Source organism: Patella vulgata, chromosome 3 (assembly GCF_932274485.2).
Source record: "Patella vulgata chromosome 3, xgPatVulg1.2, whole genome shotgun sequence".
NCBI lineage: Eukaryota > Metazoa > Mollusca > Gastropoda > Patellidae > Patella > Patella vulgata.
This window is the reverse complement of record NC_065881.2, coordinates 11,319,099-11,380,457: the sequence shown is the minus strand read 5'-3', so window position 1 is coordinate 11,380,457 and position 61,359 is coordinate 11,319,099. Positions and strand designations below refer to the sequence as shown.

At 38.4% G+C, this 61,359-nt stretch overlaps 2 protein-coding genes across 2 annotated transcripts; one reads left to right on the top strand and one right to left on the bottom strand.

Moving 5' to 3' along the window:
• Window positions 1–35,615: 35,615 nt before the first annotated feature.
• On the bottom strand, window positions 35,616–43,190 carry LOC126815339 (cytochrome P450 26A1). Its single transcript, XM_056099989.1, has 4 exons — window positions 43,182–43,190; window positions 41,025–41,553; window positions 39,050–39,321; window positions 35,616–37,189 (listed from the first exon to the last, which is right to left on the bottom strand). The coding sequence occupies exons 1-4, from the start codon at window positions 43,188–43,190 to the stop codon at window positions 36,839–36,841; spliced, it is 1,161 nt and encodes a 386-aa protein (XP_055955964.1). The 3' UTR covers window positions 35,616–36,838.
• A 4,110-nt stretch (window positions 43,191–47,300) lies between these two features.
• LOC126816176 (uncharacterized) lies at window positions 47,301–57,628 on the top strand. Its single transcript, XM_050542432.2, has 3 exons — window positions 47,301–47,444; window positions 50,732–51,949; window positions 56,024–57,628. Exons 2-3 carry the CDS (start codon window positions 50,747–50,749, stop codon window positions 56,393–56,395), a joined length of 1,575 nt encoding a protein of 524 aa, XP_050398389.2. The 5' UTR covers window positions 47,301–47,444; window positions 50,732–50,746; the 3' UTR covers window positions 56,396–57,628.
• Window positions 57,629–61,359: the final 3,731 nt, after the last annotated feature.

The window sequence follows — 61,359 nt, the reverse complement described above, 5'->3', positions numbered from 1 at the left end:
GTGAAACGGGCCCCTGATTGATTATTGTTCAGTCTTTATACGAAGCTGTAGTTTGATCGTATTTGATTAAAATTATGGATCCAAAAACCAATTTATGGCAGGGGTCTTAGATTACCCCTTGTTGCCGACAATGTTTTTCGTGCGACTTGTCCACACAAGGGTTAAAATGGCTAAAACTTTGTGACATACATGGAATTTTCATCCCTTTGATTTCTCCCCTAAGCCTAAATGACTAGAAGTCCGATAAAATCTAGTATTCTCTTGCAACTTTCACATGGCCCATATTTTCGAACAGTTTCTAAGATAATCTGTGATTAGGTATAATCAGTTATTCGAGATTAGTAGTTGTCTAAGTTTGGCATTCTCAAAAGTCAGATTAGCTAATCTTAGACTAGAATTTCTCTTCATCAACGATTAGAATTAAGTTTTAAAATTTGATCGTAAATCAAACATTTATATCACTGATTTCATATAATCACCGATTAAAGGCTCAATACCACTCTTGTTGTAACTGAATAATATGTCCCAATCTTTATTCTGGTCAACAAATTGTACTATTTTAGAATATTTCAATTAATTGATGATACAAATTTCATCTTAACACACCTTATTTCAAAATTTTGAAATATTCAACATAATGGTTTGAAACGTCTAACGTAAACCTTTTCAAATGAAACTTCGATTTAAAAATATTTTCGAACCCTCTGGACAAGTAAAATAGGATGTAATGGATAATTTACACAACAGGTAGGACACTTAAACATCTAGTACTTAGATAGAGATATTATTTATTTTCTGGAGCTTTCAAGCCAGCAAGAGTGTTATTGTCCCTTTAAAGAGCTTTTGTTTATTATTGATAGAGGGGATTAACAGGAAGTAGATCCCAAAACAAAACATGACATTGTGTTTGAAAACCGTGTTTCCCAAACTGGGGTTCAAAGTGATCAGGGGTTAGCAGGGAGTAAAGGCGGGTCCCTCAGAAAGGATATCCGAGTAAATTAGAGCATGAATATTTTGGTATTGTATTGGGACAGTAAATTTCAGTAGTTGTTATCCGTCATATTTTCCATGTGCGACCTAGTCGAGTTCACAGTGGAGAGGTGCGGAGGTGTAATTGTCTTCACTACAATAGAAAATTCTCTCGGATTTATCATCCGAATTTATCATTATTTTTCAATTTTTTATAAACTTGCAATATTTCTATTTAAAGGGACCAGCCCGGATTTTAACAGAGTCTCAGAAACAAAAGTGTGTGGATGAAATGTAAGCGCCAAATATAGAGGAATGGTGTATTTACCTTGTCTCAAACTTTCAGCTCAAAATATTGAGTCGTTTGGAAGTCAACGTCAAAACCGCTTATCCGGATACGTAACCCTTTTAAGATTTCGATTCAATTTTTTCGTTGAGTTGGGTGACCTGATAATCTATAGAGGTCTATACAATGCATGTCCCACGTGCTGTAAATTTTACCAACACGTCATTTCATAAAATAAAAGTCTGGTTTTATTCAGTCACCGTATAATACAGCTTGGCACACCGCGCTCCATTTCAAGATAAAGACTGACGGGTTTAAGTTGTTTGAAAACGCATCACGTATATCGAGTTAGTTGCTCGACCCAAACGTAGAGTTTTAAGGACTTTTAACCCAAAATTAAGCAGTTTTATTGTCCAAAATATAATCGAGTTTGGCTCTTTCTAGACCTATCTGGAATATGAAAATGTAATTATCATTTTTAATAAAGTTGGTCGCATCGACCCACTTGGCATGTCATTATATAAACATAAATATGTGTCTATTTCATGTTTCGATGGAATTTAAATGGGCGTTTAGATACTGCTTTTGCAATTTTTATACATACAACTGTATATTACATAAAATTTCATGAGATATATTAAATATAATATCGTTTATTATATAAAAACATGAACAGTATATTTGTAATTATCAAGCTTCAAAGACCTAAAATAGAATTATTGAGTTAGGTCTGATTTGAACTCGGCTGTTTTTCATTCCTTACATCTCTTTGTTGGAAATAATGTGTGAACATATGTGACTCAAACAAAGAATGTAACAAACTCTTTTAATGCAACGAAAGTCATTTCTAGTCGAATTCGCTTTGTGTAGTTTTCTCTACCTGATCGATTAAAAGTTATGGAAGGATAACGTTGCCAATATTATTCAATGTTCACAGTGCAATCTGCATATGCCAGCAGTTCAAAATACATGTTCTAGTTTTACAATTTTGCAATTTTTCATTGCCGCGAAATACCAATGTCACAGTGTTAAAATGCATTTTGCATAATAGACAAATACATAGTTGAATTTAGCATATTTGCAAACAGAAAACAGTCCGGACTATGACGGGAATGAATAAGTTACGCGATAAATCTACACGGTCAAGGTCAGTAGAAGGGGCAGAGCTCAAGCTGGCATACAGTACGTAGTGCACTATACACTAAGTCGGCCTACCATTCAATCAGGGCGAATCAAGCTAGCATGCAAGAAGGAATTCGCTGGATGACCATGACTTCTGTTCTGTGAACTCGTGCGCTCGGTATGGCTAATCCGGGCCTTCGGTAAACCCCACATTTTGACTTCATACCCCGCCCCTCACTTCAACTTTAATTGTTTTAGCCTGGAGGTCGCGTGTTCGATCCCTGCATTGACCGGGAAGTTCCGACGTGGTTTCACTTATTGTCAGTGATGCAGGAAGGCGGGCCTGACAAGGATAGCTTCTAGTCCTTCGGATGGGACGAAAAACCGAGGTCTCGTGTACACAAAAGATCCCTTGGCAGTTGGCCATATAAGATATAAGAGTAGGGCATAGTGTCGCTGCCCTGGCAAAATTTCGGCCATAGCACAATGCATGGCGTATACCGGTTTTAATTAGCCCGGTCAGAGCAGAACAGTAGGACGTTAAACCCCATTTCATTTCATTGATCGTTTTCCAAGGTCTGTAAATGAGTATCGCCCCCTTCTACTACCCTTGATCTTGTAGATTGATCGAGTTAAATATTAATTTCCGTCCTAGTCCGGACTTTTTTCCGTATGCAAATGAGCTTCGTCGTAGATCCCATATAAGGTACATGTTCTAATATGCTAAGTTCCATTATGCATTTGTCTATTATGCAAAATGCAGAATGGAGAAGTGTAAGGTGCAAAATAACTATTCTACTGTATTTGTATTATTGAATAGTGTATTCTGTATTTAAACACTAGTATTGTGGAGCAAGGGAAATTGCAAATTGTAAAACTAAAATACGTATTTTGAACTGATGACATATGCCGGTTGCTCCGTGGACGTTGAAATAATATTGGCAACGTTATCCTTCCATAGAAAGCGTCTCCAAATATGCTGTCCTCGAAACGCTCGAGGAGACTGAGGTTTGGCTGACCCCACCCCACCCCTTTTGAAAAATCATGTATCCACTCTTGTGAACAGACCCGTAGTCAGAGTTGAGTTTGGGTTGAGGTGGGGGAGGGGGGTCGAACACAAACAAGGATCATGGCCCCTTTACGGTTCGAAAATTTCTTGCGTAAATTGAAAGATATATATAATTATAGACAGACAACGTAACTTTGGTGTGCTAAGCGTGTGCACGTGCGCGCTGTATCAGAAAGTCTGTCATTGAGTCAACTGGCGTGGTTTCGAATCCCCGGTTGTACGTGACAAGGAGTAGGGTCGCTTGTCCAACCTCGTGGGTTTTCTGCGGGTCCTTCCACTGCTAAAGACCCCTACGCGCAAGCGAATTATTCAAATAAAATTAAACCATATGTTAGTCCCGAAATGACCTAGTTTGTGTCGAGTGGACGTTAAACCCCATTTCTCTCTCTCGCTAAGCGTGTGTGCGAATTATGGTGAAAGGGGAATGTATGGTGTTATATAAGTAAATAAGGTGAGCTTAGTGGGTATGACGCTGGCTCGCTAACCTGGAGCTCTCGTATTCGCGCGTGTTGTTGGCCGAGAAGGTTGATCTGGATTTTTCTGCCTGGTTGGTAACCCTTTGTCAGTGGTGCAGCACGGAAGGGCAAAAAAACCGAGGTCCCGTGTATCTTAAAGAACACGTTACAGCCGGAATTCTAAATAAGAGTAGTCCGTAGTGCTGATGCCCTTGATAAAATACTCTGATAAGATGGACGTTAAACCCAATTTCATTTCATTACCTAAAGAACTCAATGCACCATAATGGCATATCCATGCACTTAATCCTCCGTTCAACTACTCCCCTGAGATGACTAATATTTGGGGTGACTTAGTCAAAGATAAAGCACAAGTCAACGCACCAAAATGTCATATTTTATGGTATTCTTGAACAATGATAAACTCAAAATAATGATAAAAAATTGAATGTGTCAAGCAAGTATGTAATTAAATGTATTTGAGAAACACAATACAATGAATTATAAACGAATTAAAAGTTTTAAACAAGGATTGCCTACGTTCAAATATACACGTAAATTATGTGTATGGGGCTCTACTAAACAGGATAATAAATTAAGGACGGTTAAAAACTGTTTACCAAACTTAGATAAGCTAAAATAGATTCTTCCATCAAACATCCCATTTAGGCTACAGCGTATAACAGATTACATCAAAACAAACAGAAAAAAGAATGAAAAATTATAAACACAATATTTCTTATAAACTCAATGTAATCTCCAAATATTACAATTATTTGTCAAAACAAAAATGTACCCTTAATCAGTGGAACAGTTCATAGCTGATTAGTTGGGGGGTCAGGATTCCTCAAGGTAATAAAATTTGTAGTCGAAATGGGGTGTAGTCGAAATGAAACGTAGTCGAAATGGGTCGTAGTCGAAATGGGGTGTAGTCGAAATGGGAGTGAACCCCACAATTCACACGGTAATGGCTAGCATGTAAGTTATTTCTTTTAAAGTTAGGCTCCAAATGTTATTTAAATTAATTAAACATCTCCCGTCAAAAGGCAGCACTTAGTAACTCACTTTTTTTTATTATCAAAATTGAGTTAGGACCAAATTTGTAGTTACTAGGCTATAGTGCTTCCTGTTGTTGTACTAGATATTCCAATCTTTTGATTTTGTGAGCAGTTACACGCATGACACAACCTAGCAACTTCCTTCATTTGCCTAGTAGGCTATGCCACAGAAAAACCTAGTAACTTAATATTCATTCATTTCGTTTTCCTTTGTTTTCTCAAAATAAGAAAAAACATGAGTTACTCGGTGTTTCCTTTTGACATAATCAACTCTCTAGATCATCGGATGTTCGCGATGTTTAACGGAGTGAAACCCGATCACACTTTAATAATTAAATTTAAAAATGGATAATCGAGACTTTGTGGATTATCGTAAAAATGGTAGCAATGGAAACCGAGACGGCGCTTTTCTTATTAAAACTTTCAACATTTATAACTTGGCTCAGAATTATGTAATTTGACTAAAGTGTCAATATATTCCCTTTTCATTATCTATTTTTAAACTATTATATTTAAACTGTCAGCTCTTCATCTAAATCTTATACATAATGCATTTCTAATTCGATAGCAAACACACATGCCGTGTTATTGATTTAATAATTCGATAGCAAACACACATGCCGTGTTATTGATTTAATAACTGTGTAAATAATATTATATAATAGTAGTTTTATTTTTGTTGATGGTTTCATTAGGAATTGCGGTACATAGAAAATTAATTATCACCGTGCCAGTTTTAAAATTTCCAATAGTTCTCATGGCAAACTTTAAACCACTGAATAACTGAAATGAAATGAAATGAAATGGGGTTTAACGTCCTACTGTTCTGCTCCTAACCTGGGCTAATGAAGACGGGCATACGCCATACAGTGTGCTATGAGGGAAATTTTGCCCGGACAGCGGCACTACGGCCTTCTCTTATATCGAATTCCAACTGCCAAGGGATCTTTTACGTGCACGCCAATGTGTACACGGGACCTCGGTTTTTCGTCCCATCCGAACGACTAGACAGCTTTCCTTGTCAGCCCCTCCGTCCTGCATCACTGACAAGGGAGAACCACGCCGGAAAATCTGGATGAACTTTCTCGAGCAATGTAGGGATCGAACACCCGACCTCCAGGCTAGCGAGCTAGCGTCTTACCCACTGAATAACTATGCAAACCGCCATAACCAATGGATATTGTGAACCCAGTTAATTTTTAGTGTGTCCTGCAGCCTCCTTCCAAAGTTCCATCACGTGTCATCACAATCGCAGGTTAAAACTCGTATGTAGCTTGTATCGATATCAAAAAGTTACAAACCTCGGACGGAGGACAATTAAATCTTCAAGTCGGTGGGGAAAACAACCGTGGTCTGGGATCCAGTAAATAATGCTTTCAAAAGAGCTATATTCTACTGAACCGAAACAACCACCTACACATCTAAGTAGAGCGAAACTACTCAAAGCCAACCAAGCACCCCTTGTCCTCTTAGGCTCTTCCAGATAACAAGGCCCAACATGACTGTTTTCAGTACCAAGATGTCACGATTTTTCAAAGGAGAAAAGCTATATAGCTTGATCTTAGCTTAGTTCTCACTAGGCAGAAAGCTCTGGGATGACCATTCCAGGTATTTCACAAAGTAATTACCATTTTAAATAAAAATCGAAGACATGGAAAGTAATTTTTGAGTCGTAGTATCACCTGGAACAGACAGAGGAGGAAAGGGGTTATTCATTTCTAGTATATCAATAGGTCTCACAGTAGAGAAATGAAATGAAATGGGGTTTAACGTCCTACTGTTCTGGTCCGAACTCGGGCATATGCCATATAATGTGCTATGAGGGAAATTTTGCCCGGACAGCGGCACTAACCTTATATCAAATCCCAACTGTCAAGGGATCTTTTGCGTGCACGCCAATGTGAACACGGGACCTCGTTTATTTCGTCCCATCCGAAAGACTAGACAGCTGTCCTTGTCAGACCTTCCGTCCAGCATCAATGACAAGGGGGGAGCTTAGCAGGAAAATCTGGATGAACTTTCTCGGGCAATGCAGGGATCGAACACCCTACCTCCAGGCTAGCGAGCCAGCGCCTTATACACTTAGCCACACTCGCACTCAAACTACAGAACTATTTGACTGTATTGATTTGATTTAGTAATGAGATTTCACACTCAGAGAAACAAGCGGTTGACGCCCACATTTATCGCGTTTGATTACTTGCTCCGAGCTTACTCGACCAGGATCCTCGAGTACGTTTCGACATGCGCAGTGAGAACGGGTAATCGAACCGCGCGGCGTTTTCTTTAGGTATCGAAATGGAAGATAAACGCCGCCAATCAATTATGCTCGGTGTCCAGATAAATAACGGCGAGCAGAAAATAATCCACCAACAAACTTTAAATGATACTGAAATCCAGAGAAGCGAAATAAAGCCCCAAGAATAGAATATTATGCAGAACATACAGTCCGGCTCTACAATCCTAGAAGACTTTAAATCAGACTTTCGTTTAACCAATGTAACGTTTGACAACTTTGTTAACGAGCTCCATGGCTTACCAGAATTGCAATTAGTAGGGCAAGACTATGGTCGCACACCAGTCACTTTTCTAAAACAAGCACTGGCGTTTCTGTGGCATATTGCACTGTATACGCCGCAGACTTTCTAATGAAAATAACTATTCAGTGGCCATTACCCCATGAACGTCAAGAAATCTCTAACTGTTTTGCTGAATATTGTAAAAAAAATTCTGGAACAATCGGAGCTATCGGTGGCCGTCATATCCGAATTAAGGCGCCCAAGATGAAGGACAATCGAATACCATACCGCAAAAATTTCACTCGGTCCTACTGCTATATGTGATTATTGAAATCTATTTACTCATGTTTACACCGGCTGGTCTGGGTGTAAACATGACCCTAGGGTTTTGGGGAATTCTTATATTTTCCTCCAACCAGATACCAAATTTCAGGAGGGAGAATTCCTACCTTGGAATTATGGCTTATGACTGGCTTATGACTCCACACAGTGATTTTCGGAAATTGACCCGTAATCAAAAAATAAATAAATAAATAAATTAATTAATAAACGGCTCAGTTCTGCGATAGGGCGTGACTTTGGGCAACTAAAAGTTGGGTGTCCTTTTCTAACTCCTGGAATCGTTGCACCAAGATGTAGAGTCACAAAAATAAACAAAACACTACTGTAGAATGGAAGTACTGTATCTTAAATCAAAGCAAAGTGTCAACAATAATTCTTCTGTCGCCTAAACTTAATCTGAATATATAACTTCGATCAAAAAATTGATTTGCTGCCATGTTTAAGAATTGGATTATGGGACACTTCCCGAAGTAACCAACTCCTTGGGGCAGGTTACTTCGGCCTGGCGCGGGTAAGCCCAAAGCCGTATATAGGTAAAGTTGCGACAACTGTGAAGCCAGAAATTTCATATGACGTCATGAAAATATAACGCCAAGTGCACAAAGTCGCCATCTTGGGTCCCAAGTATTCGTACCTACTCACTATCTATTTTATGTGCTATCATACTGTTGTATAGAATTTGACTGTCCCCGACAGGGATGTAGATAGATATATTATAGAATTCCGCGAAAAAGGGATAGAAAATACATTTTTTAAACGAACAGTATAGCTGAACAAAGTATTATTATTATTATACAAAAAGCGCACATTATTGTTATAAGAATATACAGTAGTCTAATTCATAAGAAAGTGAAATAAAAGATACAACAGATAAAAGCGCCATTAAATACATTTAACTTCCATACGCTTTAAAAAATCCGATTTTTTGTGCCGACGGGTAAAGTGAAAAATGAAAATTTAAATAGTAATTTGAGAGATACAACCTTTTTGCCTTCTAGTCTGAAAAATGAATGCCTGAAATTCCATGATTTTTTGGTCTGGGGCCATTCCGGATTGTGTGTCAGTTTTCGGTCATCGATCATTAATTGTATCAATTTTTCGAAAATAGAAATTTCTTTAAATTGACTTATGGATAAAACATTTAAAATCAGTGTAACTTAAAATCAGTGTAAAATCAGTGTAATTTAAATAAAAGGTGTCTAGCGTGACATTTCATCAGTGACATGTGATACGAGATATAGCTCTCCGAAATTTCTAGGTTTCTTTTGCAGTTTGTTTTGGGTAAGACGTTATCACTCCCCGCCCATGTGTAAATAATAATATTAATCTAATATATAAACCGCACAAATTTAACAGATACAAATAATGCACATTAAACGGACTTTTAATATCTTTACCGAGCAATGAGGTGCTTAGTTCCTTTTGGAACTGTCTTTGAGCGGACGATGTCCACTGACAGTTCCTATCCGGCCTTATATAGCTGCAATATGAAAATACGTCAAAATACCGCTCTTCCCCACCTCTGTTCTCAGGCTGTTTTAGAACCCTGACCTTCTATTTCTCACCACGATTCTTTTTTTTCCGCCAAAAGGAATCATTTCTCAATATATTTGACACAAATTTACAATAATTCAACACCATTTTCAAGTAGAATTTAGCGATGAAATAAACATGCGGTTTGCGCATGTTCGAGTCTCGCAATGGCTGTCAGTTCAAAATGGACGCAATGTTCTAATCTTCTTAAAATCGAAGCCACCAGAGATTTGATCATGGGCTTGCCATGCTAATTAATGTTTAAATAATAATATATATAACATATGAAACCAGAAAAAAGACCTGCAATAGGCAGATTTATCTCTAATGCACCTTTAAATGGCCCCACTTGGAAATGGAGATACCCTAGGTGGATGCCATATTAAGTAGAATCTTTGTGGGGTTCTTTCTTTGTGAAATTAAACATACATTATGCAAGAGCTAAATCTGTCTATCGCAGGTCTTTCTTTAGGCCTGAATGTTATCTAAATTATTAATTAGACATTAATTAACCTATCCAGACCATAATTAACTCTAGATGGCATCGCAGGCCTGCGATCTTCAGTGGATTATAAGCCGATTTACTGATTTACTGCATAACTTTCCTTCGCGGTTTAACGATTAAGTGGATAATCGAGACTATGCTGTTTATCGTACTGACTTTAGTAATGACGATCGAGGCTAGGCAGAAAATTCAATAGCTTAGTTGTCGGTTCATAGTGGATCAATTTGAATGAAATTTTCAGCAAATTGCCTTTACATTATCTAGTTTTTAACTATTATAGTGAGAACTGCCAACTCGTTATCGAATCTCCCATAATATATCTTTAACGAACTGTACTTAACAAATCAATATCTAAGCGTGGGTAGATAAAATAAACGTCCCTTTTGTTCCTCTTGTCATGAATAGAATCAATTTACGAATCAACTTCTTGGTTGTAAGCGCATTCTTTGCAACCTGAACGGAAGGGGTCCTTAGTGCAATATCCATTATCTGCTATGATTAAACTTTAATAAATAAAAGGCCAACAAAAACTAAAAAAAATCAACAAAACCAGACTTTGTGAAACGAAGACAATACATTCACCTAACAGTTATAATATACTATTCAAAAAAAAGTAGGGGATATTTGATTTTTAAGTGTTATTAAAGTCACCTAATGAAACTGACGAAGAAACAAATGACAAAATGAAATGAAGTTCACATTCATCGATTTATTCCAAATGATCGTTAGACTAAGTAAGGCACAGACTGACCATTATAAGGGTAAAATGATACCCGGGGTCAAACAGCAAAGTTACCACAGCATCACAACCAAGTCAGTAACGGGTAAATCCTCCTCTGTTTGCCAAACAAGCATTGATCTGACGTGGCATACTCCTAATGAGACGTCTAAGGTCATTTTGGTCCAGATTGTCCCATTCCTGTTGCAACGCAGCAGCAAGTTCTTGGACATTGGCAGGACGTTGTTGACGTTGACGTAACCTCTGTCCAAGCATGTCCCAGACATGCTCGATGGGGGAGAGGTCGGGACTCAGTGCTGGCCAAGGTAATGTGGTGATGTTCTGTTGTTGGAGGTAACCTGTAACGATCCTGGCCCTGTGACATCTTGCGTTGTCATCCTGGAAGATGAAACGGCGGCCATGACGTCGTGCGAACGGCACAACATGGACTGCCAAGATGTTGTCCCGGTAGTACTGGCCTGTAACACGCCCTGCAACAACATGTAAAGCCGTTCTTCCAGCAACAGTGATGCCTCCCCACACCATAACAGAACCACCCCCAAATCGATCATGTCTGATGACGTTAACGTCTTGGAAGCGCTCGTTTCGACGACGCTACACCCTCCTACGTCTGTCCAAAAAATCAACAGTGAACCTTGACTCATCTGAAAACATCACATTGCTCCAACGTCGATTATCCCAGTGTTGACGATCCCTACACCAACGACGTCTTGCCTGAATGTGATGATCTCTCAAACAAGGGATCACGCGAGGACGTCGGGCGCGAAGGTGACCCCTATGCAGTCGATTCCGAATCGTCTGGCCACTCACTCTCACACCAGTGTCTGTTTGAAGACGAGCGCTGATCTGATTTGCTGTGATGACACGATTTCTCAAGGCCAAGGTACGGATAAATCGATCCTGGGCTTGAGTTGTCGCCCTTGGTCGACCTGAGCGTGGTCTGTCCTGTACAGATTGTGTATCACGGTATCTGGACCATAGCCTGCTTATGACAGACTGAGAAACATTCATCGTCCGCGCCACAACCGCCTGTGTTGTGCCGATTTGTAGCATGCCAAGGGCACGTAACCTTTCATTTTGGGTAAGCCGACGCATATCAAAATTTGTTTTCTGGTCACTAAAACAATTAAACTGATGTTTCCACCCTGGAATTCAATGCCACAATGACTGTCACATTCAATGTCAGAGTCGTGCAAATCTTGGGTTGGACCCCCATGATGATCCCAATCATCACCTGCATTCCATGCGGTAGCTATTGGTGCGTTTGGGCGTCACATGTAACTGGAAATGTTTCTTCTGTTAGGTTCTATAGTGACTTTTTTCGTAGTCATTTGCATATTTTAGTATTATGCCCCCAAAATCAAATATCCCCTACTTTTTTTTAATAGTATACTCATAAAAATTGATTTCTTTGCCGTGTAAATTTAAGAAATCATCTTTTTTTAATTTTAATGTTTAATGATATAAAAATGTTACCGATAAAACGCCGAAAATAAAACATAAAGTCAATTTCTTGTTTGAAATGTTAAAGATACATTATCGGAGATTAGATAACGAGTTGGCAGTTCTCACTATAATAGTTAAAAACTAAATAATCGAAAGGCAATTTGATGAAAATTTCAGTCAAATTGATCAACTATGAACCGAGATTTTAGCGATTGAATATTGGGGCTAGACTCGATTTAATTATGAATGGAAGTCGAACAGCAAATCGGAACCTAATCCAATAAATATCGCAGGCTAGCGATGACATCGAGAGTTGATTATGGTGTGGATAAGTTAATTAATGTCTAATTAATAATTTAGATAACATTTCAGGCCTAATGAAAGACCTGAATAGGCAGATTTAGCTGCACCAACTTTTACATGTGACTGCTGCAAACGGAAATCCAGGATCGGCCTGTACAGCCACAGCAGATAGGTGCTCCTCAAAAACCCCGAAAGGCACAATAATTAGTTATACCGTTTTGGTCTTGGTTTTGTAGGAAATAGGATTTGATTCTTGTTTAGTGGAATTTATTCTTTGTTTCCTTAGTTTAAAATATTGATGAGTTACTTTTGTTTTAGAAGGCGTTGTTGTACATTTCACTTTGAGGCTGTTTATCAGGTGATATGATTTGTTGTATTCTGATTTGCTTTTTAGGATGGCGCATTTTATTAAAAAGAGAGGGAGAGAAATGGGGTTTAACGTCCAGGTCATTTCGGGACTAACACATGGTTCAATTTTATTTCAATAATTCGCTTGCGCGTAGGGTCCTTTAGCAGTGGGAGGAAACCGGAGGACCCGGATAAAACCCACGTGATTGGACAGGCGACCATACTCCATGTCACATACAACCGGGCAATCGAAACCCCGCCAGTTGACTCAATGACAGACCGTATGATACAGCGTGCGCGCGTGCTAACCATTCGGCCATCCATCCCCTTCATTTTATTAAAAGATATGAAATCAATTGTGCAGAATAATGATTCTATATTATGATTTTATGAAATAATTTATAGACTTTATCCAAAGATGAAAGTCAATCATTGGGTTTAATGCGACATGATCGAAATTGTGTAACATTGAATTGTTGTAGTAATATGGCAATGTTTCACAAAGGATTACGAAAGTCTTTTAATATCTCTGTAAAAGATGACTGCCTTCAACACATGACGTCATATCACGCGGCGTCAATCATTGGCTCAATGGCGCGTGCATTGTTTACATAAGACGTTACTGATTCGAGCAGAATGACGTCTTTTACTCATTTTTATACACATTTACACTAAAATTGGAAATAATTTTTACCTACAAGTACTTCAAACGTCTTTATTTATTTTTCTAATACATAAAAAAATGTTTTAGAATTTAATTTGCCGGAGGAAAAAAGTTAATATTTGTGGCTCATTAAATCGCATCGATGTCATCCTTATCAGTGATTGTCGCGGCCTAGCGAATATTCACTGCGGATCAGTGTGGTAATATGGATGGGGGATTTGTGACAAAGAACACATATGTATAATAATATTATGGCCTTGATTAATTATTCTCCATTGTCAGTATATCAGCTATGGTATGAGTTTAGTTAAAACTCAAATTAAATTGTTTATGAAATATTGTGAGAATAACAGGTAAAGGGGTCTAAATTCAAGGATAGATTCTATGTCTAAATACACGTGATCGGAAAGTTACCATTTCATATTTGGCATGAATGACCAATTACATGATTAATTACATCAAAATTAGTCAATAGAATAATTAATGACTGTGAATCTGAGAATATATATATCCAATCTTACTAGAAAAATACTGGATTCCCCGAAAAACGCTCATGGAGCGTTTTGACCTTATATTAGTATACCTGTAAGTCCTCCCACCCTGTCCAATTAATAAATACAAACACACACTGCACACACATTCGGTTTTATTTTAGTTCTCTATAACCATAAAAACCCGTTTTCGCGGTTACATTCGCATTAGACCGACGCGCCGGGGACACCTTGAAAACGAGTGCATGAAAATATTGAGTTAGATGTTTCTATCCAGGGACGTGACAAGGGGTAGGGTCGCCTGTCCATCCTCGTGGGTTTTGCCAAGTCCTCCAGTTTGCTGCCACTGCTAAATACCCCTACGGGCATGCGAATGATTCAAATAAAATTGAACCATATGTTGGTCCCGAAATGATCTAGTTTTTGTGGAGTGAAGGTTACGTAGCAACAGTCAATATATAGATAATGTGTGTTTTGTTAGACCTTTTTAAAAAAAATCCAATTATGGGCTATTGTCTGTTGTATAGAAATATTGAATTGTTTCTCAGAAAACGTGGAATATTTATCGTCTTTCAGTACTTATATCTTGTTGTATGTCGATAGTCCAGTGGCGTTAACTTTAGATCGATAGTTTCGTAGCGTTGATAGGAAATCAAAAAGAGATATTTGCATGTTTCTCGGAGTACCCACAAGTTGGCTGTTCTGTAAAAAACAATGCCTTTGATATTGTTTATTACTGTTGGTATTGCACTTCTTCTTAAAGGTAAGTAATTTAACCTCACCGGATGTATATATTGCACTTCTTCTTAAAGGTAAGTAATTTAACCTCACCGGGGGTATATATTGCACTTCTTCTTGATGATAAGTAATTTAACCTCACCGGATGTATATATTGCACTTCTTCTTAAAGGTAGGTAGTTTAACCTCGCCGGATGTATATATTGCACTTCTTCTTGAAGATAAGTAATTTAACCTCACCGAATGTATATATTGCACTTCTTCTTAAAGGTAAGTAATTTAACTTCACCGGATGTTGTATATATTGCACTTCTTCTTAAAGGTAGGTAGTTTAACCTCGCCGGATGTATATATTGCACTTCTTCTTAAAGGTAAGTAATTTAACCTCACCGGATGTATATATTGCACTTCTTCTTAAAGGTAAGTAATTTAACTTCACCGGATGTATATATTTCACTTCTTCTTAAAGGTAAGTAATTTATCTTCACCGGATGTATATATTGCACTTCTTCTTAAAGATAGGTAATATAAAGGGGGATGATTCAAGAGCTAAATCTACCTATTGCAGGCTCAAAATGAAGTAGTTTAGCCGAAATTTTCAGCACATTCCCTTTTCACTATTTATTTTGTAACAAATATATCGCGATGTTTATGTAAATCTTACATAATGTATGTTTGACTTCACCGGATGTATATATTGACACCCTATCAGGGGATCACTGGGCCTCGGACTGTCGAAGGGGTGACAGAAGTCCATCGGCCTCGATTGGTAAAAAAACTTGACATATATTGTTTTTCAAAAAAAAATAATATGCATCTTCGTATCCACTGAAAAATATGATGGCCTAAATTGGACGATCTATATGTGGGGTGCGGGGAACGGTGGAGTTAGTTTCGTTTCCTTATCATGTCAGGTATTCTCCACCTCGAAAGAGGCTCAAGGAAACCAATTGGTCCGAGGGCCCTTCCACCCAATGTTCAATCTTATCATGGAATATATATGATCTATATGTGCATTTCGAGTCTCACGAGTATTATTCCAGATTGGGCGTCTAAAATTGTTAAACATGGTTAACGCGTGCTCGCTGTATCATAAAGCCTGTCATTGAGTCAACTGGCGTGGTTTCGAATCCCCTGTTGTACGTGACAAGGAGTAGGGATGACTGTCCAACCTCGTAGGTTTTCTCCGGGTTCTCTGGTTTCCTCCCACTGCTAAAGACCTCCTACGCGCAAGCGAATAATTGAAATAAAATTAAACCATTTGTTACTCCCGAAATGACCTAGTTTGTGTCGAGTGGACGTTAAACCCCATCTCTCTCTCTCTCTCTCTCTCTCTCTCTCTCTCTCTCACACACACACACACACTGCTTTTACCATTAGGAGTGTGGGGTTCTGTGGCCAAATGGTTTACCCATGCGCGTTGCATCATAATGAGGTCGGTAACTGAGTCAAGCGAATTAATGAAAGGAAATTAAACCAGATGTTAGTCAAGAAATGACCTAGTTTGTGTCGAGTGGAAGTTAAACCCCATTTCTCTCTCTTTTAGAAACGTTGGTGGCTGAAGCATTTAGTCAAGTAGAGTTGTTTCGAACCCGCACTTGTACTACTTCGGCGGCCGAAGCTGGGGACCCAAATTTTTCGAGATAAGTTTTTTTCTCGACGGTTTTATATGGAATCGGACCCGCTGAATCCATTTTTCTCTACTGGATCACTGTCAGTCTGGAGAGTCATGAATTATGCATATTCAAAAACCTATTTTACAATACATAATGTACTTGTGAGTAATCGGTTTTTACTTGAAACCAAGGGATCTTTTAAGTTACATGCCAAGGTGTACACGCGACATTTATTGATTTGTTGACGTTCGTGTCTTATAGCTTGTTATTATACTCTCAACATTTGCACTTTATTCTTAACAGTTCTTATGAATAGAATCACATTTCAATATATCATAAATTATGCAAGTCAAACAAGTTATTTCACAATAAATAATGTACTTGTGAGTAATCGTATTTTACTTGATACCAAATAACATGCATGTTTGAACACTCTTTATATTTGTGTAAATCAAGTCATTCATTATATATTTATCATGTTATGGATACCGAATGGTCTCTTCAAACAAAACTCATCTTAAAAATATCGACATTTCTATGTTTTAGGAGGGTTGGGTGGCTGAATGGTTAGCGTGCGCGCGCTGTATCATAAAGTCTGTTATTGAGTCGACTGGCATGGTTTCGAATCCCCGGTTGTACGTGACAAGGAGTAGGGTCGCCTGTCCAACCTCGTGGGTTTTCTCCGGGTCCTCCGGTTTCCTCCCACTGCTAAAGACCCCTATGCGCAAGCGAATTATTGAAATAAAATTAAACCATGTGTTAGTCCCGAAATGACCTAGTTTGTGTCGAGTGGACGTTAAACCCCATTTCTCTCTCTCTATGTTTTTAAACATAAATCTTACATAGGGCATCTTTACATATTTAAAGATGCCCAATGTAAGATTTATATATAGCGTTGGCCGTTGCTGCTAAAATAACAAAACTATACAGTTATATGGGACAACAATCACTGGTTTATTATACACAAGCACGACGTTTCGATAAGTATTCTCCTATCGTTATCAAGCACAATGACATTTAGTAAACTTGAGGGTCTATATATATGTACAATGCGAAACCATTCTTATTACTAATCATTAGAAGAGTTCAACCAATTAACAGACATAGTTATAGTAAAGATGCATTATTAAAGATTTAGATATAAAACTGGCTGTTCTTACCATAATACTTATATTAAACATACATTACGCAAGAGATAAATCTGCCTATTGCAGGTCTTTCTTTAGGCCTGGCGTGCACGTAAAAGATCCCTTGGCAGTTGGAATTCGATATAAGAGTAGGCCGTAGTGCCGCTGTCCGGGCAAAATTTCCCTCATAGCACACTGTATGGCGTATGCCCGTCTTCATTAGCCCAGGTTAGGAGCAGAACAGTAGGACGTTAAACTCCATTTCATTTCATTTCATTTCTTTAGGCCTGAAATGTTATCTAAATTATTTATTAGACATTAGTTAACTTATCCACACCATAATCAACACTCTATGACTAGCCTGTGACATTTACTGGATTTGAATACATTTTGTGATGGATGATTTAACGTCAAAATGGATAATTGAGATTTTGTTTTTTTTATCGTACTAACTTTAGTAATGTTGATCGAGGCTAGGCCTAAAATTCAATTGACGATATCTCGATTCAGAGTGAAGCAATTTGACTGAAATTCTTAGCATATTGTTTTTACGTTATCTAGTTTTTAACTATTACTGCGAGAACTGTCAGCTCTTTATCTAACCTACCATAATTCCCCTTTAATGATGCATTACGCTGAAAACATTCAAATTATTTTATTCTGAGCATAGGTATCACTGTTTGAAGTTTTGACAAAATGTGACATAGATTGTTTATTATCGTAGCAACGGCACTTGTTTCAATCTGTTTATATTTCCGTAATTAGATTAACTAGAGATTTGATTATAGGTTTTTAACACTAGGGTTAGGGTTAGGGTTACAGAAATACATGATTGGTCCACGAAGAAGCAGACATCGTTGTGGTACAGCAAGCGATTCGATGCGCTAAAGAAGAAAATTTACCTGTTGTAGTTGTAGCAGATGATCTGACATATACACTCTTCTTTTGCATTTTTACTTATGTGAAAACTTGAATTCGGTACTGCTTATGGAATCACCTCAGCTTGATAGATGTGTCATCGACATATGGGCCAGTGTTAAAATGAATCGGGCAATAGTGCCATCAATACTATAAGCTCATGCCCTGACCGGGTCAGATACCAGTGCCATGCACTATGGCATTGGTAAGGGCAAAATGTTATCGATACTGAAAAGTGGTTTTGAATTGCACCAAGTTGGTAACATTTCGGCTACAATTGAGTCTGTAGTCAATGAAAGTGTCGAGTTTATTGGCAGGTGTTATGGGCGTCGTGGAGTTACATCTATGACAGATGCTAGAGTACAAGTTTGGAAGACCAAAATGGGAAAAACCAAGAGATCAGCAGTAAGTTCACCGGCTCTGAAATCACTACCGCCATCACAGGATGCCTTTATTGAAAACGTTAAAAGGTCTCACTTTCAGTGCTGCTTATGGAAGGCATCTTTGGACTCGAACGCTCCAGATCTTGATCCCTGTCTTTTCGGTTGGACAAGAGACGAACTTAACAAGACCTCTACCTGTCATCGATTCTGTAAAACTTGCTCCAGACGCTGTGCTACAGGTAATCAGTTGTGGTTGTGCCAGTGAAACGCCTTGCAAAACGAACCGATGTAGTTGTACAAACGCAAATCTTGGTTGCACTATGTTCTGTGGATGTCTGGCATCGGCGGATTGTAAAAATCCACACACACAGCACGAACAGGATGGCGAAGAAGATGACATTCATGATGACTTTGATGCCGATATAGACCGAGATAGTGAATGAATAGTCCCAAGCAATAGCGTGAAGTTGATGTAGCATTTAATGTTAATTTTTTAATACGCTGCCTTTAGAGCCTATGCAGAACTTAATGCTTGCACTGAGACTCAGTAAGTCGCACCATGAATGACGAAATCACGAATTAAGTTGATGTAGCATTTAATGTTAATTTTTTAATACGCTGCCTTTAGAGCCTATGCAGAACTTAATGCTTGCACTGAGACTCAGTAAGTCGCACCATGAATGACGAAATCACGAATTAAACAACCTTGTCATTAATAATTCGCGGTTAAAGAAGATTACGCAAGGTATGTCTTTCATATTACTTTGTTGAATTGATTATTTCGATATTGAAAAGTTTATGATATATAACGACGTGTGTTTCAGTTTTAGTATTATAAACGACATATTTGTTAATTAGTTAATTAATAATTAAAGCTAATTAATCAAAATCCTCCAGACTGACAGTGATCCTGTAGCGAAAAATGGATTCAGTGGGTCCGATTCTATATAAAACCATTACCATATAATCTTATATCACGACATATGTGTTATTTTCAATAATCAGGATTTTAATTAATTATTTAATTATTAATTAGCTAATTATTCGAAACGAAACCAGACTGATAGTGAACTAGTATCAAAAATAGACTCGGGGGTCCTATTCTATTTAAAAACATTACGAACAGCGGAGATTTCGACATATGTGTGTCATTTTAAACGAATGGGATTTTAATTAGTTATTTAATTAATAATTAGCTAATTACTCAAAACCCTCCAGGCTGACAGCGATCCAGTAGCGAAAAATGGATTCAGCGGGTCCGATTCCATATAAAACCGTCGAGAAAAAAACTTTCGAAAACGGCCGCCGGACTATACGTATTAAGGAGTAACAAAGTGGTCCATACCTTTTATCAAATTAAGACTTTATATAATTATGCATGTAGAAATTTTAAAATATTTAGGAACTTTTGTATACAATTCGTTCATGTATTTGTAAAGTTGTGTATCTTTGTATAATTATGTACATGTATGTATCCTTTGTTTGTTTCACTTATATTTTGATAATTTTTTATTTGTATATGCACATAACCTGGTAAGGTTTTATTTATGCAATAAAGTTTTTTATTCTTTCTTTCTTTTAAAATACTAACATTTCTTAGTTGCACTGAACCCCACATGTTATTGGTAATATACGACATTGCCAATGCCGTTTCTTAAATGGAATTCATACCGGTCAGCTAATTTCATACCATGACATGTGCATATAAAAAAAACTCCATATATAATGATAACCTTGTGTGTGGAGACCTATGCTTGTAGGCTACTCACTTTCTCTCTTGATAGAAGGTATATAGCAAGGAGTTTTCTTACATTCGTGTTCAATAGAAGGCCTGATCTCGCCTTAACTACGTACATCTTATCAAACCCTTCACGTAATACCCCGCATATTTTAGCACTAATTTCGATTGGGTATACTATAAGCCCAGCTTGTGATCCTATCAGATTTCTTCGTTAAAAATAGCTAAATGTTAGCTAAAATGTTTACATGTGACAATCGAGTTGCAACGTTCAAGGTTCGATCAATGTCAAGGTTGCTGGAAATCATGGTTGATCAACAAAGGCTGTAAACTTGTCTATTTCTTTTTCTATGGAGGCCGCCGTATTTGTTTACAGTGTGTTATGTGCCACGACCTCTGATTGGACAATACTAATTAGTCACGTGTAAACACAACGAGCGCAAAAATTCGGGATTTGTTGAGTATTGAAGCAACGACTAGATGTTGTAAAACTCACGGTCGTTGCTTCAGGAACATGTCTTACATTTAACCAGACGAGATGATTAGAGCTGAGGCGATCTTATGTACTCAACTGAGTTCAGTTTCTGCTTTGGCAGAGGGACGGAATGTACCGTGTGTATGTTCTTGCATGTTCCTGTTGTATTTATGTTCCTGTTTCATATTCTGTTCCCGATGTAAATAAATTATATATTTACGAAACTGATATTCTGTTGATAGTATTACGAAGGAGTGGGTTCGCCTGCCTAACCTCGTGGGTCCTCCGGCTTCCCCCACTGCTAAATTGACTTCTTTTTAGACCTTATATATGATCTGAAGCGAAAATATTAGACCACGCGGCCCCTACATTAAAATATGGTGATCCATTGATAGATAGCAATCCTTTATAAATTACCTTAAAAAATAAATTTCAATTGATAAGGTATCAATATATAAAAGATCCTTATCAGATTTGGCCAATATTCAAGATATCCTTTCGGGTAAGCTGCTGTCTATGGATAGAGGTTTATTTCGAGGCATGGGTGTTGTATGGGCTTATTGGCGTAGAGGTGGGGGGAGGGGGCGAATGGTTAGCACACGTGCGTGCTGTATCATACGCCATTGAGTCAACTGGCGTGGTGTCGATTCCCTGGTTGCTCGTTACAAGGAGTAGAGTCGCCTGTCAAACCTCGTGAGTTTTTTCCCGGTCCCCCGGTTCCATCCCACTGCTAAAGACTACTACGCTCAAGCGAATTATTGAAATGAAATTGAACCATGTGTTAGTCCCGAAATGACCTAGTTTGTGTCGTGTGAACAGTTAATTCTCTCTCTCTCTCTCTCTCTCTCTCTCTCTTTTGCAGTTTAGAATTTTATATCATATCCATGGTTTGTGTTTCAGATATTTCAGGAGAAAGGATAAATCTAGCTTTAAACAAACCAGCAACACAGAGTAGTGTTTATTGGAATCGACAGCCCACTGCAGATAAAGCTGTGGATGGTAATACAAATCCAGCATATTTTGATGGTTCCTGTACACATACTGCTACAACATTAGGTGGAGAATGGTGGGAAGTAGATTTACAGGCAGTGTATCATGTTGAAGAAGCTATTTTGTATAACAGAATTATGTCTGGTATAATATATAAAGTAGCCAATTCTTTAACTCAATATCATCCACAGCCTTCAACATTGCAAACCGAATTTATCGGTCAATTTACATCAATATTTATGTTGTTATTTTACCGTGAAAAGATGGGCTTCTGGTAACCAATATTTAAGACACAGTGAAAATTTTAAATTTGGCACACGAATCGCTAGAATGCTTTCGGGCCCCCGATTTGTAATGGGGGGGGGGGGGTTGCGAATGGTTAACGCGTGTGCGTTGTATCATTAGGTCTGTCATTGAGTCAACTGGCGTGGTTTCAATTCCCCCCTTGTACATGACAAGGAGTAGGTTCGCCTGTCCAAACTCGTTGGTTTTCACCGGGTCCCCCGGTTTCCTCCTACCGCTAAAGACCCCTACGCGCAAAGGAATTAATGAAATAAAATTGAATCATGTGTTAGTCCCCAAATTATCTAATTTTTGTCGAGGGGACTTTAAACCCAGTTTCTCGCCTTCTCAGTCCATTTGTAATGGGCGACTTTGTGAACGAGGCTAAACATAGCCCTACTACTGGAGTAGACTGGAATAACCAGACGCCGAAGAGACATTCAATATACAGTCTTCGTGTATTTTGTCGAACATAACTAATTAGAAATTACAGTAAAAACAGTTTATATACATGTATATTACATTATTATAAGCTTTGTGGCCCATTTGTATCGATTTCTAAATGTAGGTGCCAAAGAATAGCGATTTAGCTCTTTTAATAACAGACTCATGTAAATATTGTTAATAGGTACTTAGTAATTGAACATGTTAACACAAGGTACAATAATTGTATGGATACATCTGGTGTTAATATGTAAATTGTTTGAAAATAAAATGAAATGGGGTTTAACGTCCTACTGTTCTCCTCCGACTGGGTTAATGAAGACTGGCATACGCCACAAAGTGTACAATGGGGGAATTCGCCCTAACATTAGCACTATGGACTATTCTTATATCGGAGTTTTAACTTTCAATTCACTTTGGCTACTTTTGATTTTTGATTTTCAGCAGATCTTCGTAGATATTAGGCGCCAAATTTAGAAAATTTAAATTTTACAAAAAACTTTTTTATTCATGAATATTTTTTGATGGTATTTTACACAGAATTAAAGAGTCATCTCACTTGAGCAAAAATGTGAAAAAAGAATGTCTCGGTAATTTGCAATATCCGCCATTGGCTAATTTAGTTTTTAGGTCCTAGATTTATTATTTATTGTTCGATTTGTATAAAACAAAGTTCATATGCTCCGTGGTCCCGATTATAATTTGTTTTTGTTACCGATAGTCTCCTGTCGGTACCGGAAGTGACGTGCTTTATCAAAAACTACAATTTGGACAGAACAGTACCACTTTTTGAAAGCAAATATTACTTTTTTCAAAATTGATTTCATTTTTGGGCAATTTCGATTAAAAGGTGAAAAAAGGTGTAAAATTAAGCTACATGTAATTACAACCCGGTCAGCGTCTTCATATTTCAAAATATTTGTTCGTAAATTTCATAAACTTGTAGCATTAACCCATACGAAGACAATGTATGTTAAAATTAGTTTGTAATATGAGCGGTTGCCGGGAAATAGGCAATTTTGCACGAGCCACTTTTCAGGTTATTTTGCTAGTAAAAGAGTCAATTATTATTGGATTTTTAAAAAAGTTACACCACTTGATACATAAAACAAATGTGCTCTATATCAAATTGATTACAATTCAAAATTAACACTGGAAGTGGTGCAATTTTATCAAAAACTGTATTTTTAAAATTTAAAATCGATATTTCAACTGATAATTACTTACTACGTTTTGAAAATTTTAACTTTCTGTTTAAATCAAAAAAATAATAAAAATAATACGGTCATATATATATCACAAAATAATTTCTAACTTATTCAGTTGCGGAGAAATAGACGTTTTTCTAAAAGTCACTTATCAAGTTTTTGGTCCATAAAAGTGTCAATTATTATTCGATTTTCATAAAAGTTTTACCATGTGATGCCTAATGCCATTAATGGTTTCATAAAACTAATTTAACATTTTCGTTATCACCAGAAGTAATGCCATTTTGGCAAAAACTGTATTTTTAGACTCCAAAACAAATCAGTGATATTCATTATTCGTATAAGATTATGATATTTGATTTCACTTGACAAATAGTATGAATCAATACGACCATATGGGTGTTAAAACGTGTTTCTAGTCTCTTCCCTTGCTGAGAAATAACCAATTTTGTCAGGATCACATTTTAAGCTTCTTTCGCATTTTTATAAGGCTTTATAAAGGGTTAATTCTGTTCAATTTTTAATCACTTTTTTGTTCTGCAAAGGACAATCAAAGTGGCTATTTCTGTAATCCAAATTTAAATATCTTGTTGATAACGGAAGTGATGTCATCGTGACGAGTCTTCGTTGTAAAAATGGAACTGGTATTGCTGGATTTATTGGCTAATTCTGCGTCCATTTTATAACAAGTGTCTAATGCTCATGTTTAAATCTTTTTTAACGTTTCCATTGGTACGGCAAGTAACGTAAGTTCAAGGCTCAAGTGGCACGGGTGAAACCCGTTATTACTGCATCGCAGTTCTAGTTTTGATTTTATTTTGATTTTTTTTTTATAATTGCATTGTCACTTTGTAAAGTGCCCCTGAATACGTATATGAACGGCCGCACTATAAACATGCTATAATAATAATAATAATAATAATAATAATACGTTAGCGTGCACGTAAAATAATCTTTGACAATTGGAAACGTCACTGTTTGGCAAAATATCACTTATAGCACACTTCATAATCCCGGTTGGAGCAAAAAAATAAAAAATGTATAAAATTGTATTTGCTCTCAGGTGAACAATGTCACAACAAATTATGTAATGGTTTAGCTTTGAGTGATTTGTTAGGATAGTTTTTATAGTTCAAAATTTCGTTTTACTTGTCTTTATTACAATAGGATCCGGAAGGGTTGGTATCATTGACGTGTTCTGGATGATGTGACCAGTCTGTTACGGCGAGCTTTTGACGTGAGGTGCACGGAACTGTGGGTAATCCACTAGAAACATCACATCAATGCTGATTGGTTAATCAAATGTCTGACCGCCCAAAACAACTGACCAGGTCATCATGTAGTGTAGGCCATCGAAAGCATAAGAAACGAAACGAAATGTAAAACTGTATTTAAATCAGATTGAAATTACTTGAAAGTTTTGATCAATCTTTTATCTCTGTGAAACCCGTTGATTGCTTTTGTTTTTGTAGCGCACAGACTAAGTGAATATATTTTATCAGGGGGAGTAGACTGTAACAGCACCAGTAAATGTTACACTGAATGTTATCATCATCAGACATCAGATCGGGTACAGTATCTTACAATCACCAACTGTACCGCTAGATACATCAGAATAACAACACTAGTTAAAGATTATCTAACTATCTGTGAAGTCCAGATTTTCGGTGAGCTGAAGCAAAGTAAGTAGTTCCCTGTCAGTCACAACAGCGATTCGAGCATTCGGCTCCTGAATGAAATACCAGGGCACATTTAACTATTAAAAGTTCACAAACCCGGTTGCCAAGCAATGAAATGTAAATGTGGACTGAAACCACGCCACTTGACTCAATGGCAGATCTTGTGATCTGGTGGTTCGCTCCCAGGTGTTACGCGAGGAATTTCCTCCGGTGTGGTTTCCCCTTTGTCGGTGGTGCAGAAATGAGGGTCTGACAAGGACAGTGTCTAGACGTGCGGGTGGAACGAAAATCCGAGGTCTCCTGTACACATTGGTGAGCATGTAAATAAACCCTGGACAATTGAGGTATATTGTCGCTCATAGCACACTGTATGACGTATGCCCGTCGTCATTAGCCCAGTCGGTGCAGAACAGTAGGACATTAAACCATAATCATCTCATTTCATTTCACATTTATATTTACAGTTTCACCATCATCTGTATCAACATTAACACTTTCTGTTCCAAATACTACTATTGAAGAAATTATATCCACAACCTCCGAGGAAACACAAATAAACGAGGTATCATCACTTTACCAATTTTCTGACACAGCCCATTTGGAAGGGTTATCGACCACCACCAATACAATTTCTCGCGTATCACCTACAAGTGATGTACCAACAATCTCCACAAGATCTTCGCATAAAATCAGTAGTGATCTGTCAATAATCAGCGACCACGAATCATCCCCTACTTTGCTTGGTGAAGCACAGATGTTGACTGCTACCCTGGGGATAATCACATCTTCAGATGAATCAACTGTGGTTAATACTAATTACGAAGAAGCTATATCCGCAAGTCACCAAAAACCTTCAATAAACGACGTATCAACAATGTACCAGTCTTCTGAAATAACTAAATCAGAAGAACCATGGACAAATACAATGCCGTACGTATCATTTACAAGCCATGTGCTAACACTGTCACATAACGATGCTGGTCTGGTGTCCACAATTTCTTCACATGCATTCAGTGACGAATCTCCATCAACAAGTAGTATAGCAGTGTTGGCTACCATTGCGGTTAATCAAACCCAGATATTGCATTCAACAACACCAGTAATAACTGACCTTTCGTCATCCATCGCACGCCATAGTCTTAGAAACTCTACACCGGTTTCAATCACGGATAACATAATTTCCGCAAGCACAAACTCCGTGTGTGAGTGCCATTGTCACACCATATATACTTATCAAGAAGATGAACAAATCAAACTGATAGAAGACTACCGATCGCAGATATACACAAATTTAACAATTCCTGTAAAGATATTATCCAGTACAAGACGAAAGAAGACCAGTTCCAATGACGATCGACCTTCCGTTGTTTACTGCGGATATTTTGGAATAACATTTTTGGTTTTGACTTTTTGTTGTTGTTTTTTACTGGATGTACTGACGCTTATCAAGACAATGTTGTATCCAATTTGGTTAAAATACAGATCTAAATTTTAAAGATTTTCGATGGCCTCCACTAGATTTTAAGCTCGGGTCGGTTGAAGTGGAAATTTTGTTAAATAAGTATGTTAGTAAAATCTCTCTTTTTTGCATTTTGTGTTATTTTATTACGTATAAATTTGATCGTTGATGATAAAGGCTTTATTAAAAATAAGGGCGTATGGCTCTATTTTTTTAAACCTTGAAATTGACAAAAATGGTTCTAAAAGCACATATTAAAATGAATGAATGTATGTAAAGTGATTTATATTCAATTTTTAAAAAAAATATTCTAATTTCTAATCAAATATGTTCGGTGAAATACATGAACAGTTCAAATTGAACGTAAGTCGTTTACGCCTGATCTTAGTGCATTCTACACGTTTTTTGAATTATTATTTTGTCGTTTGTGAATCAGTCTTTACCAATTACTTCCATATTGTGTTGTGAATTGTTTTTATTTGTTTATTACAAAATGGCACCCGAAACCATAGGGTACACGACTCGTGTACTGATTATAAAATGTTAATTTTGTCTTAAAATATTGGATATTAGGATTCTATAGTTTCACTGCAAGATAACTACATCAATATTGATTGAAATTGATCAATATTGAATCCTAATTCGTGTTTTTAATTTCGAATATTATGGAAAATATTGAGTTAGAGACTTAGCTCCTTTAAGAGATTTTCGATTCCCCAGTTGTACGTGGCAAGGAGTAGGGTCGCCTGTCCAACCTCGTGGGTTTTCTCGGGGTCCTCCGGTTTCCTCCCACTGCTAAAGACCCCTATGCGCAAGCGAATTATGTAAATAAAATTAAACCATATGTTAGTCCCGAAATGACCTAGTTTGTGTCGAGTGGACGTTAAACCCCATTTCTCTCTCTCTCTCTCTCTCTCTCTCTCTCTCTCTCTCCCTTTATGAGATAGGGGGAGGGTTGATGGAATAATAAGCCCGTGCGCGTTTTATCATAAGGTCTGTCATTGAGTGGTTTCTATTACCCAGTTGTACGTGGCAAGGAGGTATAATAAGGTCGCCTGTCCAACCTCGTAGGTTTTCTCCGGGTTCTCTGGTTTCCTGCCACTGCTAAAGACCCCTACGTGCAAGCGAATCATTAACGTTAAAACCCACTTCTCCCCCCCCCCCCCCATTAAGACATACAATTCCCTTTAGGCCCGTGAAAGCTTTTGTTGCAGTCATGTACAAGCTTGTTTCTTCAATAAAATAGATGAGAATTCATCAAGTCACGGGTCAGCCATTTAAACAATGCTCGATTGCATATGAAGCATTAAGACATACAAATTACATATAATATCAAGAAATAAATTATGTTTCTTGTCAGCAAAAAGGGTCGATCGATGTTGTTGATATTAAGAGTTTACTTGATGTTGCTACGATAATAAACAATTTATGCCATATCTTGTCAAAACTTCAAACAATGATAACTTGGCTCAGAATAAAGTAATTTGAATGAAATTTTCAATATATTAATTTTCCGTTATCTATTTTTGACGGACAGCTCTTTATCTAAATCTTACATGATGCATCTTTAACTTTTACGTCTGTATTTTGTATATTATAATGACTTTCCATACGGTTAATACAACTGAGTGCAGTTACGTTTTGTATAGCATAATGACATTCCATGCGGTTAATACAAATGAGTGTACTTATATTTTGAATAGTATAATGACTTTCCATAACGTTAGTACAAATTAGTACTCCTACGTTTTGTTAATGAGAACATTAAATATGTAGAGGAAAACAGTTAATGCATCAAATGAACTTTTCATTCTTTGTTGTACAAAAAGCCAGTAAAACGTAGAATATTGCCAATAATTGATCCCTTTCAGAAACGTTGGGACAAATAGAACAGTATTTTATACAACTATAAAGAATTTATTAAATAATTTGTTATGTGCTGTCTGGCATGACGTGGCTTGATATTTTCTGAATATCATTTTTTTTTTGTACCAAGATACCCAACAATTCTGTTGTATTCATCAACAACTTAGCATATCGATTTTATCACACCTTTTTTGCTAAACTCCCATAATATAATCAGTTTGTGGAACAATCCAATGATTGTCTAGCTAAAACACAAACATATAAGCTTGTTCGCTAGCCTGGAGGTCGGGTGTTCGACCCCTGCATTGGCCGAGAAAGTTCATCCAGATTTTCGGCGTGGTTCCCCCTTGTCAGTGATGCAGGACGGAGGGGCTGACAAGGAAAGCTGTCTAGTCGTTCGGATGGGACGAAAAACCGAGGTCCCGTTCGTAAAAGATCCCTTGGCAGTTGGAATTCGATATAAGAGTAGGCCGTAGTGCCGCTGTCCGGGCAAAATTTCCCTCATAGCAAACTGTATGCGTATGCCCGTCTTCATTAGCCCAGGTTAGGAGCAGAACAGTAGGACGTTAAACTCCATTTCATTTCATTTCATTTATATTTTGAATAGTATAATGACTTTCCATAACGTTAGTACTGTGATAGAGTAAAGTATATCTCTACATGTACATACAATATTAATTGTGAAATATTATGTATTTAAAGTTTATATATATTTTATTATTACTACACATGTTCATTTCGTATATACATATATTTTATTATTACACATTTCTTATAGACTTTAATCAACCCTTAATCTTGATAGACTAGTTGTAAATTAATCTAATTGTTTTAATTACCAAAATGTCTAGAGATATATAACTTAAGCTCATTCAAACTGTATTCTTATAATTAAATCTATTGTGCTAATTTTTTAATGAGTTAATCCTAGGACTCTCTAAATCAGACCTGGTTACCAACATGCATATAAACTCAAGCAGAGTGCAGCATATATATTCACTCTGGAAATAAACATACATGTTGAACACAACCTCATCTGATTTAGAGACTAATTTATTTTAGGATAATTGAGAACGAAACAGCCAAGCGAGTAAACAACCACCCCCAACCCTTACGTATTGTTGTAGAATCTTGCGCACAGGATTCCCTCAATATAGAACGCAACAAACGGCCTGTTCTCCTATGTTTTGTTAGTGAGTACATTAAATATGTAGAGGATAACAGTTATTGCAACAAATGAATTTTTCATTCTTTGTTGTACAAAAAGCCAGTGAAACGTAGAATATTGCCAGTAATTGATCCCTTTCAGAAACGTTGGGACAAACACAGCAGTATTTTATACGATCACAAAGTGTTTATTAAATAATTTGTTAAGTGTTGTCTAGCATGACGTGGCTTGATATTTTCTGAATATCATTTTTTTTTTTGTACCAAGATACTCAACAATTCTGTTGTATTCATCAACAACTTAGCATATCGATTTTATCACACCTTTTTTACTAAACTCCCATAATATAATCAGTTTGTGGGACAATCCAATGATTGTCTAGCTAAAACACAAACATATAAGCTTGTTCGCTAGCCTGGAGGTCGGGTGTTCGACTCCTGCATTGGCCGAGATAGTTCATCCAGATTTTCGGCGTGGTTCCCCCTTGTCAGTGATGCAGGACGGAGGGGCTGACAAGGAAAGCTGTCTAGTCGTTCGGATGGGACGAAAAACCGAGGTCCCGTGTACACATTGGCGTGCACGTAAAAGATCCCTTGGCAGTTGGAATTCGATATAAGAGTAGGCCGTAGTGCCGCTGTCCGGGCAAAATTTTCCTCATAGCAAACTGTATGGCGTATGCCCGTCTTCATTAGTCCAGGTTAGGAGCAGAACAGTAGGACGTTAAACTCCATTTCATTTCATTTCATTTATATTTTGAATAGTATAATGACTTTCCATAACGTTAGTACTGTGATAGAGTAAAGTATATCTCTACATGTACATACAATATTAATTGTGAAATATTATGTATTTAAAGTTTATATATATTTTATTATTACTACACATGTTCATTTCGTATATACATATATTTTATTATTACACATTTCTTATAGACTTTAATCAACCCTTAATCTTGATAGACTAGTTGTAAATTAATCTAATTGTTTTAATTACCAAAATGTCTAGAGATATATAACTTAAGCTCATTCAAACTGTATTCTTATAATTAAATCTTTTGTGCTAATTTTTTAATGAGTTAATCCTAGGACTCTCTAAATCAGACCTGGTTACCAACATGTATATAAACTCAAGCAGAGTGCAGCATATATATTCACTCTGGAAATAAACATACATGTTGAAAAACCTCACTTAATTTAGAGGCTAATTTATTTTTAGGATAATTGAGAACGAGACAGCCAAGCGAGTAAACAACCACCCCCAACCCTTACGTATTGTTGTAGAATCTTGCGCACAGGATTCCCTCAATATAGAACGCAACAAACGACCCGTTCTCAGTACAAATGAGTACTCCTATGTTTTGTTAGTGAGAACATTAAATATGTAGAGGAAAACAGTTATTGCATCAAATGAACTTTTCATTCTTTTTTGTACAAAAAGCCAGTGAAACGTAGAATATTGCCAGTAATTGATCCCTTTCAGAAACGTTGGCACAAACACAGCAGTATTTTATACGATCACAAAGTGTTTATTAAATAATTTGTTAAGTGTTGTCTAGCATGACGTGGCTTGATATTTTCTGAATATCATTTTTTTTTTGTACCAAGATACTCAACAATTCTGTTGTATTCATCAACAACTTAGCATATCGATTTTATCACACCTTTTTTTACTAAACTCCCATAATATAATCAGTTTGTGGGACAATCCAATGATTGTCTAGCTAAAACACAAACATATAAGCTTGTTCGCTAGCCTGGAGGTCGGGTGTTCGACCCCTGCATTGGCCGAGATAGTTCATCCAGATTTTCGGCGTGGTTCCCCCTTGTCAGTGATGCAGGGCGGAGGGCCTGACAAGGACAGCTGTCTAGTCGGGTGGGAGGAAAACCAAGGTTCCGTGTACACATTGGCGTTCACGTAAAAGATCCCTTGGCAGTTGAAATTCGATATAAGAATAGGCCGTAGTGCCGCTATCCGGGCAAAATTTCCCTCATAGTACACTGTATGGCGTAGGCCCGTCTTCATTAGCCCAGTTCGGAGCAGAACAGTAGGATGTTAAACCCCATTTCATTTCATTTCAGAAACATATATAAGTGTTTGACGCCTACGTGAAATTTAATTCAACATTGTCAGGACCGCCCCCCCCCCCCACAGCCGCGGTTGCTCAGTAAGTAAGACTTGGCTCGCAAACCTGGAAACCCCGTGTTTGAGCCCCGCTTTGGCCGAGAATGTTCATCTGAACTTTCCGGCGTGGTTCTCCACTTGTCAGTGATGTAGGACAGGGGGCCTGAAAGGGACAACGTATATTCGTTCGGATGGGACGAAAACCGAGGGTCCATGTACATATGGCATGCACGTAAAAGAATCCTTGACAGTGCGAAATCGAAATAGGAGTAGGCCGTAGATCCGCTGTTCTGACAAAATATCTCTCATCGCACACTGTATGGCGTAGGTCAGTCTGCATTGACCAAGTAGGAGCAGAACAGTAGGACGTTAAACCCCATTTCATTTCATTTGTCTATCTACATTCTAGACAATCAATCACTCACAAAATCAGTGTTTAACATACACACTTCGATTGACATGGGGCCCATTAACCATATTGCCCCCATATCAACAGGGCCGTACCTAGCTCAGTGCAACGAGGGGGGCGGGAAATGCTGTAAAACTGACGGACTATGTATATATATTGTTTTTTGGTCGACAATGTTTTTCACGGGGGGGGGGGGCCGAAACTTGTACGTGACAAGGAGGAAAAGCGCCTGTCCAAACTTATGGGTTTTCTCCGGGTCAACCGGTTTCCTTCCACTGCTAAATAAAATTGAGCCATATGTTAGTCCCAAAATAACCTAGTATAGTAGTTTGTGTGCAGTGGACGTTTAACCCAATTTCTCCCTCCCTCTCTCTTTAAAACGAATCATTGTTCGAAGTCTTTTCGTCCAAAATGTATTGAAAAACGAGATACGCACGGCCAGTTTAAGAGAATATAAAAGTTTTTGAAAAGTTTATAAAATTAATTTCCAGTATATGAATTCTCCTTGATCATTACATGTACATACATACCCTTAAAAAAAAGTAGGGGGTATACAGAAACAACATACAACTGCAGAAATGCACTGCTGTTTTTATTAGAGGTAACCAGTGTATGTTAATAACAGGCCAATTGCCTACACATGAATATAAACAGTACATATGGGCGGCTTATCTGACGGCCCCATTTCACCCACAAAGAGATACACCGTCAAAAGTGAAACTGGACGTTTTTGATTTTTGTCTTAATAATGTGTAATTGCTCCACCAATCCTTATCAACCGTCTGATCACGATTTTGGGCAATCTGGTCCACTCCTCTAGCAGCGCCACGGCCAATTCTTGCAGTGTTGTCGGTTGACGTTGACGTCGACGAACACGTCTCCCGATCAAATTAAACGTAACACACTAAAGCAAAGATACGCTAAACAGTAAATCGTATGCAAGAACCGATAGGAAAGCAAACATGGATAGGATAAACCAGCAAGCGGCAGTTTTCATCAACCCTTCCTTGAAGTGTCAAATTTGACAACGAACCCCTCCCACGTGTATGACGCTAAATTGCGTGTTGCACATGCAGCTCGGTGGTTCTGTTCTTCATCTGTGAACATACTCTCAAAGCATGTCAAGTGTCCATGACTATTTATCATATCACAACTTGCATAGGTATTTGCATTTCAATATCCCTTACTTTTTTTTTAAGAGTATATATGACTATGTCATCGTTCAAGGTTGCTGTTTTTCTTCTAACACTGTTTATTCAATAAATATTTACATACTGTACAAAATAAAATGATGATATCTGAAAACAAGTCGGAGTTTATATATATAAATTATAAATTCATCTTCCGTAGGAAATCATTTACATCAATATAAATACATTGTTTAAAATTCTAACAATAACACTATTTCATTCTGTAAATATTTTCATATTGTACAATATAAAGTTAAGAGATCTGAAAACAATCCTGAGTTTATATAAATTCATCCTCCGAAGGAAATCATTTACATCAATATAAATACATTGTTTAAAATTTTAATAATAAATTCATCCTACGTAGGAAATCATTTACATCAATATGAATACATTGTTTCAAATGATAAATTATACACGGGTATAAGTTATAAAGAAAGAGGTGTTTAATCTTGATTAATTATGCAAAAGGTATATTGGATATGATGGCAAATGAGTTTATATACTAAGCAGCAAAAGAAACGTCAGGTTGGTATTATAATGTTACTCTGAATAGACGCATTGTATATTTGTGACCACATCTCTAACTTTACCTGAGCAATAAGGCTCCTTCCCAAACACAGATTTGAACCCAGGAAATGTTCTCAAAAACGCAACCCGACTTCTGCTCCATGATTTTCATGTAACTCGTGCTGCACGTGCTGTTCACAAGGACCAGGCCTATAAAATGCACCTCCATACCGGGTTGAATCATTCACACTACAACGTCAGCAGCATGCCACGACTCACGACAGCTCAAAGAAACCAGGCGCTTGGAAGACTCGACGCTGGCCACACTGCCCAAGCCGTTGCCAATCACTTCCAGGTCAATGTTCGGACCATCTACGGCTTCGGCAACGCTTTCGGGCCACCAACACCACGGGTAGACAAGACTCCGATGTTGTGCGACAACACGTACAGAATTCCTTCAAACAGGCATCTGAGACAGCACGTCAGACAGTGGGAACACACGGAAGACCCATCAGTACCGATACAGTGCGCCGACGCCTCACTAGAGAGAACATCCATTGCCGTAGACCTTACCGTGGACCGATCCTCACCCCTCGCCATCGACGTGAACGTCTACAGTTTGTCCAACAACACCAGAACTCGTGACACAGGCAATGGAGAACGGTATTGCAGATGGCAGGACCAGTATATGGCGTCGACGTGGCTAGCGTTATTCTGACCAATGTGTCATGGAACGAGACTCATGGAGAGGTACAAGCTTAATGATTGGGGGGGGGGGGGTCGGCCTGAACCAGAGAGTGGGTCCTGTGGTGTTCCAAAATCTTGGCCCAGGGAGAGGAGGCGACATCACAGCAGTGCGCTACATCGATCAAGCTCTCATACCACATTTCGCACGTCATCGAAACAACGTTTCCCAGCATGACAACGCCCGTACCCACACCCACAGTGTTACTCGGGACTTTCTACAGCAGAACGGTGTCAACGTTATGCACTGATCAGCCCTTAGTCCGAACTTAAATCCGTTCATCAATCGTCTGGCCCACTCCATGTACAGACGCTGCGCTGCTGTTATTGACACTCGCGGCGGACACACCAAATACTGATGTATAGACTGTGTACAGAATGTAAACCTTCTCGGATGAAATTCAGAGGAGAATTAATAACGTCGTACCGAGACCAAACACAGCCGATGGATTGTGCCAGGCTTTTCTGAGAGTGTGGTTCCAGGTGCCAATGGCGTTCATCAATCGTCTGGCCCACTCCAGCCGATGGATTGTGCCAGGCTTTTCTGAGAGTGTGGTTCCAGGTGCCAATGGCGTTCATCAATCGTCTGGCCCACTCCATGTACAGACGCTGCGCTGCTGTTATTGACACTCGCGGCGGACACACCAAATACTGATGTATAGACTGTGTACAGAATGTAAACCTTCTCGTAATGTCTTGGAATTGTGATGAAAAATTGATTTCATCCATTTAGTAAGTCGTTGTCTAAAATGATTTGATTAAAGTGCGTGCCTCTCTGATTTTGAAATCGTACTGGCGTTTTCTTTTGCTGTTTAGTTTAGCGACCTTGACGAAAATTAAGTTGGCCTTAGCAAATAGATTTAGCCATTTTTTATCAAATAATTTATACCGGGGCAGCCCTGTTAAAGAGAACAAGATAACATATTTTAAACCGTCAATATTTACAACCGAGAATAATAATTAAAAATAAAACATTTTACTTTATTAAAACTTTGCAAAAAAATTTCCAATTCAACAAAATAGCCATTTATTTTTAACTACTTCATGCCTTAGTGGCTTCCTGTCACATTCATCCTCCGAGAACCGAGAACAATTAAAAACAAGGCACCTAATAAACACACCAAGTTTAAACATTCTAGCTCAATTAGGAGAATTATTGTGTCCCAAAAAGTGTGACGGACAGACAGACGAGCGGACGGACAGACAGACGGACGACGAACCCATTTCTTCGAAAAACGATAGACAATAAAATATTTAAAAATTTTCAAAAAAATTTCAAATTCAACAAAATAGCCATTTATTTACCAACCAATTCTTGCCTTCATGTGTTGCTGTGTTCGTCTTCCCGTTATACATTCATAGTGAAGCAAAGTCTAGAAGGGCAAAGAATTTCGCCCTGTCAAGGCATCGTTTCGCTAGGAGTTAACAGCGCGAAGACAAAAAGGGAAGAAATAAACAAGGCGAAGCGAAGAAGTCATTCGAATTCTTGGCTTCTCACCAATTATTTACTGCTTTCTTACTTTCACGGCTGTTGACTGATACTGAAGCGATATCAAGACGTGGTTAGTTTATGACAATTTGTCGCGGCTTCATGGTTTTGTCTTCTCCGCTCGTTAACGGAGCGAAGGAAAGAAGGAGCGAGGGTGTATTTATAAAATCTAAGATTTCTCTGTTCAAAATACCATGGTCTCAGTCTATAGGTCGTTTGTACTTCCGTTCTGGCAAAGGAAGTAAAATAAAATGGAAATGGAATTTTACCTCCAATTTCTCTGTCCGATTTCGCTCATTAAGTGTGCCACGGGGGACATTTTGCGCTACAGCAAGGGTTCTTTTACGTGCATGCTAATAGGTACACGAGACCTCGGATTTTGGTCTTATCCGAACGACTAGACACTGTCCTTGCCAGACGCTCTTTCCCGCACCACTATGACAAGGGGAAACCACGCCTTCTGGTAAAGGAAATTGGGAGTAAATCAATGGGTTTCGGGGCCGGTAGAAGTGTTAAGTTGGGATTTGGGTTCTTAATATCCCATTTACATCCTCTAATTAATTCTATCACAAAAACCTTTAACGATAATTTAGCGAATTTCTCGCCTGGACATGATCTTGTACCAGTACCAAAAGGCAAATAGTTGAACCTCAGACCTGGAATATCAATTTCCGGTTCGTCCCATCGCTCTGGCCGGAAGTTATCGTTGTCAGGGAAGAGTGATGATGACTTGTGTGTTTCACGAATGCTGTACACTATTGTCCAGTCTTTCGGTACCTCATAGTCCTACAACGAATCATAATAGACTTAAAGACAACGGTTCCGGAAATGACGTATGAGAGAGAGAGATAAAAAGAGAGAGAGAGATGAGGTGAACGCTTCCAATCGACATACTATGTCATTTCAGACTAACTTATGGTTCAATTTTATTTCATTAATTCGCTTCTGCGTAGTAGGTCCTTACCTGTGAGAGGAAACCGGAAGACCTGGAGAAATGACAGACCTTATGATCTAGCGTGCACACGTTAACCCATTCGGCCAACCAACACTATTTAGTGTAAATCGGTACATAAAATAGTACGCGAAGGCGTAAAATGAGTCGTTTTAAACGAGTAAAAGGCATCATTCTGTCTGTACTAGTTTACGTTAGTACGTCTTACGTAAACAATGTATACCACCCTATCGATGCCAATGATCGACCACGTGACGTCACACGTAGAATGCATTTGAACTTATTAAGACCAGTCATCTTAGGTCTTAGACCGAGTTAGAAGAAGGCTTTCGCATTATCTCTGTGAAACAGACTGTGGACGACCATTTACTAGAGATATTCCCAATATCTAACCCCAGCTTTAAATAGTTCAATCCAATCAAAAGAGTGTCATTATCGCGCTTTGTCTTTATCGTTCTGATTTTCTACCATAGCATATAAAATGAAATGAAATGAAATGGCGTTCTGCTCCAACTGGGCTAACATATTTAGAATGGTTGCCGTTCTGAGAGCTGTCGTCTTATATGCCATGCACGAGACTTGCGTGGGGTTTATAAATAGATCGATACTGGCTTAATCGGAAGAACCGCATTTTCATTGGTTGTTTATAGCACACAAGTATTCCACACCTCTTATTTATGAAATGAAATGAAATGGGGTTTAACGTTCCTACTGTTCTGCTCCGAACTGGGTTAATGAAGAAGGACATACGCCATACAGTGTGCTATGATGTAGGGTGACCCACCATAAATAAATATCTCCATATATATCGACAATTTCGCCACAGTATTTATATATATGCCAAGCCTCAAATCAGTTTCACACAATTATAGTCACTAAATAAACGATCATGTTGTACTTAATAAGCTATGACCATTAATCATCTATAAATAATAGACTGAAAACTGGTTCCATGTGTCGTCCATAACATCCAGACACTTTTGAGTAAAAGATAGGTTACGTGCCCTTGTTTTGAAATTAGAGTCGCTTAACCAGTCTATCGACCATTCTAAGGCTGATTGACAGGTCGGGATAATCAAGACTATTTTTTTACGAAACATAACAGAAAGCTAGAACAAGAAATTGAATTAAGAAATGAGCACGTTAGCTAGCTCAACAATTGTTTTAAGAAGCTTGTAAAAGTAAAATGAAACTACTGCTAGTATCATGTTCCTGTCTAACCCGAGTGTTTCAGAGATAGTATTTGTACTAAACCAAAAGATGCCGCTCTTAACGGTACAGTTAATGATAAAGCGATTTAAAAAATGAAACGAACGTAATTTCTAAATCTGCTGTAATAACCAAGAAGCTTAATTTTACTGCTATTCAAAATCGTCAACAATAAATTTTTTACGGCTGTAATAGTTGATAGATTTGTAGAGAATTGCACGTGCCATGGCTATTTATAGTATCATACTGTTAGAAAGTTGGCCTCGACACGGCGAATGTGCACGCTTCAGTGGTAGTATCGAACTATAAGCGGTTGACTGTATTTCTGTAGGTGCATGGGCCACCCTACGGGGGAAATTTTGCCCAGACAGCGGCACTACGACCTACTCTTATATCGAATTCCAACTGTCATCTTTTACGTGCTCTACCATTTTCACCCATTTTGCTCGATTTAAAACACAATAACCATGATTTCTAATACCTACCCCAATATCAAAGGTCCTCTTGGCTTTCCTGAATCCACCCCCAACAGGTGGAAACATTCTAAGGATTTCTTTGATAACATTTTCAAGGTAATTAAGATTATTGACAACTTCATAGGTCAGATCGTTCTTACTCTGTTCACCAACCTCGTTCAGTTTTAATTCACTTCTGATTTTTTCACAGACATCCGGATTTTTAAACAGTTGTAGCAGGAGAGAACACGTACTACTTGCAGTAGAATGGTGCCCCGCAAATAGTAGCTCAACACATTCGTCTACGATGACATCTTCAGTTAATGTGTTGTTGTCAAGGAAGTTACGTAGAACATCTAGAACACTTACAGCAGCAGAAGTGCTCCGGGTGTCTGACGTTTGAAGCAGTTCTTTTATCTGGTTTTGTAATAATTTTCTTGATTTTAAACCCTACAAAATAAAAAGGTGAAGTTCAATAATGAGTCGAATTCCATCAAATAAATTAGGCCTATGGGTTGGTTAAGCTTGTTGTACGTGACATGGAATGGGGTCACCTGCCTAACCTCGTGGGGTTTCTCTGGGTCCTCTGGTTTCATCCCATCGCTAAATAATTCTACGCGTATTTAAAATAAAAATGTACCATGTTAAGACCAGCTCAATGGAGAATCGACCCGTACATCCAGTGCGGAGAATCAGAAAGGTGTATCTAACAAAGGTCATACGTCTGTAGACTGTATTTGATGACGATGAACGCAGACTACTGGTATTCGTCAAAACTTGTCCCAGAGAGAGATCCCGTATATACGACGGCCAAATCGCATCTAAAGCGAGGAACTGTGGGAAAGAACAAATCAGAGCTCTGTGGTTATGAAGATAAGATAATCGTAATGCCCCAAAAATGTTACAGGCCAAGAAATGTCATAGATTTAACAATGAAACACCCAGTGAACGTGGTTACCTCCCTTTAACTGTAATTCTGCCAATTTTAAGTCAACTAGCTATAGTCTTATATAGATTCCCAACTGTCAGGCATGCCAGGTCAGCTGTCTAGTCATTCGGATGGTACGAAAAACCGAGGTAACGTTTATACATTGGCGTGCACGTAAAAGATCCCCTGGCAGCTGGAATCCAATATTAGAGTAGGGCATATTGCCACTGCCCGGGCAAAAATAGGGCGTTAAACCCCATTTCATTTCATTTCACTTCAACTGTCAGGGAACTTAACGAGATTTTCCTTGCCAGACTACCGTCTTTCACCTATGTCAAAGGGGAAATATAAACTGCATTTTACCCATGGACCTTCCAACACAATCTTGCATAACAGCATGCACGGTCAACACTGGGTCAATTTTTTCTCCCAAATACAGAGAGAGAGAGAGAGAGAGAGAGAGTCATCAAATGGCATTTCGGGACTAACATACGGTGGGAAGAAACCGGAGGACCCGGAGAATAACCACGAGGTTGGACATGTGACCCTACTCCTTGTCACGTACTATGAGGGGATCGAAACCACAATACTTGACTCAATGACAGACCTTATGGTTTCACGCACACCCTTTAAACCACGCCACTTGACTGATTGACCAATCTGATTAAAACACAGATCCTATTTCGTTTTTTTTTTATAGTTCAAAATTTCGTTTTACTTGTCTTTACTACACTAGGATCTGGAAGAGTTGTTATCATTGACGTGTTCTGAATAGCCTATGAAACGATCTGTTACGGCGAGCTTTAGGCGTGTTTTGCACGGAACTGTGGGTAATTCACTAGTAACATCAATGCTGATTGGTTAATCAAATGTCTGACGGCATACGGCCAAAAGCCGCTCGTATGACCTCTGACGTGACATATCGCAACAACCTGTCAGATCTCCATGTAGGCCATCGAAAGTATAAAAAACGAAACGAAAAATAGATCTGTATTTTAATCAGCTTGCTGTTAGACACGACATACCACTCGACCCCCCCCCCCCACCCCCAAGTGGTAGTAGATATTTGGAGTATACGTGCCTTATGAAAGCCGAATCCAGGACAGTTTATTGGTAAACTAAACATATTGTCGACCACTGTTTTAAAGACTGTCGTCAGCTTCTCTTTTTCTGCTTCCTCAAAATCCATTCCAAATATAACTTTCCCAGCCAATCTAAAAGCCAAGTCCCGGCAACATGAATAACCAAGGAGTTCTCCCTTCTCATCGCACCATTCGTGCAAGCATTCTTGGACAACTTTTTGAATTTCAGGAACAAAATTGGCAATGGCACGATGGTCGAGTGCCTGTTGCAAAATCCTTTTCTGCACACGATGGGTTTCGCCATATTTATTTGACAGAGCTCCGTCTCCTAAAAGAATCCGAACACTTTTCGGCCATGTTGATGTTACATGATGTGGTTCACCCAGTAGAACTTTCTTGACGTTATCAGGACCGATAACTCTCACGGTCCGGGACCCGAACAAGTGCGTCTTGTAAATATGACCATACCTGGCAAACCTTTCTGTGTAAAATTCACACCCCTGAAAAATAACACAAAGTACAGCCTCAAAATAATAAACTTAGGATGTCTGTTTAAAATTAGCTGCGTTTGAGAATAGACACGTAGATAGTTGACCGACATATAGTAATTCCTACATCGACGAAATGAAGTGAAATGAAACGGGGTTTATCGTCCTACTATACTGGGCTAATGAAGATGGGGATACGCCATGCTGTGAGCTATGAGAGAAATTTTGCCCGGGCAGCGGCACTATGGCCTACCCTTATATATCAAATTCCAACTGCCAACGGATCTTTTACGTGCACGCCAATTTAAAAACACTAAGCCTACTTAGAGAATTTTGAGAAATATTTATCTACTTCCATTTTCATATTTTATTTGTGCGAAAGATGTAAAACGGCTAAGAAGCGCATAACAAAAAAGGCACAATATTTTTTTTTTTTTTCAAAGTGGCAGCCATTCAGGACAGAGGTCTGTAGAATGTACCGCTTTCGAAAAGAAAATCCCTGCGTAGGTCGAGCAGAACCTCGGCTTTTCCAGTCCGGTTTTCATTTGTAAGGGGAAGTAAAATGTTGCCTGGCACTTGGGATTGTATAAAAAAAAAACAAAAAAAAAAACAGAAATGAAATGAAATGGGGTTTAACGTCCTGCTGTTCTCTGCTCCTACTGGGCTAATGAAGACGGGCATCGCCGGGGATGAAAAGCCGTGGCACGTATTCCGACGAACATAATTGATTACAAATTACAATAAAAAATGAATGTAAATCAGTTTATTTACATAAATATATGTTTTTTGGCCCATTTTCGTACATTTTGTGGAGCCACGGTGGCTAGGTGGTTAAGACGCTGGCTCGCTATCCTGGAGGCCGCGTGTTCGATTCCAGCATTGGCCGAGAAACTTCTTCGGGATTTTCCGGCGTGGTTTCCCATTGTCAGATTGTCAGTGGTGCACAATGGAGGGCCTGACAAGGACAGTTGTCTAGTGGTTCGTACGGGACGCAAAACCGAGGACCCGTGTATACAGTGGCGTACACGTAAAATACCCCATGGCAGTTAGAATTCTATATAAAAGTAGACCATAGTGCCGCTGCCCGGGCAAAATTTCCCTAAAAGCACACTGTATGGCGTATGCGCGTCTTCATTTGCACAATCGCAGAGGAACAGTTGGGCGTTAAACCCCATTTTATTTCATTTCGCACACTTTTTACGATACAAAGAATGGATATTTATCTCTTTTAAACACCATTCTGTTTCTTTTAACAACATGTGACACCCCATCGTGATACCAATTCTCATCCATCATGGCGAACAATTTGTACTTAAAGATGCATTATTCAAGAGCTAAATCTGCTCCAGTGCTTGTTGCAAGTCTTTTTTCTGGCTTCAAATATATGTAAATTATTATTTAGGCTATCGAATGTTCAAGATATTAAATACATTAGGCCTAGGACATCCTCGCCATTTAATAATTTAACGTTAAAAAGGATAATCGAGACTTTGTTTATTATCGTAGCAATGGTAAAATCCAGACTATTTAGTAAAAAATCTTTAAGAACTTCGAGCAGAATAAAGTAATTTGGCTGTAATTTTCAATATGTAAGTATTTTTCAATTTTCTATTTTTAAACTATTATAGCCAGAATGATCAGCTAGCTCTTTATCTAAATCTTACATAATGCATCTTTATGCTACCTTAGTTACGAAGTCTAGGGTTTCTCCTATAATAGGGTAACCCATACTTCCAGGTGGTAGGCGTGGCATGGGGTAGTTCGTCCATGTCAAGAAGAAAAATATCTTCTTAATCAACTGAAATAATTTCGTAAGAAAATCCCACCTACAATGCAGAAAAGAACACAATAATTGTCACTTGTTTGTTAGTAATAGTAAGTTTGAGCCGCACGCACACACGAAATACATTTCATAATTTGCATAAAAGAAAAAATAAATTAATACAAATGCACTAAAGCGTTTTAAGTGTTGAGGTGAGGCATGGCTCAAAATAGATTTAACTGTGTGTTTTAAGTTATTTTTCTTGGAGAAATATAAAACTTCAATAGAAATGTACCTAGTTGTTGAAGCTTTATATTGTTCATGCCAGTTGGGACGAAATTTATATAATGATATTATAAACGAAGCGTTCCCATTTCGTTATGCTTCCCGTTAAAGTCTAAACATTAAGGTCAACTGCAGATTTCGTCCTATTCGCGAGATGTAAATAGGGTTAGAGGGCACGTGATTGTTTACGAGATTGTGGGTTAGGGCTAGAGTTAGCGCTAGACCTGTTGATCAAATCTTCCGTCGCCCCTAATATTTAGACCTAACCTATGGTTCCCGCCATTTCTTGGCACGTTATACACATTTATCATTCACTATTCTTACTATCCGTTGCAAGTTAGCCTACCATTAGTAGGCTACTAGACTAGCTTACAAAATACAAACTACATTAACCACACATTATGCAAGCAAGTTGAAGAGGTAAATCTGCCTATTGCAGGTCTTTCTTTTAGGCCTGAAATGTTTATATAAACTATCGATTAGACATTTATTAACATAAAAAGACCTTAATCAACTCTCGATGCCAATGTGTCGGATTTTCACTAGACTTGAATCCGATTTACTACGCAACGCTCAGTCGCTCATTGATGATTGATTTAATCCAAAAATGGATAATCGAGACTATGTTTTTTCTATTGTACCGACTTTAGTAATGATGATCGAGGCTAGGCCTAAAATTGAAACGCTAATCATCACGGTTCAGAGTGGATCAATTTGACTGAAATGTTCAGCAAATTCCCTTTACATTTATCTAGGTTTTAAATAGGCCCTATTATCAGGCCTATAGTGAGAACAGCCAGCTCTTCATCCAATTTCCCATAAAGCCCCTTTAATGATCTTTATCGTGGATCCAATGTCTTCAAGCTTGAGATTTGAGGAATATTTATTTAAGTGAGTCAATGAAAATCAGTTTAGCAACCAAGAACAGGCCTACGGATCTCAACATCAACTAAATCAACTATATGCAAATCCGTAATGGAGCGTTGAGGATTTATAAAATTACAAAAATACATTAATTGTTTCAAGCTTTCATTAGTAAAGATTCCAGAAATTAATCAGCAAAGATAACAGTAACAGCGTTTCGATCTAACAAGATAGAATCTTACATTTTAGCAGACTTCTTTTTCGGTCGCCATTAATTTTTCTGACGTCATTTCCACGTCACCGACGAAACATTGTTTCAAATAATCGAATAACAGTCGGAACCCGCTGTTATTTTTGCCGTGCACAAGTCGCTGTGTCTCAGTGACTAGGAGGTCAGGTCAGAGGTTCATTCCCGGATTTGGTCGCGAAAGTTCCCCAGGACTTTCCAGCGTGGTATAATGCCATTGACACTCAGTGGTTCGGGACCACGGTCTGACAATGACCGTGTCTAGGCCCTTTTCTCATATCACACTATATATATAGGCACGCCACGCCCGTCTTCACTGACCCGGTCGGTGCAAAACAATAGGACGCTAAACCCCCATTTTAATTAAGACATGGTGCTGTGTTTAATAATACGTTTTCAAAACAGTCATGCTATTCTTCGAAATGGCATTTTTTTTATCTGTTATAATTTTTTTTTTTAACTCGCATTAATATTCCTTATGGGGTCTAAAGTTAGGTCACTCAACCTCACCCCACCCCCACTAATCAACTCACGAATTACGGCACAACTTTCATGTACATAACTATATAATAAAGCCGCCAAATAGTTGGCACCAGGTAGGCCGATGTTTATTTGAAACAAGTTTTTCGTCAAATTGCCAATTCGCTGGACAAATGTATTGTTGCTAAAGAGTTCAGCAACCTGATCGGAGTCAAATAGGACAGTGGGCTAAGTGGTCCGGTCAATGGCTCTGTTCTATTTCTCACAACAACAACTGGAATTCCATACTACTATGTCATCAGCAATATGATATTGCTGAAAATTACGAAAATATGTGTCAATCGTGTTATGTTGAACCTATCTGGAGAGAGAGAGAGAGAGAGAGAGAGAGAGAGGGATGGGGTTTAACGTCCACTCGACACAAACCAGGACTAACATATGGTTTAATTTTATTTCAATAATTCGCATGTGCGTAGGGGTCTTTAGCAGTGGGAGGAAACCGGAAGACCCGGAGAAAACCCTGAAGGTTGGACAGGCGACCCTACTCCTTGTCACGTACAACCAAGGAAGAGCATAATTATCTGGACCCAAATGTAAATTTTATTCGCTCCATTACTCAAATTTTCACTAAAATGATAAATGTATATTTTATACTGGTAATTAGTGGGGGTGGTCACTCCACCAGTATCCACCACTGAACGTTTAGTTGGGTGGGGATGGGTAGGCCAGGGCACTCCAACAGGATCCACCACTGAACATTTAGTTGGGTGGGGGTGAGGACAATGGTCCTCCACTAGGATCCACCACTCAACATTTAGTTGGGGGGGGGGGGCAAGGGTCCTCCACCAGGATCGACCACTGAACATTTAGTTGGGTGGGGGTGAGGACAATGGTCCTCCACCAGGATCCACCACTCAACATTTAGTTGGGTGGGGGGTGGGGGCAAGGGTCCTCCACCAGGATCGACCACTGAACATTTAGTTGGGTGGGGATGGGCATTCCAGGGCACTCCAACAGGATCCACCAATATTTAGTTGGAAGGGGGCGGGGACAAGGGCCCTCCACCAGGATCCACCACTGAACATTTAGTTGGGTGGGCAGGCCAGGGCACTCCAACAGGAGCCACCAATATTTAGTTGGAGGGGGCGGGGACAAGGGCCCTCCACCGGGATCCACCACTGAACATTTAGTTCGGTGAGGGTGGGGAGGCTAGGGCACTCCAACAGGATCCATCAATATTTAGTTGGAGGGGGGCGGGGACAAGGGCCCTCCACCGGGATCCACCACTGAACATTTAGTTCGGTGAGGATGGGGAGGCTAGGGCACTCCAACAGGAGCCACCAATATTTAGTTGGAGGGGGCGGGGACAAGGGCCCTCCACAGGATCCACCATCCGATGTACACATTGGCGTGCACGTACGTAACAGATCCCTTGGCAGTTGGAATTCGATATATGGCGAATACTCGTCTTGATTAGCCCAGTCGGAGCAGAACAGTAGGACGTTAAACCCCATTTCAATTCTTCTTGGCAATTCGGTGAAGACAGTGTGGAAGACCCGCGCGCTGCCTAGGCACCATTTACCTCATAACACACTGCATGGTGTTCCGTTTTCATTAGCCCGTTTGATTCAGACACGGGTACGACGTATTTGTCTCTACCGCCTTTTGGAACTAAGTACACGCGGGAAATCCCCTATAGTCCGGGTTTATTCTGCTCTACAGAAACTATGGAATCATTCCTATGACAGAAAATGAAAGTAGATTATACTTGTATTATTACAGGCCCGGAACTGTACAGCACAGTGGGCGCTTACGGCTGGCACCTGGATCCAATCACTTGATTTAATATGTTTTGTTTGTTTCTTGCAGTGGCTATATGTAGTTTGTCGTGTCCACAGGTTTGTCTTGTCGGTTTTGTTTTGTGTGTAGTGCGGCACTCCTACTTTTACTATTATATATATAATTAGTTTCGTCAGGATCTGTTTTGTCATCACCTAATTTCAGAAACATTGTCCTCTTTTTATGCCAGTTTATTTTCGGTTCGGTAAATTAGTTGTTTCTATGTTATGTTTATTTCTTGAAATAAGTCTAGAACGCAATAGAATAATTCTATTCCTAGCATATCTTTATTCTTTATATATAGATGGCATCATTGACATGGTGCCAAAACGCGCGCGCGCCTCGCTTCCAAACATCACGTGGAATTTGATGTATATAAACAAAGAAGAAGGGTTTCTCAAAGAAACTTAATTTTCATTTCAACATCGGAGAAATTAGTGTGGACCGTAGGTAAGTGTTACCTATTTATATTCTATTATTTGACCCCATGCATATTTATATATGTTTGTTTGTATTTCATGCTATGTTTACCTGTCTAAGGGGAGAGATCGGGGTCAAGGGTCAAATCAACAGGTACAAAATAAAACACAGGATGAATTCATCAATAAAATTCTACTATGATGGAAGCGGTTATGCATGATGGGAGGAGAAAAAAGGATTTTGAAATATTATTAACAGAACTTCCAGTGGTGCAAGAGGGTGGGTCTGGCAAGTAAAGTGTCTAGTCGTTCGGATGAGAAGAAAAACCTAGGTCCTGTGTCCGGGAAACATTGGCCTTACAGCATACCGTATGCCCGTCTTCATTCGGAACTGAAAACGATCTTGTATGTCAGGATCTTAAATAAAACCGTATTTGTGAAATCATTTAAAAAAAACCATGATAGTTAACAGTAAACTGAATTTGAGTTTTTATAGCGCATAACTAGCAGAATCACTAATTAATTTCATTTTATAGCACATATCTTTTAAATTGCATGATCACTAAATTTGATTTTATAATGCATAACTTTAAGGATCAATTATAGCATATAACTTTTAATTTGCATGATCACTAAATTTGATTTTTATTTTTTTTATTTATTTTTTTTTTAAATATAATTGTCTAACTTACCCCACATTACCAAATATGACAAGAGGTGTGTTTACATATGTAATTTGCCATTGTGACAAAGGTTGACGTTGTGGGTTGTCAAATTTGAAATAATAGCATATCAGCTTCAGGCTTTGTCTCTTAGAGTTACATTCGCTTACAATCTGTCACCACTCCGGCATACGTTTCAGCTCATCAGCAATATGCAAACCACTTAAATGAGAAGTGGTATAATTAATGTGTCATAGAAAGGGAACACCCACACTGCCTCATACACAGGTTGTTCAAAGCATATTCAGTTTATCAAAATTACGAGCAGTGCACAAAGTTGACGGTAAACACAATGTGTGGGTAAGTTGTCTAACAATAAACACATTCCGCACTTCGTGATAAGCACTGTGATTTCTTTTTAGATGTAGAATGAGAACGCGTGACAACTTGTAAATTGTTCCAATTCTTCTTGTGTTTGTCATCATAATAAGAATAACTTCTACTAACTTACTTATTACATAATTACCTCGTAAGTCTACCACGTCTTACATAACATTGGCTGCATCTGACTAATATCAAACAAGTGCAAATAGACTAGCGAAAAAAAGATCTGGAAAATAGACACAATTACTGCTATCACACGATTGCGCAACGAAAATAATCAACTCATACGTCTATCTCGTCTGACTGATATATTAGCAAAAAACGATCTAGAAATTAGACACAAGCGCTGCCATCACATGATTGCGCAACGAAAATAATCATCTCGTCTGAATGACATAATAGTAAAAAATGATCTGGAAATTGGACGCAATCGCTGGCATCACAAGATTGCGCAACGAAAACAGTTTGTATTGGTTTAATTGCCTGGAATGGTTTACCTAGTTCTGATATGATATATCGGGCAGACCTATTTTTAAAACTAAAATTAACTCGGCGTGATGGGTTGGGTGGTCGAGTGGTCTGACGCGTGCGCCATAGATCATAAAGTCAAGTCGCGTGGTTTCGATCGGAAGCTTGTACGTGACAAGGAGAAGGGTCACTTGTCCAACCTCGTGAGGTTTCGCCGGGTCCTCCCACTGCTAAAGATGGTTTTAGGTCGAAAACACCAAGTACGGGCCCGCTAAGTATATTCTGTCATTGAGTCAAGTGGCATGGTTTCAGATGCAAGCTTGTACGTGACAAGGAGAAGAGGGTCGCGTGTCCAGCCTATTTTTGAAACTAAATATAATTCCCCTGTCCATCCTCGTGAGTTTTCTCTGGGTCCTCCAGTTCCCTCTCACTGCTAAAGACCCCTACGCGCAATCGAATTATTGAAATAAAATTATTAGTCCAAAATTACCGGGTTTGTTCGAGTGGAAGCTAAACCCCAGTTCCTTTTAAGACTCAAACCTCGTGGGTTTTCTCTGGGCCCTCCGGTTTCCTCCCACTGTTAACTTTCTAAGGAAAGGTTACTTTGATCTAGAATAAATTGATGACTTAATTTCCAATCTATGAATCTGTGAATATTCTTCTGGTGTAATTGTTTTTACCAATTATATTGTCAGAAGTTATCTGAATTCTCGTAATAAGTTATTTAGAAATAGGTAAACACCGAACACGTGGCTTGTGGTCAGTCTATTTTTAGAACCAGAACCAGAAACACGCGGCACCAAGTGAAGAAAGGTGTATATAGGTTTCATATATACTACCTGGCACTTCCTTTCATTCTGTTCTCGCAGACGGCCACGCGCGCCTATATCTGTGGCGCCATTCTGCGAATCCATACAGCGCATATACCATCTATAAACTTTGGTTTACGATTACCCGACCGATCCTATTTTTTTTTTTTTTTTTTTTTTATTAAGCTGAAATCTATAACCCTAAACTTTTTAACTTATTTCCCCGACCATGTAACTCAGTCTTGGCGTGATTTTCACTAGACAATTTCCAACACTAAGATTCCGGTATTATTTTCAGGAATAATAAAAAGATTTTTCAACCGACTGACCGGATCTTGGGGATTAAGGAACCATAAACAAAGTTATTTCTCTTCCCTGCCTTGTATATAGTACAGAGTCTTTAATCAAACACATTCCTTTTAATTTTTGGGTTTATTAAACCACGCCCCAAATAAGCATTTTCCGTAAACCAACTTCAAGTGATCGTATGTGATCGTAGATATTCCATATTAGCTGTGTTTGGAGGAGTGTGTGTAGCCTATCCTTTAAAAACAAGTTCCAGATAGGATTGTTACATGACCATTTTATTTCAATAAATTTATGTATTATAGTTTTAGTCACAACCCCGTCATCACAAAACCCACCTCTCAGTTCTTCTAATATAAGATTTTTATACTTATATATACCTTTGGGATGCCAAAATGATGATTTCATTTCAATTTTTTAAATTATTTTCTGTCATAAAGCCCAAGTCCCCACACACCCAAATCCTCACCCCACCCCACCATCTCTATCACACCCAACTATAGAACTGTTCATTTTGATAACAACTGCTAGAGTTATTTGCATGTCTGAATTCAGTACAGAAGCTTATTAACGTATCTAGAATGTAAAGCTTTTGAGAAGCGTGCATTCCTGTCTAATCTCGAATAACCAAATGTTTTGGCACTGGTTTCTTAAATAGTACGTTCTCACGTGTGTTTCTTTCCTTCCAGGTCTCGTGCAAATCGATGACGTCACATATTCGTCCTCTAAGTGCATGTTTAGAGCGGTGGAATATAGGTAGTAATATGGAAGCGGTCGGGCTTCTACCTACGCCAGTTCCGTCAACTAACTCTCCGGAACCGACCACCCAACGCAGCATCGTGGAGCAGTTACTGGACAAAAAGTTGGCGGAGGGCGATTTCTGGTACGTGGTCGTCGCTGAGTGGTTGGAACATCTTAAAAAGTACCTGGGAATCGCCTCAACAAGAAAGTATTATCAAAATAAAGCCGCATCACCGCCTGGACCAATCCACACTCGCCGTGATTACGCGCATACAGTGGACTTTTTACACGAAGATGCCTGGCGTATGTTGGTGAGCTGGTACGGCCTGGCCGAAGGTCATAAACCAATGAAACTTGTGGTGTTTGGATACAAGAGAGGAGCGGAAATCGAACACAATTTGAACTCTTTCAAGGTTATGTTATCTACTTCGCCGGCTGAAGATTTCCATAACGTGAGATTTAGCAAAATGGAAAGAGCCGGTCACATTGAGTGGAAAGTCCGAGAACTTTACAGAACGCCAAATTCACAACAAACGAGATTGTGGGCCAAGGCAGATGTGGACAGTGATTGGCAGCCTGTGTTACATCGCGACAGATCCATGGGAAAAATACTAGGAGTAGATTCCGATTTCACGCGACCAATCGTCGCTATGGAAGTGTGTAGTAGAGAAGGGGGGTGGAAGTCGCCACCCGAAGGCGTAGAGCCAACCAATGAACTACCCTTTGGTCCGCTTTACGAACATTCGATTTTTGATGACGTCACAACTGCTTGGGAAATTGACATTCATGATCAGATTGAACAGATCGGTAAAAATTTCATTGAAAAATTACACGGAAGTTTCAGTGGATTTGTCCACAAATCAAAGGAATATGTTGAAGAAAGGGAGGGGCATTTACGGGAAAGAGAGCGTGAGATGTACGAGCGGGAATCCGTGACGGATAAATTGACTGGTCGTCTGCAAGACAAGGAACGTCGTCTGAACGAGGAGCTGGAAACGTGTGAAACAAAGACGCGGGAATTTGAATCCCGGCGACTGCAACTGGAGAAGGAATTTTTGGAGAAGGTTGAAAAAGTTGAGAAAAATTTGGAAGAAAGAACAACTGAATTAGAAAAACAGAAAACGCAATTGGAGAAAGAAAAGAATAATTTTGAGGAAGAAATGAAGGTAAGCAATCGATTTTTTTAAAATTTAATTTTAATGGATAGTTAATCCCTTATGATAATTAGCTAGCAGTGGGGAGTATAAAATGATATGGGGTTTAACGTCCTACTTTTCTGTTCCGACTGGGCTAATGAAGACGGGCATACGCCATGCAGTGTAGTGTGATAGAAATTTTCCCGGGCAGTGGCACTATGACCTAGTGTTTTATCGAATTCCAACTGCCAAGGGATCTTTTAAATGCATACCATTGTGTTCACGGGTCGTCGGTTTTCCTTCCCATCCGAACGACTATACACTGTCCCTTGCCAGATCCTCGGTCCGACACCACTGACAAGGGATTTGAACCATGACGGAAAATCGAGACGAATCTTCTAGGCCAATACCGGTATCGAAACACGGAATCTCCAGGCTAGCGAATCATTTAATAATATGACCTTAAAGATACATTATGTAAGATTTAGATGAAGATCTGGTCGGTCATGCTATAATAGCGTAAAAATAGATAATTAAAATGAATATATTGAAAATCTCGGTCATGATATTCCTTTATTCTGAGCAAAGTTATGTATGAGTGTTTGATGTTTTGGAACGATTTAGTCTAAATAGTCTCGAATGCCATGTAACTATTCTATGACCTTAATAAACATGATAACTGGCATCAAACAAAATATGTATATTTAGATATATAGTCATAAAAACACAAATATGGTGGACACGTGTTTCCCAGATGGCGGGAAATAAGATAAGATAGGTAGAATGCCACTTGCGTCATGCAGTGTTTATTATAATATATGTTCATAGGAACTGATAGTTACTAACGTTACACTGGGGCCGTGTACATCACGTGACTCTCAAGTATTAAAGTAGCAATATTATTATTAAAGATGCATTATTCAAGAGCTAAATCTGCCTATTGCAGGTCTTTCATTGGGCATTAAATTATTAATTAGACATTTATGAACATAACAAGCCCATAAACAACTCTCTAGACGTCGGATGGGCAAGATTTAAATGGATTTAAACATCCGGGAGATTTAAAAATTTAACGATAAAATGGACCATGAACGATCTCAGCTATATCTTCAAACAGTCATAACTTTGCTCATAATCAAGTAACTGAATAACATTTTTAACAGTCCTGTTTGAATCTCGTGAACTTTGACCAAATTTGCATTGAGCCTTAACTTTTAGAACTAACCAGTGACTTGCCTAGACTTATTGTTGCATTAAGGCAAAGATGAAGTTCTCTGTTACTCATTATGATAATTAGTTGGCAGTGGGGAGGAAAGAATAACAAAATAATATATAACTCGGTATTACACGTACTTTATTTATATTGACAGTTTGGCAAGAAAGAAAAATTAATCAGGCCAACCATTTAGGGGGCCACGGTGAGTAAGGGGTTGACTCACTAACCTAGTCCCGTGTTCGATCTCTGTGTTGGCTGAGAAAGTGGTCCCCCCTTGTCAGTGGTGTAGGACAGAGGGCCTGGCAAGGGACAACGTATAGTCATTCGGATGGGACAAAAAACGAGATTTCATGCCAACACGTTAGTTTTTTACAGCATAGCCGGTGTATAGGTCTATCCATTTATAGAAATAGATGATTCAACTTAACAAAGATGTTTTCTGTGTAGGAGAAAGCATGAGACGAGCTTTCTTCCCCAGCATAACTAAAGTCGAGGACTTTATCTTGCTTATAAACTGTCTATGTTTACATGTACGTAAAATGAGAATATCCTAGAATTCCCGTAAGAAAAACCCTATATCATGTTTTCTCATGGAAAAAAACCTATCCTGTAAGAATAACTCGATACAAGTTTAAAGAAAAACTTTCAGAAGAATAACAACAAATTCCCCTGTATATATCCAAAGCCGCCCCCGGCTTTCAGACCGCAAGTTATTCCGGACATAGAATATACCCCATAGATCAAAGAGATTTACCGTTATAGGTTTATAAATCCGTCTAAAACTGATTTTATTGAAAGTAGGTGATTCAACTGAACAAAAATACCCTCTGCTATATCCATCTAAAACCTGATTTTGTTCAAATATATGATTAAACTTAACAAATATAGGTATTCTATCCGTCTAAAAACTGATTTTATCCCTTTCGGGCCCAAGTGGTTAAGTTTTAAAATAATTTCTTGTTTTATGATATTTTATAGATGATTTGGGTTTAGTTAGGGGTATCCACAAAATTATTTTTAAGTTTTATAAATTTTGCTGAAGCGGGTGGGGGTGGGACTTGAACGGTAAAGGGGTAAATTATTTTCAATACGAAAAAGACCAAAAATGTTTAAATTATTCTGAAATCTGTATTTTCATCATAACTTTAATCCGCAACACTAAACAGACAATTCAAACAAAGAAAACTATATTGTCTAAACAATTTGAAGCAATAATCCATAGTTAAATTCATTCAACTAAAGGCGTAAACAAATTTAACTTGAAATACAAATGTATAGTTAATTTCCAACCGCACTATGCAAATCTAGAAAACATTATTTTGATTTATTATAGCATAAGAAAACATTACACGTAACACATTTACTCTGAGGGGATTCAATGTTTTTCTTAGAACAAACCTCACATCGACCACGATTTTCTGAAAACATATATCATTTCACAGATCAGTTGTAATTTAAAATCTCTTTGTCATGTTGTAAAGGGATAGATTCAGACATATTAATCAATTCGCAAAGGAAAAGTCACATAAATTTGGAAAAAACGCATTGGTACTTCAGAGTCCCAGGACGTTCAATCTGCCTGACCGGACTGATACGTCCCACCGAAAATAAATATGACAGTAATTGCAAATATTACCCGTTTTTTTATATAAACTTTATGAAAGGGTTCTGCTTTCGATAAAGTTTCATGAAAAAAAATCTCAATCATTTTACTTACTTTGAACTTTCTCCGTGCCTTCAAACATGCACAAAAATTTTCTTACAAAAACATCACCGTGATTTTGTATTTGACACTGAAATGCCACTCTACAATTTTTTTGCACTAAGACTGCACTACTTCAACCCAACCTTAGACCTACCTAAAACTGACTTATAATGAAATACTGACCATAATACACATATGCATTGCAACACTGTATTCACTATATGATTGGACATGAGAGTCCCGTCGGGCCTGAAAGGGTTATAGAAACAGATGGATGATTCAACTCAACAAAAAAAAATACCCTGTGCTATATGTCTAGAAACTTATTTTGTTGAAATAGGTGATTCAACTGATCTGTATCATTGGGGGTGAATGATTCACCTTGACGCTATGAAGATGAATCAAAACAAATGATATCATGCCGCCCCCTCTCCATGTGTGGGTAATTAAGTCTATATCATATGTAACAAATGTGTTGCTGATCAACATTATTAGTTGTTTTAAGTCAGTTGTGTTTGTGTCACGTCCTTTATTATTCGTGCAATTCTAGTCTATTTCAAAGGTTTCGGTAAGTGGCAGGGATGGACAGAGAGGTTCTCATAGGCGTAGGAGCCGGGGGGGGGGGGGGCATGGGGGGCATTTGCCCCCCCCCCCCCCCCCAAATTTCATTTTCGGGCAATGAAAAATTCGACGACCTTTTTTTTTCTATTAACGTTTAGAGAAAAAATATAACTAACTTATTTCTATGAGATCCACACTGCCCGAAAAGTATTTTCTCGTCTTTTTCTTGTCCACTGCATGCCCGAAAATATGTCCGAAGCTCTCTTATGATAGGTATGCCCGAAAAAACGGTATTGATTTCGGGCAATTTTCTCTTATGCCCCCCTGAATTACTTTGAGCTCCTACGCCTATGGAGGTTCTCGCGTCGTTTCGGGGCCCATTGTCTTGAATTTACGTCGTTTTGGATTAATTGGCAGGATTGCCACTCTCTAAATGTGTGCTTAGGCTAGAGACATCAGGATATTCGCTAGAAAGAAAGCACCATTTAAAGAATAGCCTACTGCGGACAGTGCCAGACTGAGCGGCTTCTCAACCCAAGCTCGCTAAAAGCCTATAAAACCATTCTATTATTTTGTTTTCATCTGTTCTCTAATATTTATACGTTTATTTCTATGTTTTCAGAAAATGTCAGAGTTGCACAAAATACGAGACAGTCGAATCAAATTAGACATAGGTGGTCATCAGTTTACTACATCATTACTCAGTTTAACACGTGACCCGGCCTCCATGCTGTCCGCCATGTTTAGTGGGCGGCACGATATAAAGAAAGAAACAGACGGTAGTTATTTCATTGATAGAGATGGCACTCATTTCCGATATATATTAAATTATCTGCGTGATGGTGGAATCAAAGAGGGAACACTACCCAATTGTGAAAACATATGGAGGGAACTACTTACCGAAGCGGAATATTACCAGTTAAACGAACTCGCTGAATATCTGAATGCGCTCCTTTTCTGTAAAACATCACCAGATGGCGACACTTTCGTATAGGCTAAAACGCACAATTTTGATTGATAAAGGACATCCTCAAATAAAAATCATTTCCATAGACTATTTGAAATATAAACTCTGCAATTTCAACTACGGACACCGTTGATGGTAATATTTTCCTATTTTTAGTCAAATATTAAAATTGAAGGCAATTTTAGTTGCTTTCGTTTGTGATCGTCCTCGATTTTGTTAGGCCTATATTTTCCCCAAAATGTATGTTTTACTGAACTTTTCGGCATTTGAAATAACCTGTGTTGAACTCAGAAATATTTCGATTTGAATGTGCTTTCATGTGTATTCTTGTCAATGTGCAGTTTAAACTGTGTGCGGATTTGGGATTGAAGTGGCTTGCTTTGTTAAAGGGAGACAACTCCAGTTTTGAGAAATTAAACTATGCAATTTAAAATACAGTGATTTGTCCATTAAAGAAAACTGTATTTGCAATGGATATATTATATTTTAAACACTTGCGGTTACCGATTGCAGTCTGGTGATTCGTGTAGTTGGCTTGAATTAAGCATTGTCCATATATGCAAGCCTAGAATTTCACCCGTTCCTCTCTCCGCTCTGCCCCAATTAGAAGTAATATTATTATTACGACCATGGGTTACGAATTACGATACTGTAAATATAATATGATATTTATATAGGCCCATGTTTGTTTATATAGGCCTATTTGTGTGTATATTTTTGTATATTGGAGAATAATTGTGATATACGATATATTTTATAGATGTATATATAGAATATTGTTATTTATAGAAAACAGAGATATTGCATACAATTAATGAGAAATAGAATTCAATGTAACTATAATGAAAACACTTAAAGGGCCTTTATGGGAGATAAGATAAAAAGTTGTCAGTTCTCGCTATAATAGTACGTAAATAGAATATGCTGAAAATTTCAGTCAAATTGCCCCACTCTGAAACGAGATATTAGCGGTTGAATTTTAGGCCTAGCCTCGATCATCATTACTAAAGTCGCTACGATAAGAAAACAAAGTCTCGATTATCCAATTTTACGTTTAATTATTTTTTTAAAAATGTATCCCAATCCGCTAAATATCCCAGGCTGGGATGGTATCGAGAGTTGATTTTGGTCTGGATAAGTTAATCAATGTCTAATTAATAATTTAGATAACATTTCAGGCCTAAAGAAAGACTTGCAATAGACAGATTTACCTCTTGTATAATGTATGTTTAATGAAGTAATTAAAATGTTGAATTAACATGTACAATTCGTTGTAAATAATTGCTGCCTGTCCAATATTGTCAAAAATCAAACAGTTTAAATTTAAAGAAATACAAGCTGCTTGGGGCGGGGGGTGTCGTTTTTTTAAACAATATTATATTAAAAAATTGAAAGGTATTGAGAACAGACATGCGCGATATGACCTCTCTCCTAGCTGCTCGTGCTTTGACATAATATGTCCTTTTATCTAGATCATCCAGGTTCAGCGTTTCCTGCGTGGTTTCCCCTTGTCGGTTGTACAGGAAGGAGGTCTGATAATGAAAGCTGTCTAGTCGTTCGGATGGGACCAAAAACCGAGATCCCGTGTACACGTGGGTCATTGAATGGCACGTAAAACGTCCCTTGGTAGTTGGAATTCGATATAAGAGTGGGCCGTAGCGCCGTTGTCCAGGCAAAATTTCCCTCATAGCACACTGTATGGCGTATGCCCGTCCTCATTAGCCCAGTCGGAATAGAACAGTAGGACGTTAAACCCCTTATCATTTGATTTCCGGGTTAATAGATCAAGTAGAGGTGTTATCAGATGTTTTAAAATAATATATTCATGTGGTTTGACGTCCCACTTTTCTCCACTAACTGATCTAATGAGCCATGGCGGAAAATATGGTTTTTCGTATCGTCAATGGAATATATAAGGTCTCGATTTATCACTGAAAGGACACGACGATTATCCTCGCCATATACCCTCCTATTCAACATAGGCAAAAATCAGACTGGATAATCGCGAGACAGTTTAGGGAGTGTGCGCCATACTGGACACAAACTAGGTCATTTCGGAACTAAAATATGGTTTAATTTTAATTCAATGATTCTCTTGCGTGTAGGGGTCTTTAGCAGTGGGGAGCATATCTTCCCTATTATACGTGTGGGGTTTTTTGGGGGGTGTGTGTGTGTGGGGGGGGGGTGTTGTCGTTGTTGTTGTTGTTGCGTTGCGTTGTTGTTCTTGTTGTTGTCGTTGTGGTTGTTGTTTAATAGTCTAGGTTCTAAATCACTCTTCCGGTGGTTTCCATCCTAAGTGTGTATGTGACAAGGACTAGGGTCGCCTGTCCAATGTTTGGGAGTTTTTTTCCGGGTCATCCGGTTTCCTCCCCTACGCACAAACGAAATATTGAAATAAAATTGAACCATATTATATTAGTCCCGAAATGACCTAGTTTATGGCGAATGGACGTTAAACGCCATTTTAAGATAAGATCAATTTTTTTATTACAGTCACATCTGAGTAATCAATATTGGTCTTATGACCAAGTGCAGCTTTTAATGGGGAATGGAGTTAGTATTTTTGACTGAATTCAACATTGTATTATACTATTTTCTATCCAAAACTCTACGTTATGACCGAGCAACTATCTCAGTATACGTGATACGTTTTCAAACAACTTAAACCCGTCAGTCTTCATCTGGAAATGGAGCCCGGTGTCCCAAGCTGTGTTATACGGTGTCTGGATAAAAGCCAATTTTTATTTTATAAAAATAACTTGTAGGTGAAATTTACCTTTACTGTATAGACCTCTAAAGGAACGGCAATAGATTATCGGGTAACTCAACGAAAAAAATGAATCGAAATCTTAAAAGGATTACGTATCCGGATAAGCGGTTTTGACAGTTGACGTCCAAACGACTCAATATTTCGAACTGAAATTTTGGGACAAGTTAAATAGCACGTGCGCGCTGTATCATAAGGCCTGTCATTGAGTCAACTGGCGTGGTTTCGAATCCCCGGTTTTACGTGACAAGGAGTAGGGTTGCCTGTCCAACCTCGTGGGTTTTCTCCGGGTCCTCCGGTTTCCTCCCACTGCCTAAGATCCCTATGCGCAAGCGAATTATTGAAATAAAATTAAAACATATGTTAGTCCCGAAATGACCTAGTTTGTGTCGAGTGGACGTTAAACCCCATTTCTCTCCATATATATATTTCATACGTACACTTTTGTTTCTGAGACCCAGTTAAATTCCGGGATGGTCCCTTTAAATAGAAATATTGCAAGTTTATACAAAGTTGATAAATAAAAATAAACTGGGATGTTAATCCGAGAGATTTTTCTATAGTGAAGATAATTAAACACATTAGTTTAAAAATCATCAAATAATACAATATAAACTAAATAAATTCTAATTCAACCTGTTACAAATAAAATCACGTGATTAATTTTAACCAATCAGCTGTGTCCACTTAAGTTCTGGTGAGACATCTGTTCGAAGTCTGTTTTATCAAGTCATCGACATTTTTTTTTTTTTTTTTTTTTTAATTTATACATAAAGATCATAATTCTTTGACTGACGAATAAGCTGAAAATTCTTGTTATTGAAAACATGAAACTAAAAAAAACCCTAAATTATAAATTTGAGAAGAAGAGAAATAAAATGGGATGTCCTACTTTTTTGCACCGAACGAGCTAATGAAGACATGGGAGCCACAGTGGCTGTACGTGACAAGGAGTAGCGTAGCCTGTCCAACCTCGTGGGTTTTCTCCGGGTCCTCCGGTTTCCTCCCATTGCTAAAGACCCCTGCGCGCAGGCGAATTATTGAAATAAAATTGAACTATATTATATATTCCCGAAATGATCTAGATTGTGTCTAGGTGACGTTAAGTATCTCTCTTTTAGTTTCATATGTTCACAAAATATTTCCAACAAAGAGATGTAACAAATGAAAAAGTCAATAACTGTGTTTTAGGTCTTTGAAGCTTGATAATTACAAATATATTGTTCAGTACGACAGATCATAGGTCGCTAATAGCGCAGTGTGTTAATTTCCTAATTTCTACTTTTCGAGTTACATTTTGGCTTGTATAGCGTGTTGGCGCCTTCTTACTGACATCAATAAATACAAAAATATGACTAAGTCGAAAGTCGACAAGACGGTATACAAGCCAAAATGCAAGTCGAAAAGTAGAAATTAAGAAAAAACGGGGGGCGCTATTATCGCGGTGTGTTATTTCTTAATTTCCTATTTTCGAGTTGATTTTGGCTTGTATACCGTCTTGTCGCCTCACATTTTGTCGTAACTTCTACTTTTCGACTTTTCGACTTTCGTGTTCTGAAGAGGCGAAAAGTAGAAATTATGAATGGTAGTTATAGGCTTCCATACCAAGCTGTATTATACGGTGTCTGGATAAAACCAGACTTTTATTTTATAAAATAAAGTGTATGTGAAATTTACTCTTTGTTATCAAGTACAGCACGTGTGATATGCACTGTATAGACCTCTAAAGGAACGGCAATAGCTTATCAGGTCACCCAACGAAAATATTGAATCGAAATCTTAAAAGAGTTACGTATCCGGATAAGGAGAAATGAAATGAAATGGGGTTTAACGTCCTACTGTTCTGCTCCTAACCTGGGCTAATGAAGACGGGCATACGCCATACAGTGTGCTATGAGGGAAATTTTGCCCGGTCAGCGGCACTACGGCCTACTCTTATATCGAATTCTAACTGCCAAGGGATCTTTTACGTGCACGCCAATGTGTACACGGGACCTCGGTTTTTCGTCCCATCCGAACGACTAGACAGTTTTCCTTGTCAGCCCCTCCGTCCTGCATCACTGACAAGGGAGAACCACGCCGGAAAATCCGGATAAGGGGTTTTGACGTTGACTTCCAAAGGATTCAATATTTAGAACTGAAATTTTGAGACAAGGTAAATACACCATCCCTCTATATTTTGGCGCTTAAATTTCATCCGTACAGTTTTCTTTCTGAAACCCTG

Coding starts and splice junctions, on each gene's coding strand:
- LOC126815339 (XM_056099989.1), bottom strand. Junction 39,322..41,024: donor ATTCGGCTTTCATAAGGCAC/GTATACTCCAAA, acceptor ATGTCATCGTAG/ACGAATGTGTTGAGCTACTA. Junction 37,190..39,049: donor AGAGGACCTTTGATATTGGG/GTAGGTATTAGA, acceptor GATTCGTTGTAG/GACTATGAGGTACCGAAAGA.
- LOC126816176 (XM_050542432.2), top strand. CDS start 50,747: ATGACGTCACATATTCGTCCTCTAAGTGCATGTTTAGAGCGGTGGAAT. Junction 51,950..56,023: donor ATTTTGAGGAAGAAATGAAG/GTAAGCAATCGA, acceptor CTATGTTTTCAG/AAAATGTCAGAGTTGCACAA.